Here is a 72,089-nt window from a genome sequence, read left to right as displayed (position 1 = left end):
AACAACTCTATTCCCACCAAACCTTCTACCTCTTTTTTTGGTCTGGGTAGCTCATAACTTAATTAGGAACTTAGGGTTGTGGTGTGTAGTGTTTGACTCACACAGAGGCAAAATCCCACATCGTACGTGTCTTGTAGCATCCCAGCATTCAAGTTGCGATTTGGCGCCCCTGTCCCCTCTCTTCTTTCACACTCCCTCCAAACTGTTTAATCCTATAAATAATCTCACACCCTTTTCTCACCATATCAGAAAGAAACCACCTTTTTCCAACGCTCTTCAGATTGGATGGGATCAAACGAGGGAGATGAAAACCGAAGCTGCAAGAAAAGTAGGTGCCTAACAAAGCCATCATCTTTGTTTCTTTTCCTCATCTCCTTGTTGCTAAGCATGGTAGGAGGTTTCGTTCTTGGATGGTGGCTACAAATACCATCCTTCAAATACCCAACTATGGATGGTACCCTTTGGCTTCCTTCTCTTTCTTACCCCTCTCATTATCTGCCTCTCTGTTCTCATTCCCGACCACTGTGCTGCCACACCCAGAATCGACCAAGAACAACCTTCTAAGACACAGGATCACTCACTCCCTCAACCAATCCGATGATGTTCTTGCTTTCTTTATATTTTCCTTCTTTCTCCTGCTTTTTCAGAGGAGTGTACTTTTCTTCACCTCTGCAATATTCAAAACAAGTTTGTATAGAACAGTTCAAAAGTATACTTAGTATTAATATGCAGTTATATATGCACTAAACCACTCTCTTCACTTGTTCATAAATTAGTTTCAGTAATCTTTTGCTAGTTTCTATGGATTAACTGTAACTGAAGGACATTGTCATCATGCCATCGTTTTCCAGTATTTGTTTACTTTATTCCATTGTTTACAACTCAGATGTCAGATATCTTAGAACATGACAGGGGTAGTACATATCTGGGACAAAATTTATCAGTATTATTATTATTATTGTTGTTGTTACTGTTGTGACATGTTTTATGATTAAAGAAAAGGGTAGCTATTAAGGGATATGTATGAGAATCTTAGGTGAGTTGTGACATTTGGAAGCGGCATGGAAAGCAGCGTGCAGATGCTCCCTTCCCCAGATTCTACAATTCAATTGGAATTGACCAGGCCACATATTAGTGAGTGAGTGATTCTTGTAACTTGTGAGATAACGGTTGCTTTCAAGAAAAAGCAGATTTTCCAACACCGTCCCTTTAGTTTCCAAGAGACATTGCTTTCCAATAATACAACCATTTGAAAAAGCCAAATATTTAACTTAGACTTGCGAGTAACCAAGAGCCACCACAATTCATAGAATTTTCTATATACATGCTATTTCAATACGAACTCCGAGAAACCCTGTGAGATTTTGTTTTCAGTACAATAAGGTTGTTGATTGATAAGATTTTATTCATTTCATGACAGAAACATTTCTTCTTAAGTAATTTCATAAAAGGTGTTTGTAGAAAAGTCGTTTTCTATTCTATCCTCAAAAGACAGTTCTTCGTCCCTGTTCTCCTGTGCTCAACAGATGGTGATGGAGATCCGAACTATTGAGGGACACCTGCTCCATAATTGAAAAGAAAATTACTTTTAAAAGTAACTTTTGTTTTTATAATAATTATTCTTTTACAGCTATTATAGTTATTTTAAACATCATTTTAATAGCATTTTATTGCATGGTAATGTAAAATTGTTTTATAACATGAGTTTATTAAACTATTCATAATTAATTGAATTCTGCAAATGACAGAGTAAAGAGGTGATCTCCACCATGATTCTATTTTCCATTTTCATCTAACACCAAGTCCCAAAGACACAGTGTTATGATCTTTCAAAATCTAGCTTACGTTGTAGTACAGTTGGAAATCCTTTTTATTCAAATAAGAGAGGAATATGCAATTTTTTTATGTGAAACTTACAACGAGACTTGTTCGAATGAACAAATTTTTATAGGTAATTAGAATTAGATTGATTTTCTTTATAGAGGTTACGATATAATGATTTGTCTAGGTATCGAGGATTTATATGTTATAACATACTTAAAGAAGTACTTGGTTTTCTTAACGATTGAGAGCTTTAATTTAGATAATTTAAAGTAATACGATTTACTTCTTGATATTATATTTAAAATAATATTTCTCTAAAAGATTTGTGCAGGTCCAATCCAAATAAGATAATGACAGAGATTGATTCCTCTTAAATCCCTTGAGTATGTTCTATTATTGAATCAATGTAATCTTTCAAATCATATTTTTCTCATTAAGGATCAGTCAAAAGAAGTACACGATTGATGTCTTTATTTGATTTAATCCCTTAAGTCAGATTTTCCCTAAAGGTACAATAACATTCAAAATTGATTAATATTTTGTTAGATTTTTTTTTTATTCATGTTTGCTATTCCCAATAGCCTATTTTCTGAGTTTCTGGAAATTAAGTCCAACAAAAATCACCTCCAACCCTAATCTCGTGTTTTTTTTTTCTCTTATTTTCTCCTTCGTTACTCTTTCACGTCATTCCAACTATACCATACAGAGCATTATGTTAAACAAACCTAATTTTACCTCTATTTTTCTCACATTTTTTTCTTCTCTTGTTTTCTCGCATACATATTTTCCTTCTGCTATTTCCTTCGCCTTTATGAAACACGATTTCTTTGGTTGTCTTGTTCCCTCTCTGCTTCCTCCGTTCCTTCGTTACCATATTATTGATTAATTACAATACTCATAGTTCAGTTCATGCTGTATTTTCAGGTTCCTAACCCAATTATAAGCACACCTCGTTGTCACTACCTCCAACAACTACCCACATGCCTCTACCAAGCTTCTCGAGCCCTACGACCAAATGAGTCCTCTCTCCCATAATCAATATTGAATTTCTATTCCCAAATAGGTTCTCTCCAACCTCACCAAAATTGCATCTTCCTTTGCCCTTCTCTTCTCTAACCTTAGTTCATTGTTGACTTGGTTACGGTCAGGAAAGTGAATAGAAGGAAAGTTAGATAAGGTCTAAGCACTAATATCATGTCACTGGAACATTGTTGTTGGGCATGCACGAAGAACAGAGATGTTTGAAGGATGCTCAGAAGATGTTTGATGATATACGTGAGTGATTTTGTTTCTCTAGACAATATAAGGTCAATTCTTTACTTTATTTTAAGGAATGAAACAAAACATGTATGCTTCTTTTCTTGTTCTAGGGCCTGCACTAATGGATTTCTATGCTTTGCTGAAAAATAAGCAGCTGAGAGGAATAAGCCTATGTAATCTAAAAAAGTGCTCGAGCAAGTTTCTTCATAAATATTTAAAAAAAAAGAAAAAACTTTTCATAAAATAAATTTAACTTGCATATAATGAAGGATAACAATTTTAAGAAATTATACCAGTAAACTTCTATAAATTAATTTTAGACCATAAAACACTAATTTCATTTTTTTTCATATTTAACTCTTTTACAAGTGTTTCTGAAAAATACTTGTTTAAACAAACTAAAAAGACTGGTGATATTCACCTTCCAAACCAAATGACAATTACATTCGTTAAATCTTTCAAATATTTTGTGTTTTGTTGCTTTATTATTTTGTATTATACCTTGACCAGCATAAAGAATTAAAGAGTAGAGAGAATAAATGAATTTCTGACTCGTTGAGGCCAGTTCATTATTCCCACCCTATTTTCGACAGTTGCATCTGACCCAGACAAATTCTTCACAACTCTAATATTTGGATAAGGATTTAAATTCTTTTTACCAGGAATATCAACAAGTACAACAAAGATATCAGATTAATAATGTATTAACAGATAAAAGTGCAAATTCCACTTCAATCAATAAATTCCACACACAAGTCCACAATAACATTTTCCCAGAACAGTGCAACAATCAACAGGTCAAACACTTGGAATGAATTTTGTCCTTCGAAAGCAACTCTACATTTTGTCCGCCTCAGACGACAAAAAGTATACGAATAATCAGTACAAACTGAATCGAAAATCATATATACACCTACTGGACAATTCTTAATTTCAAACACATCAAGCAGAGTAATATTTTCATAATTTCACTCCCTAAGCTGCACTCTCATGAAATAAGTATAAGTTAACTAAAAAAAATGTTCAAACCTAAAAGCTACCCGGGCTTCATACATCAACATCAGAACGCGTCGGGAAATCAATCCCCCTCAGAGCAGGTATGTTTTCTAAATCCTCTTTTGAAAATAATGGAAACAACCACAGGGCCTTCTTAGTGCCAAAAACCTTCAAAAGCATGACAAATTCAGATAAGAGTGAATATTGTTCTGACGTCATGTCCACTAAGATAATATAGTTAGGATCACAAATTTCAAATAGTATTCATTTTGGAGTTTGGTGGATCAGTCATGGTTTGCTCCTTTAAAAACACATCAATGTGTGAAGAGAAGAAAGTGTATATAAATTATCTTTAACTTCAACCTTGTACTTACTTACCAAAACAAGTACCTAGTGAAGAACGAAGGATATTAAGGGTTTTCATAACTTCTTTTCCATTCTCATCGAAGGTACCAATGTACCGATCTCAGATTTATACTGTATTTGAGGTATTGCCTACTTTAGAGCTTATAAGTCTCATCACACTTTTATCCTTAAAGGACACCTACCAAGTGTTCAAGTAAACAATATCTTGAATGTAGTAATTAACCACAACGATGTAATCTTAACGTTGTTGAGATCAGAATAAATATGCTATTCAAAAGTTATCAGTTCAATAGAGAAACATACAGGGGATGAACAAAATCATAAAATTAAGAAAGCAGGAGACCAAAAGTACACAAGTTCTTTTTTGAATAAAAACCATAACATGGTTTACTCGTTAGTAGAAGACTAGTTTTTTTGTTAAATTACTGAGTAAAAACCATCACATAATCTCATTATATTTTGGCCATCAAGAGAAGTTATAACCTGTTAGTTTAATTACAAAAGATGATGAGACAGGCAACTCCTCAGCCAAAAACTTTATTTTTATGTTAAATTTGATTTAAATTAAGCTTTGGTCCCTTTGGGGGAAGGCGGGTTACGAAAAGTCCTTGCACCATCCTGGATTAGAAATTTCCGTTCTCCAAAACCGGGAAGGATCTCCACTATCCCTTTTACTAAACTTCTCATCAAGTTCTAATGTTTTAAAACTACGTTTAGAGAACCCTTCAAAAGATTATCTTATGCGATGGGGATGGAAAATACTTGTTACGGGAGAGGGAGACAGAAAGGTGCAAGAAAAAAACAAATAATTGTAAACAAACACCCTTCCTCTTTTTTCTTAAAGAAAATATTAACTAATAAATCATACATGTACCGTTTGCTTCCGAAATTTTCGAGCTAAAGAACATGTTTGTTTCGCTGTTTTACTATCATTTTCTAATCTTTGCTACTGGAAAACAGTTCTTACCTGCTCAAAATTCCTCTTCCAGCCGAGGTCGTACATCCACCTAACTCCTTTTTTCTTTTCATGAACCTAAATCATCATTTTCAAAATAACCTTTTAGATAAAAGAGAGCACAGTGCTGCATGACGATTCAAGAATAAACAACACCAAGATACTTTCTAATTTGTTCGGTAGAGTTGATGGAGCAGGTTTACATCTAGTTTAAGGTCAATGAGACGATAAGGAAGAGATAGATGAATCAATAAGTCATGGAAAAATAACATGAAAGTATGAAGTTTTTCAAGGGGAGATATTGAGATTATTTAATATCAATGAGTTGTGAACAAATCATATAAGAGACCAAATTACCACACTCAACCAAAAAGCTTAAGATAATAGGTTTATGAATTTTTCTACTTATATATTGTCTTACTCATTTCTAACTAATGTGAGACTTTCAATTTACTTAGAAACACCAAGTACATAACCATCTAACTAAAATCAACTAGTGACCAAATGAACCTCATGATTCTGTTTTCTATAAATAAAATAAAACGGTCCAGAGCACTGTCATATCTCAAGTTGACATGCTCCAAACTCTTGTTATTTTTTCTCAAAAATAAGATCCCATTTGGAGTTGATTTTAGGCTACACGCATGTGAATGCCTGCATTGTCATGCTAATAAATAGCTTGGCATAATTCCAAAGCCAAGACAACAAGGAATATGCTGGATCTCAGACACAAGGTAACAACAGTCTCATGCATGAATGACAATACAGTTACCATAAACCTGTTTAAATAGAGTAAAAAGGGAAACTAACAGTGTATTTATTACCTCTACTGAAGTTGTGTTGCTTAGCAGAAGAGATATATGCATAACAACGAAACAGAGAAGACTGAGCGCAAAGGCTAAATTAAGAACTGCATCAAGGCACACAATCTGTAAGAAGCATTAACAGTTATGAGAATCCTATAAAATCTAGATATAATAACTTAATCTTCTAGAAGCAGAGTACATAAACTTACTAGAAGCCAAAAAGATGACGGCAAAGCCCCCGGGAGACATTGAATGATTCTTGTTTCCACCAAAGAATCTGATAAAACTAGGAACCAGAGCTAAGCAATCCAGTGTTGTCTCGAGAAATGTATACAGCTGTGCATGGTTGTGGGGAGATAAATGTAAGTCGGGCAAAACAAACGCTAAAAGTCTAGAAGTAGCTTCTGACTTAACCCTTTCCAAACTCCACCTGAACACCCTCTTCTCTTCCAACAGTTCTCACACTGTTCTCAATTCCATTTTTCCTCTAGAATAAATTATTATTAATATATCAAATCCACAAAATCTCTCACTTTTTAAATGCATTTCCCAGTTCCCTCCCACCAACTGTCACCAAAGGAATCAACAATAGACGTTTCGCCATATATTTCAAAAATTAAATTGAACAGCGTTACTCACTTGAACTAACACATAAAATAAAAAGGAAGGAGAAATAAATAAATAAACAAATAAAATAAAAGAAGAGAAATAGATGTACCAAAAATAGGAGAAAGTACTTGTAGTTACGAGCCCCAACGCAGTTGACGACCCATATGCAATGATGATCCATCTTCAGAACACACCTTTGGCCTACAGAGTGGAGAAAATGGTGAATAATGGAAAAAAGAAGAGAGCTTGAAAGTGAGAGAGTTGCTTACAAATAGAGCAGTGGTGGCAGCGCGGTGGCTTGCCATTCTGGCATCGAGTGCAGTAGGCGGGAGAGGGCGTTGGCGGCGCTGTCTCCAAATCGAAATCGGAGCGAAGTTGTTGTTGATGGTGTCTCCAATTGTGAGGGACGGAACCGGGATCGTTAAGTACGACCATGAGGTAGGACCAGGTTAAGAGTACGAGGAGAATGTGAAAGAGGAGGAGAACGAAGAAGGCGGAGAAAAAGGAGGGGAGGCGGAGAGGGGAGTGGAAGAGGAGAGGGCCCCACGTGATTAAAACGACGGCGTAGTAACTGAGGGCAACAATGGCGGCGAACAAGAGGATCATGAAGTAGCCCAGAACTCTGAGGGCAGAGCAGAGCTTAAAGAGGTTTATGTTGGTTCCCATTCTGATTCCTATTCCTATGTTTGGAATTGGAACCCAAGCTGATCCCGGCAACGGCAACGACCTGCTTCTTCGGGCCGGGAACAAGCGCTTCCAGATATCTGAAGCCAGGATTGGATTAACTGAATCGCAATTGGAATTGGAGTCGGAATATTGGGGTTTTCTTTCAAGAACACCAACCAAAGACTTCACACTTCACACTTCACAAACAAACAACCCAACCCTCTCATCTCAGTTTCATGTCTCAAATACGGGTCGATCCGGATCCAACCACCGGTATATATCTATAAATGATTTTTTTTATTTAAAATAACTCTCGCTAATTATTTGTTGGCTTAAATACGTTTTTGATCCTCATTTTTGTAATATTTTGGTGTGGATGGTCCTTATTTGGACAGAATATTTAAAATGGTCCTCATTTTTATCGAATATTTAAAATGGTCCTCATTTTCGCAATTCATGATTTGTTTGGTCCTTTTCTGTAACGTTGTCTAAATCATTAACAGAGCATTGTACAAGTGACACGGTTTGTATTAGAATGTGTTACGTGTATTGTACATGTGGCTAATTAACTTAATTTTTCAATTTAGGGGAAATTTTGCAATCAGGGAAATTTTTTCATCTTCATCTTTCTTAAGTTCGGATTTGCATAGGAAGCACTAATACTTGTCATTTCATTAATCTACATCATTTGTGTCATGATGATGACATCATTTTCATCAACAGATTGTACCAAAATTTTCTACCAATATTCTTTGGAGTTCTTGTCATCCTCAAAGCTGCCATCTCTCCGCATTTACAACTCGGGGTTAATCTATTTCTCATTGAACCACGAACAATGCACGAAGATTGAGACCGTAACATACCTATATAATGGGATTGCAGGAAGAAGAAGATTGCAGCAACACCAATTGGGAATGGGGAACAAGATTGCCAAAACTCACCAACTGCTCAAACATTCCTTACCAAAACTCTAGCTCACTTATCTATCCCCAAATATCTAATTTCAGTACACGTAACACACCCTAAGACAAACTGTGTCACCTGTACAATGTTCCGTTAATTATTTAAACGGCGTTACAGAAAATGACCAAATAAAACACCAATTGCGAAAATGAGGATCATTGTAAACATTTGGTAAAAATGAGGACCATTTTAAACATTATGTCAAAATAAGAACCATCCACAACAAACACTACGAAAACGAGAACCAAAAAGGTATTTGAACCTTATTTTTTTAATAAAAAAGTATAGTCACCATTCTGACTAATTGTAACACATTAAGACCTTTCTTACTAAAAAATATATCTAAACTTATATCATGTTTTTTTTAAAAAAACAATTTTGATATTAACGTCTATATAAAACCTCAAAACTAAAACAAGTTTACTATTCAGTTTCTTGAATTTAAAATTCTTCTTTTAATTATTGAAATAGTAAAGTGTTTGTTTTGAACCCTTCTTTCTGAATCTTCTTAAAGGTTCTTTCTTATGTAAATAATAATAATTACATTTCGTTTACCACCAATTTGCATGGTTTTATGTTTTTACCATTAAGTATCTAAACATATATTTCTTTTTTTTTTAAATTCATTTTAACAACATTTAAGTAAGATATTTGGATGGGGGAACTAAAGTAATTTTATCTTTGAAATAAAAAATAATATTTTATTTAAAGTGTCCAAAACAAATATAAATCAAATTTAGGAGATTAAAATTACACTTAAGACATAATTTTTCCAATAAACAACGACAGATAGGTAAAGTTAAAACATGTGTGTTAATAAATTTTCTTTGTCAGTTTCACTTCAAATTCAATGGTTTAGTTGTAATCATATTATTATTATTATTAATAAAACAATAATAATTAAAACATATAAGACAATATTTTACAAAATGATATATTGTATAAAAACTAAAATTTTAAATATAATTTAGTTTTATAATATTTTTACATTTAAAGCACTAATGCAGACAATGATATCATACTTAATCAATATATCACATAGAATAATGATAAAAGGAAGTTTGAGCTTCATCACCGGTCTATTCTTATTTATTAAACTGACATTTATTTATAAGAACACTTACCTTAAAAAAATGAAGAATATATGTAAGCACACAAAAAACATCCCGCACATCAACATATTCTGAGTCATAATCTCATTCAATTAACTCATAATCTCACTCAGCGAATCCAAATTATATACACTAATGTTCTTAAATGTAGATGCATGTGGTATGTACAAGAATCACATCACACCAAAGAATACCCTCATCATAACTAAGAGTATCCTTACTATAAAATCATGCAAGGTTAACATAAAAGACTCCTGCTGACATTCATCCCTGAAAAAGATATAAATGAATGAAGCATATGCATATGCATTACTTGTATATCTCGATACACATTATTCACATATATATATATATATATATATATTATATATGATTAAATATATTTTGATCCTTCAATTTGTAGTAAAAATTGAAATTATTCTTCTTTGGAAATCTTAAACCAATTTAACTTTGTAAATGTGTGGATTTAGTCCTTTTAACTTAATTTGATTAAGTTTATTTGACGTTTCAAACATATTTCATTATAATATTTTAGTTTGTTTATACTGTTTGATACATGTTTAATTCAATAACTTTGTAATATGTGGATTTAGTTCTTTTAACTTAATTTTATTAAGTTTATTTGACGTTTTAAACATATTTCATTATAATATTTTAATTTGCTTATACCGTTTGATACATGTTTAATTCAATGTTAGTTGATAAATGCATTTGAAACGTCAAATAAACTTAAAAGAATTTGGTTTGAAAGAATAAATATACACATTTTTAAAGATAAAAAATTAAATTGGTTCAAAAGTTTTTAAGAAAAATTAAATTAAATTTTCATTATAAAAATTGAAGAACAAAAATATATTTAATATATATATATATATATATATATATATATATATTTTGTACGCATGTGTTGATAACGTCACCAATAGAGATGTCTACAAATAATTTTTAAGTCGGACATTTCATGCATCTACATTACTTGTAAGTTGTAAAGTGAATGAAAATGGCTTTTAGGGAAATTTCCATCCTTTTAGCTTGTAATAATAAGGTTAAAATATTTTCTTCTCTCAATTTTTGTAAAGTTTTGTCAAATAGATCTTGATTTTCATTAATTTTGTTCAATGTGATCTTTTTTCTAAAACCGTTTAAATCATTAATGGTTATACACAATGATTGTCACGTGTTACTTCATGGATTTTTTTTAATTTTTTTAAAATTTTTTATTAATTTTTTAAATGTTCCACGTGTCAACTCAGTCATGTGTCACGCGTCACATTTAATGTTTTATATTCAATTTGGTCCATATATTCATTAGTTTTGTTCAATTTAGTCCAAATTTTTATTAACATAAACCAACTTTGTCCTCTCTTAAACAAAATTTAATTTTTATTTTAAAATTCACATTTTTTATTAAATGTTTTTATATAATATATTAAAATTCACATTATTATAACTTTTATATAAAAATTAAATTTGGTCTTATCTAGGAATAAAATTGGTCAATTTTAAACAAAACTGAAATTAAATTAAACAAAAATAACAAATATAGCGACTAAATTGAAAATAAAACACTAACTTTGACATGTGACACGTGGTTGGGTTGACATGTGTACATCTAAAAAAATTTAAAAAAATAAAAAATAAAATAAAAAAAATCACGAGGTGACACATGACAGTCACTATTTATGACCGTTAATGATTTGAACAGTACTAGAAAAAAGAATTAAATTGAACCAAATTTAAGAAAATTTGAATCTATTTAAGGACAAAAACAAAATTATGACTGATTTGATACATTTGAAAAAAATTGAGTTCAAAAATATATTTTAACCTAATAATAACTATGAAATTTTCCCTTTTCTTAGTATAATGGATAAACTTGTTATGCTAAATGAACCACTGGGGAGAACTCTTGGCTGGTGTATAACAGTAAGTATACGTAAATATTTTTTTACGTTTTTTACACAAAGTAAATTGATTTTCTCAAGTCAAACAAATTATCATTGCATAAACAACTTCATTGTACAGAATTCTTGAATACTGAAATGTTTGAGACTGAGATCATGAACAATAATGGTGCTAATGTTCTTGGAAATTTTCTATATTATTCTGGATTCATCAAGAAATGTATGCCATGAAATTGTTCGTCTGTCCTTTGTCTTAGGCCTATTTTGAACAAACACCTAAATTTCCCCCTTCATCTGCGTCTCTGAATCCTTTCGTCTGCTTGTAATGATAGTTATTTTGTTACTTCGCATGATCGGCATGCTATATACCCACATAAACAGTAAGAATCAAGATTCATAACAATTCTGCTTCGGGTCATTGACATAAACAGTGTTTGCATTTTGAGGAAGCATATATCATACTGAGCATCAATATTGATCTAGGAATTGCAACCGAAGATCCAAATTGTGTTTGGGATTTTAATTTTTCACTTCTACAGGAACTTAACAAATTGAAGCCAGTGCGTTATCACGATCAATTTCGGAATTTTCAGAATGAGAAGAAGAAAATAAAGTTGTACTCCTACAGATAACTTTATCTATTTGTGATGTATAACAGTAACATACCGAGAACCTGATCCAACAAAATTCTTTAGAGGAGTAATGATTAGTGGGAAACATTGTATTCTACGAAGAAGCCAAGCAGCAATTACAACTAAAGCTAGGCTACATTCAATCTCAAGCGAACATCTATACATCTGAATCACACAAGAGTAAAACCAAAACATGTCTGCAGTAGTTGTTTCAGACCCAAGCCTTTCCACCTTCTTCCCTAGTATCTACAATACCAAGACTCTCACTTTTCTTAGTTGGCTTGCTCAGTTTAAACACAGGGTGTCTGCATAGCCTGCGCATTCCTTTTCTCAACCTCACCCAATGTTCACTGTCATATATACCTCTATATCCATTCTCTAATGACCCATTCTCATATCTAGAAGGTGAGCTACAAGCTGAAACAGATTCAGATTCCCCTCCTCCATTTCCCTTTTCCTCAGGTCTCCACAGTTTCTCTTCAATGCACCATTCTATTCTTCCCAATGTAGAAGTCCTCGAGAACTTGCTTTTCACTGGTGACTTTCTCGTACAAGTTTCCTTACTTTCCTCACAACTTTCCTCCTCCTCGTTCTTACATTCCAAAGGATGGGAATCACCTTTGCATGAGGGAGAATCCAAGAGCGATGAAAGCTGTCTCACCTTCGCAACTGACTCCTCTCTTTCCCGAAGGGTCTTCAGAATCAATGTCTTAAGGAAGTTCATGACTTGCACTGCATGAATCAATGCAGTCAAAGGGTCCGCCATCTGCATATCGCGAAATAAACAAGGAACCTCATTAAACTATGTTTGAGAAACAACAATAAACAACAAAAGGAACAGAACCACAATGTTTGGTTATAATACAATCTGAACTAACCTGTGTCATGTTGGGAGCAAAAACCATAGCAATATTGCGAGCGTTCATTTTGTTGAACTGCTCTTGTTCAACAACATCTGCCATCAAATTGATTGCCCAGTCAAGCAATGCAGCTTCAGTTGAAGGAAGCAACTTCATAAGATTGGTGCAATCCTCTTCTGTGTTGCAATGCATCACCTGTTCGGGTGTCAGGGAATCAAGCACCCCCGTTGGAAGCTCTCTAAACCAAGCCTACAAGTCGTAAATTAAATCAAGAATAATAATAATAATAGTAATTGGGTACAAGACCTAGTTAATTAACCCTAATATATATTAATTTAAGAATAATAAAAAAGTTAATTACGAATTGAGTGTTTACCTTCACTAAACCAGATAAACAGTGAACGTCAATTCCAAGTGGTACCAGACCTCTGTTTAGCTGATCACGCACAAATTCTTCTTGGCTGTTGTCTGCATTAATTCGGAATATCCCTTCCGACTTCAGCCATAGCAAAACCAGAAATTAGGCCTCCGAATTTATGTCAAAGTAAAGGGGATTTATGCGATACTTGAGTTAGGTTGTCCAACAAATTTATTAATGGTATATTGTATGTAATGAAGAACTATTGAACATTTATTGCTACACCCAACAGCAAATAGAGGTTTGGTGATTTAGCAAGTATCCGGTGAGTAGAGAGCGATTAAAAGTAAAACCAATTAAATGCTTTTAAAATTATATTCTACCCAAACAGAACATACTTTAAGGCCTCCCTCTGAATACAGTCGCTTTTGCATCATCAGCAGAATCGTTGGGACACTGTTTCCCCTTTCATCATAAGAGCACTGCATTGACTTTGCAGAAACTCCAAATACCTTTGCACTGCATGAACGTATGAACTCAGTCAAAGATGGAATTAAAAAAAAGAGAGAGAAATGGAATTACTTATATGAAAGCAAAAGGTAAACCACTCAATTCCCAGCACAGTTAGTTTTTTTTTTCTCTTGCCTTCCACAGTAATTGAATTCCCTCCTCACTGAGCAGAGAAGAAATAATAAAAATATTAGCGAATTTTCCAAAAATTTCCAACTTCACCATGAAACCCAATATCTTGTCCACTTCAGAACACTCCAGTAGAATACAAAATTACAGACATACAAAATTACAAACATTCCTGCATTAACCAGCAGACAGAGACGCGCTCCTAATACAGCCATTAGGTTTTCTTGATCGTTTGAATCATCTTCTCTAAAAATGCTAATTTATGTACTGGAATAAATCTTCATTAATTTACAAACTTATTCAAGTACAGAAATAACAAAATCATTTAATCGAAAGCAAATCGTAAATCAACACCCTCTGATCGGAACCTTCAGCATTACTTGAATCACCCAACTTCATTTTCTGTGATAGTTTAATTAATAACAAAAATATAAAGGCAAGGAAGAAGGGACGAAAAGAAGAGAGAATTGAAGGGTGACCTGGCACTGGGAACCCTCTTGGGAACCTCTGGCTCGAGCTCAGAGGGCAAACCGAGAAAGCCATTGAACCTATCAAAGGTAACATGAGAGACATGGCGCACCTCTGTTGGCCAGCTAATATCCAACGAAGAAACATCCTCTCTCTCCACACTGCAAGTCACCAGCAGAGACTTCTTCAACGCAGCCACCAAAATATCCAATATCGCAAACTGGTTCGATTGGCATCCATGACCACGCCAACCTTTGTTATCCAGACCACCACCTACTTTTGATCCTGAATTGATGAACGGCGTCGAAACCGGGTTGCTTGAAACATCTTCGTCCCCATCATCGTCCTCTTCGTCGCTGTCCAGTTCTTCTTCTTCTTCCTCTTCATCTTCTTCACTATCTTCCTCCTCGTTTCTTACATCATGGAAAAGTGGACTGGGCGGAGCAACGTTGAACTCGACCAGTCCGCAAGATTTGGATCGAAATAGCCGAGTCATTGCCGTAATTAACGAGAAGGCAATAATGGGGCGGTGTTAAAAGGATCCGAATGTGAGTGAGAGAAAGAGAGAGAGAGAGAGAGAGAGAGAGAGAGAGAGAGAGAGAGAGAGAGAGAGAGAGAGAGAGAGAGAGAAAGAGAAAGAGTATTAAAGTGGGGGCGGTAAAACTATAACTAAAAGCAAATACTTTTAAAGGCAAATTCAGAAGAAATGAGATGGGTTTGGTTAAGAGGTGAAAAGGAGAGATGAAGGAAGGAAGCAAGCCAAGAACGATGAATCCACACTCGGATTGGGATGGAATGCTGGTATGGTTGACGGAGACAACTTGCTTTTCTTTTTGTTTGTTAGTATTATGTTGGTGTGGTCCTCTTTTTTTCATTTTTTTGGGACTATTATGTTGGTGGTACTTGGATGAGAGAAACAGAAGAAAAAAAAAAGACGGGTTAGTAAGAAAAATGGCATGAAAGTGATTATGAGAGTGAAAGTGAAACAAATGATCAGGTTGACGTGAGAGAATGAGATGGAAGATTTGACGGTAGTTAATGCAGTTTTGACATTTTAGCATATCTCCCCCTTGTCTTGCCATGGAAATTTGTTGCAAATTAGCAATAAGTTTTTAAATACGTAAAGTTCTGTCAAATTTTATTAATTGTTTTTTTCTTTTTTTTAGATTTGTTCTCCTTAAATTATTCAAACATTTAGATGGGGTATAGATATATGCCGGAAAAAAGCATTTTTCATGAACCCCATAATACATCTCGAAAGATACTAAACCTTGAAACAGGGGAAACACAGGGTGTGAATAAAAAGTTGAGCGAACAGTGAGTTTGGAAATTAAGAGGAACTAATTACGGCGTTGTTGAGTGGTTAAAGTAATTGAGGTTAAGAGAGATTTATAAGGTTATAGTAAGAGACAGTGAATGGATGGTGAAAGTACTGGTGGCGATTTGGCTGTTTGTGGATTTTGCCTCCGAACTCCCACACCAAAGTCACATGGGTGTACATGTTGGTTCTGAGTTCGAAGCTGCAAGAGTTTCGTGGCAGCGATTAAAAAATGAAGTGTGAGAGAGGTGAAGTGGAAAGTGTGTTGTGCGATTTTAGGGGTGGCCCGACCTACAGGGAATGGGACGAAGCAATGAGTCCATAAATATGCGATGGTAGAAAAATTGTGGGGACATGGGAACATGGGCATGCACACATCATGCAATTGCACCTACCTGTCCTGTCATTACTATGCCACCTTCGCATGATGTTATCTACCCGTGGGCTTTTCTTTGGTCCCCAACCCATGCATCACGTGTATTGTTTGCTAGCCTGTATCATATACAACACCATTTTCTTCTGTTATTTTCCTTTTCTCATACCAGTCAAAATCACTCTTAGATTTTCTGTTTTCCTTTTCTTAATCCAAAACACCTGTTTCACTTTTTCTTCTTCTTCTTTGTAAGCTTTTAATTTGACCCTAGCTATCACTACTAAAGTTGAATTACTATGTGTACGTCTACAAAAGTTGAAATATATATGCATACCAAGGTTGTCGTACTACAAATCTTTTCAAGTCAATCATCGGTAAAATCTTTAATGTACTGTTTTTTTTTTTTTTTAATTAGACCGGTTCTATTCCGATTCAATTAAAATTTCACCACTCAAAAAATTTAAACCACAGATTGACTCTTGATTCAACCGGTTTAACACCTTCTAATCCCCGTATTATGTGACTAGGGTCGGAACTTTCATCCACCACTTAAGAGTTAGAGACATTGTCTTTATTTGGAGAAGAGACACGAAAAATATTTATTTTATGAATATTCTCATATCTCAAAAGAATTTTTCTTTTTCAATTGTTGATTGATTTTGTGGTAAAAATTGGAAAGGAAGGTATAAGAGATATAAGAAATTGTACGTTCAATTCCACTAACTAATACTTGATAATTATAAAATTGAAAGAGGTTTTAAATTCAACTTTATATTTAAAAAATGTCACTTTAGATTATAAAGAAAATTGTCAAAATATTAATAATTTAACAAGAAAAAAAAACTATCCTATATATGAATAACTTCTACCCTCAATCTCATTAAACAAATTTTATCTTTCTAAACCTAACTCAATTCTACAAAACTAATTTGTAAGATAATATTTGGATCTCCTTATATATTATAAAATTATTTTATCTCTAATTGATATGAGACTTTCAACAACATTTCACAATTCCATATATATGACATATCATATTTCTTGCTTTAAATAATTTAGTCAACCTCTCTTACTCTGATTAAGAAACTTACTGAAATTTAGGTTACTTGCCAAGTAACTGGTGTTAAAGAAGTTATGTAAATTTTTTAGTAAGTAGAGTAGTGTAAAACAAACAAATTTTGTGAAGAGTGGAAGAGGAAAGGGACCTGAAAATGGAAGTTTCAACTTAGAAGCGCAGAAACCAAAAAGTGAAGAAGCATTTGAAATGAACCATTAGAAGGATGCACTAGTTGGCATACTAAATGAGTCAGTTGTTGTCAGCAGTATTATGTAATGTAGCAACCTCACGTACCTAGAAAAATGAATTCCACAACCGTTTACTTTATTTGTGGAACTTGCATTGCATCTACTGTGCAGTGGAGAGTTAAGTTTAGTTTGATGCACGTGACTCGGGTCAAAATTGTTCTTGTCGTAACCTAACTCCAGTCTTGGACATTTTACTCACAAGACAGCCAAACTGTTTATACGCACTTTTAGAGCATTGTTGTTCAAGTAAAACTATTTATCTAGATTGTGGTGTCTTCAGCTTTTCGATATTTAACTTTTTTGCACGTGTTTGACAGTAGAAAAAAGAAATAGATTGGTTGAAAGAAGAAGGAGAGAGACAAATATGTTGGATAAAAATAGATGTAATCAACATGAAGTGGATTTTAAAAATATTTAATTTAAGAAAATACAGGGAAAAAAATGATGTTAAAATTTGAAATAAAAATTAACAAATTTAGCATATAGTAATCTAATTAAGTGGTTATTATATTGCCAGGGTAATGTGTTATTTGGTATTCATAGTTTTCAATTTTGACTGACAGAACTAGGACAGGTACATTGAAAGTTTGTGATGACCAGTCAGTCAAACCTGAAAAAAAAAACCTAAAAAAGAAGAAGCAAGGTCAGTTAGGTGGTATAATCTGTTATTTATATTTTTTTAAAATTTAGAAAATATTTATGAAGTTTGCATTTAGTAGGAACAAACAAACATTCTTTACTTTTAAAACAAAAATAAAAATTCGTATTTTTTATTTAAGACCTAAAATGCAAATTCTTTACAAAGTTGATAATTCGATTACTCAATTTAAGTCAAAATTTTCATTCTAATAATTGGGTTAATTAAAAATCAACTAAAATTAATTCAATTTCTAATAAATAAAATGTGTGATATGTATATCCAATAATTTAATTATTTTTTATTTTATTTTATTTTAACTTTGATATTTAATTTATAGTTGAAACTTTTTAGTTTTTCTTACTCATAGTAATCACATAATATATTGTTTAATATATTGTTAAGTACTAAATGTACGTGTATTTAAATATGTAACTAGACTATGCTATATATGAAATAAACTACATTAGAAAAAGTTAGGGCACGGATTAATTTTGAATTGTAACTGCCAAAAATTGAAATTCAATTCATTTTTCTTACATTGATAATTTTAATATTAATTATAATGATAGTTAAAATATAAGTTAATTACATAAAAGTTATGTGAGAAGGTTAGTTAAACTCTAGTTTCTATTATAAGCTTCATATCCAGGAAATCACTTTGAGGAAGTTGCTTTCTGGAGACATTCCTTGGAATAATGATTGGAGATTGAATTAAAACATCTCAAACATGATTAATTGTGTCATCCATTATTATTTAAATCTGTTGGAGTCATTATCATTTAAGACCCTGCAGATGCATATATTCTATACCAGTGGTTAGGAGTTACTTTTAAGCTACTCCATAATCAGCTTCCGATGTTCAAAGCCTCCACAAGTTCAAAAGCGCGTTTTCTGTGAGAGTGAAGAAATTTGGTGAAGGTGTATGTGTATGTATATGTAACAGTTTAACTGAACCCACCAACTAGAATAAAACTTCTTAACCAACAAAAAGAAGTGAGTTTTAAGGTATTGAATGTTCACACATGTTTCGGTTGACATATTTAAGTGAAGCTACCTTCTGTCTTCTTCTTCCTTTCGGGGAAATCTCACATTCTCTGTACTCACTTTCAGCCATACTTTTGCATAATTAATGTATATCCAAACACAGCTTAAACAAATTCTGTATGGGAGTGGACTTAACCTACTACAATTACCCTTTTGTTTCTAGTGGTTTTTAATGTCTTTGTGTCGGGTAATTAATTAATTAATTAAAATCTCAATTAGTGTACACTTAATTTACTTGCATTAAACTTGGTTCGTTTCTCATCATGCAAAATCACATGGTCTTGATATATTAATATTGAGCCATGCCTTGTAAGAAGGCCAAATGTGCATAACACTCTGAATAAATAACAGATGTGGATTCTCATGCTCACTTGTGTCTCTACATAAAATCCTGATGACAAAAATTTATTATTATTAGAACACGTTTAGTTTTTTAAAATTAGAATAGTTACAAAAGTACATAAAATTGAGATTTGAAGAAACCACTCGTTTCGTGGTCTGCAAAAAGCAATTTGTAAGAATAGATTTTATTCTTTAATAATCCGTACTATATAATCACATGTTAACGATTGTACTTTATGCTGTGCAAGTTTGTTCGAAATTGATGTGAAAAATAAATTCATTTACATGTTGGACATTTTCTTTAACTTCACTCAAAACATTAGTACCTCCAATATTCAAATTAATGGTGAGTATAATGTATGGTCACATGCATAGATTAAAATGCAATAATTGCTTTTAACGACCTCCGAAAGGTTGAAAAGCCAAAATCTGTACGTCCACTTTATCTCCGTCTTCATTTGCGACATAAACTCAAACTCTTTTGTTAAGTTTCATCTTGTTTTGAGCGTGGATAATTATATGATTTTATAATCGTAAGTTATGTGCAAAATAATTAAATATATTTAAGTTGGATTGAACTTATCTTTTAAGTAACATAACTCATTTTTTATTCAGTTAGATTGAATAATTTAAAAAAATATTTTTAAAACTCAAATAAAATAAATTATCATAAAAAGAATAAGTAAAGAAAAAGTATATTGCTACCTAGAAAATTAAATCATTTTTATCTCTATATTTTGGAAATAGAATAACTACTAACTATATGAGACAAAATTTTATTTTGGTTTTTAATGTATGCCATTTAACAGAGGATTTGATTCAGTTTTAAATTAGTTTTGGTTCTGAAAAATTACAACACAATTGAATGATCCAAATAAAACTTTTCTACAAACGAAATGGTTAGAGAAGAAAGATAAACATATGTTACAGATATAATTATAAATTTAAAGATTAAATATATTTTCACTGTAAATGAAAATTTGTGTTTAGTTCTTATACTAAATTTTCAAATATTAAATCTTTATATTTTATGAAAGTTAATATAAGACCTAGAGATTATATTTTAATTTATTATACAATCACGATTAAATACTTTATCATTTAACTTAGAGGCTAAATGTATTTTTTTCATAATAGTTTAGGGAAAAAAAAAAACTTAACTCTAAACTTTTATACGATCATTATATTTGCTTTGAAATAAGAATATCTTATATCACCAGCATTCATACCAAATACGAAATAATTCACTTAAAAAATTTCAAAATAATATTTTTTGGTATCTTACAGTACATAATTAGTAACATATGTAAGCTTGCTATAGTTAAATAATGTCTTACACAAATAGTACAAAGTTTAGGTTCCCATAATTAGAGGTAGTTAAATCTAGTTTACACCGAATTACGCATCTTTGTGTTTGGAAAGCTTAATAGTTTGGTCATGATCCAAGTGTAGACGTTCACGACTCATCTTATCTCACTAACTCAGTCCAGTCCACATTAACAAATTTGAATTTGAAATTAGTCCAATGTATCTGAAGACAAATTCAAGTTATATTTTAGGTCACTTCAACTAAGATCAATGTCCCATATTCTTTTAAACATACATGTTGAAATAGTTATGTATTAATAAACAACTTATATATTAATTTAATAAATAATGTGTTATTTAATGTGAAGTTGTATATTACACACATAACTTAACTATCGTTATACAATATCTATTGTTATGATTCAGTGAAATTAAAAGTGACATAAGAAAACAACAAATAAAGTTCTCATTTGATCTTGTTCCACATATTGTCTGATTTGAACTAGGTAGGGTTCAAAATGAAATGAGTGGTCATGTAACAAATTTAAAATTAGGTAGCTAGAGACAGAAAAATTTGTCCCAACATGTTTCATGAACAATCTAAGTCTAAGGTTGGTGTAACTTGCAAAAAAAGTTTTTTTTCTCACTCTCTGGTTCACTCACTTTTCATTGTTTTTTGATTATTCCTTATTTATCTTTATATATCTATTGTTAGTGGGTCTATTTGTTGGTTGGTTGTTCGGTGCTTCGTTGTTTATTTCTTACAAGTTGATGTCTTGGTATATGTGGGAAGTGTTCATAAAAGTAAATGTTGGTAAATGAATTTGAGCGTCTGAAATTTTGGTTGTTTCTAGTTTGTGAGAGCAGAAGTGGGAATGAGAGTTTTGGTAGAAAAGGGTGTGGATAGAGAATTCTAGGCCCATTACTACATAAATACAAAACATAGGACTGCTTCTTCCTGCACCCCATCTTTACTTTAAAACTTCCCTCTTGCTGGATTAATAAACCCTATTAACTAACTAAACTAACAGCATTGATGTGCTTTTCAGAATATTATATTATTGTAAAAACTATCCTCTTTATTCGCACTCGTCTTCAAATGCCATGTTATAGTTATGTTTACCAACACCCCTAATCAAATATTTGAAAAAAAAAAATCTGATAATAACAACATAATTACATATTTATTTAGTGGGCTGGGGGAGGCCTCTTCCTCTCTTACACTACTAGAGAATCAATTTTAATGTGGGGTCTTCTCCCTGTACCTCCAACATTTCTTCTGTATCCCAAAAAAGACTCTTATATCCTTATTTATCAGAGTGGGTGAAAGTCGTTAGGACACAGTAAATTTCATTTACTGCGTCACCAACCTCCTACACCCCCAACTATTTTGTGCTCGCGTTGCGTTTCGTTTCTTGTCCAGTGCTTTCTTGCTCTCATTCTCTTCTGTGTGGTCCGTGGTCCCTGAGATTTTCTGTCCTTCATTCATTCGTTCATTGTCGGTGGTGGTCCCTCTGGTGTGTATCACTTTTTTTTTTGTAAGGAATGTTTTTTATTTTGTCGTTGTCTTTAGCATTGTGTTTATTGTGATCGAAGGTTATTTGATTGGTGGTTGTTTGAAAGAAGGTCGTTTTGGGTAACTGCGTTGTCTTTTCCCATCCAGGTTAGCCTTCTTACCAGCTTCTTACTAGCTAAAGTTTTTTTCTGTTTGCTTGTGAAGTGAAACGGAATTTGTTTTCTGTTTCATAAACTATATAACGCGTTTCAAACTTTTATCAAACGGAATACAAAAGCCGTTTCTCCAAAAAAATCAAAATTTATGGGAAACGGATTACAGAATCCGTTTCATAACACTGTGAAACGAATTCCGTAATTCGTTTCATAAAAAAGTTTGCGAATTTTTTTATGAAACAGATTACAGAATCCGTTTCATAAACACGAAACGGATTCCACAATCCGTTTCCAAAAAAAAAAGTTACCAAACGGATTTCACAATCCGTTTTTGAAAAAAAAAATTAAAAAGGAAACGGATTCCAAAATCCGTTTCCTAAAAAAAAATCCTTTTGCTTTATGCATCTGTGATTACTAAATACACCACCTCACAAATACATAATAAGCTTACATGTCTCGTTGCCACTGAAGAGAAAGAACACTACGTAGAAAGAAATTGTTACTTGATTTTTTTTTCTTACTTTTTTTTTACATTTTTTTCTTACTAACTATAATTAATGCATTTTTTTCTTATTTTTTGTTCTACCAAATTCTTAATTTCTTTTAACCTCAATATTTATTGACATTCTTTAAATTAATAGTTATTTAATTTTTCAAAAGATATAAAATATGAAAAGTGCAGAAAAAGGATGCAAATAGTAATCTGATAGGCCAGCGATGAAGAGGTCGTAAAAAATTACCCAAACGGATTCCACAATCTGTTTAGCAAAAAAAAAACAAAAAAAGTTACCAAACGGATTTCACAATCCGTTTTTGAAAAAATAAATAAATAAAAAGGAAACGGATTACAAAATTCGTTTCCTAAAAAAAAAAAAATAACCCAAACGGATTCCACAATCCGTTTAACAAAAAAAAACAAAAAGCAGGGAAACGGATTCCATAATCCGTTTCCTAAATAAAAAAAAATCTCTAAAACCCTCTCTCAAATACACAGACATCAACACAACCCACCTTCCACATTATTTTTGAAGCAGGTTTAAGACAAAACAATAGCATTCAAAGCTACAACTAAAATCAATTAAAATTAAAATACACACGTACCGTGAAAAATGGAGAACCGGCGGGAAGAGAAGAAACGTGCTTGCCGACGACGCTGGAGAGAACAATGGTGTGTGGAGAAGAGAAAAGGATGGCGTGGGTGCTGTTGTGTGGGAGAAGAGGGAGAACAGGGAGAAGGGGATGAAGAGTGTGTGGAGGGGGTGCAGAGAGTGCTGCGCAGAGAGTGCATAGAGTGCATAAAATAAAGGTCAAAGAGATTCCATGTGCAGGGGGTGCAGAGAGTGCAGAGAATCTGCTTTTGGGGGTGCAGCGGTGAGGCACGAAATTTTGGGGGTGCACTGCGGTAAAAAACATTAACTCAGTTTTTAACCATGGGCAAAGATGGAATTAAAGTAGGTTTTGGAGGTACAGGAGAAATTATTGGAGGTGCAGGGAGAAGCCTCCTTTTAATGTTAGTTAATTAGTACAGAATTTAATCCTCACTTTCAGTTAAGTGTATTGTTCAAGTAGAGAATTTTACTGTTCAACTTTTAATTTATATGCAATGAATTATAAATTGAAGGAAATTGTGAAATGTTTTCTTTCAAATATGGATTAGCTTTTGAATATAGGTTGATTTTGGTGTAAGAGAATGTTAAAATTTAGCTAAAAAGTAATTTATCTGTGAGAGAAAAGGGTAATTTTTGTTATCAATGTGTACATTTATTTCAAATGAGCTTATAGTAGAACCAGAGTAATTAAGAGAGCTCATATCAAAGAATTATGTCACTTGATACTTGTTGGATCGGCGAAAATAATACATCTTAAAAAGTCTTACATCGCTTAACATAGGTAAGGGAGTCGGTATTAGTGACTATATAATGGACTCTAAGTCTATAGTGTTTTTTGTCTCATTCAAAAACATTTTAAGCTTGTATTTGACTTTTCTTATGTCCTTGTAATATAGTGTTGTGAGGTTTAGGTAGGGGTGATCATGGATTGAATTTTTAATGATCCAATCCACATTCATTTTGAATCCAAATAATTAGATTAGATTTTCAATCCAAATCCATTTTTCAAAAAAAGTAGATTGGATTTTTTTAAAATCCAAATCCAAATATTTGGATTAAGTTCAAAATCCAAAATCCATTTTTCATAAAATAAATTTAAATTGAATTTTCTAAAACTTGTGTCTATAGGGTCGATACCATAAAATTTGGAAGATTTTTTGTCGGGGCCAACACGGCCAAATTTCAGCATGGGATGGACTTGGCTGACCAAATTTTGGTCGAGCTTGACTTAGTCGAATTCGGCCAAATTTTGGCTGGGGTCGACTCACCCAAATTCGAACGAATTTCAATCGGGGATGACGTGACCAAATTTGGGTCAGGGCCTGATCAGTCAAATTTCAGTCAGGGTTGACTCCACTAAATTCGTCGGTCGGGACCGACTCGACTGAATATGGCCAATTTTTTATCACGGCTGACTCAGTTGAATACAGTCAAATTTCGTTCGGGACTTACTCAACCGAATATGGCTAAATTTGGGCTAGGACCGACTCGACCAAATTTTGGTCATGACCACCTCGACTGAATTCGGCCAAATTTAGGTCAGGACCGACTCGCCTGAATATAACCAAATTTTGGTCGCGATCGACTCTGCCGAATACGACCAAATTCAGGCCAAGACCAACTCGGTCAAATTTTGGTCGAGGTCATCATGACCGAATTTTGACCAGAGTCGGCTCGACTGAATTCAGCCGAATTTCGGTCGTGGCCGACTCGGTTGAATACAGGCAAATTTTGATAGTGACCAACTCATTTGAATATGGCCAAATTTCATCCTAGGCTGTCTCAGCTGAATACGGCCAAATTTGGGCCATGACCGACTTTGCCAAATCTCAATTGGGGCCAACTCGATTGAATTCGATCGAGTATTGACTGGAGCCAACTAGGCTGAATACAACCAAATTTTGGTCGCAGTTGTCTCGGCCGAATCCGGTCAAATTTTATTTAGGTCGACTCAGCCCAATGCAGTCAAATTTGGGTCGGGATGAACTCAACTGAATACTTCCAAATTTTGTCCAAGACCAGCTAGAATTTCGATCGAGACCGACTTGACTAAATTCGGCCAAATTTTGTACAGGGTCACGCGAACTCAATCAAATACAACTAAATTTGAGCTAGCCCGTCTGAACCTTTAGCCTAACCTAACCAAAAATATAAGTTAAAAATTTGGATTGAATATTTTGGATTATCCTTTTTTAAAATCTAGATTTAGAAAATGGATATCCAATCCGTAAAATATATAAAATGTGGATCAAATTGGTATCAAGATCCAATAAAAAGGATTTTAAATGAATTGGATTTTTAATAAAATGGATATTAAACGGATTGGATCAGAGAAAAAGTGGATTGGATCATGAAAATTGAATTTTTTGCCCACCCTTAGGTTTAGGTTAAGCCTTTACTTTGGAGAGTGTGGGTGTACTTGGGGTCAAAGGGCATGAGAGGATAGTTTATGTATGGTACAAATTTTCACATAGTGTTATTCTCTTATTGTCTTTAGACAACCGTTGCGATTTTTCTCTTGTATTAATTTTTTTCTTTGGTAGGATGATTCTTGAGGGCAAAGATGATAATGAGTAATGTTCTTAATGTGTTTTTCAATTGTTCTTACGTAAGAATTTTTCATCGTGTTAGTGCTTTGAACTTTATGAAAGTCAAGAAAAACATCATACTCAACTAAAGGCATGTCAATGTTTTTCCATGTGACTATTAGAGTTCCAAAGTATACTATGATATAACCTCTATATGTCGTGTGTTGAGAATAATGTTTTGTATTGTTTTCATAAAATGTAGGGATAAAATACTTTTTAATTTAGTTTAAAGACAAAGATCAACTTTTATAATAATTTAGAGACTAAAAATATATTTAACCTTCAATATATTTATTAAAATATTAATAAAATTTATATCATAAATGCTAATAAATGTCATGGAATAACTGTTGAATAATAAATACTAAACATAAATATTAAATGTTATGCATTAATTACTATATAATTAGTAACGCTTAATAACTACTATACAATAAATATATTGTTACTTAAAATACTAAATAAGAAGAAACCGAATGAGCATTATATTTTACATTTACAACTATATAACTATATAATATAACTATATAGTTTTTATATTATCATTCATTTAAAAACATTTGCTATTTTAATATATATATATATATATATATATATATATATATATATATATATATATATGTGTGTGTGATTGTGTTGAGTAATAGTTGTGAAAATGATGATCTATGTATTGTTTTTCCTCATATATTTTTTGAGAAGTCATGTTTGTCTTAATGAAGGAACTCAAACTATACTAAAGGAATATTTGGAGTTGGAGAGACAAATTCAGCCTATTAATAAGCCTCCTATAAAGAGTATTCATGTATGTCTCAACTTTTTTATGTTTTATTTCCTTTAGTTGATATCACACTACATGGCTTAATAGTTTTATTTGTATGTGTTTTATTTTGGATTTAATAGACGGAGTTTGGAGATATTATTGATTGTATTGACATTTACAAACAACCATCATTTGATCATCCTTTATTGAAGGACCATAAGTTACAGGTGTATAACCAAAACTTTCAATTACATTGAAATTTGAATTTCATATTGTTTTCAATATTTAGTATTAGTTTTTAACCTTTTTTAATAATGTTTTTCATGTATTGATCTTTGCCTTTTTTTCTTTAATTTTAGAAAAAACCCAACTTTCACAATTTGACTGGAGAATCAAGTCACACAAATTTAGGAACTAGGTTCAAGTTTGGATTGAGTAAAGATGAATGTCCGAAGGGGACTGTTCCTATACTCAGAACAAGAAAAGATGACCATATTCGAGAACAATCAATGTTAAACAATCATATATTGGCTGAAGGCCTTCCTGGTATTCATGTAAGATCTTTTATAAAAAAAATAGTTTAAATTGTTGGTACTTTACTTTTATAAATTGTATTTCATCTAATTTTTTCAATCTGACTATTTATTTACACATATCAACTTTTGTAGCTTGCAGAAATTTACCTTTTACGAAAATATGGTCCTTATTACGGTGTGACAGGAATAAATAGTATTTATAATCCACGGGTTGATTCAAAGCTTCAAATCTCTATGTCTCATGTATGGGTTGAAAAGGGAGTAAGAACATCCGGTAACAAGATCTCAGTAGGATGGCATGTGAGTTGTAATTTTCACACTTAACTTTTCTTGCATATATGTGTGTGTATGTATCATTGACTTAATTGGTATTAATTTAATAAAACAAAAAACATCTAATCAATCTAATGTATTACTATCAGGTGGCTCCACAACTATACGGTGATTATGCATCCCATTTTTATACTTCGTGGACGGTAAGGACATATCAATTTATTTTGTTTATGGTTAAATAGTTAATAGAAATGAAAGTTAGGATGCACTTCCCTCAAAAGTCTTTGGTAGGAGTGGAGGATTTTTCTTTTCTCGATTCCATTTTGTGTATAAGGATATAAATAAGTCATTATTACATCATAAATAATTTTTAATTAGTTAATTTATCATATTAATACTATTATTCAAAATTTGATGTTGTGTTAAAAATTTGCAGTCAGATAACTACCAGAAGACGGGATGTTACAATATTCAATGTGCAGGTTTTATTCAGACTAGCAAAATACATTATCTTGGTGCACGCATAACCAATGTATCTGTCTACGGTGGATCGGTTTATGACTCTTTACTTTCTATTTCTATGGTAATAATTACTTTATATAACTTTTAGTATAATAAAAAGATAGAACTAGATTTAATTCATTTGATATTAATACATATTTTAATTTCTTGAATACACTTTTTAAGTGAATATAATGATAAAAAAAATTAATATTGTATTGTAGACGTAATTAACACTATATATATGTATGTATCTATGTATCTATGTATATAAATATATAGATAGATAGAAGTATGATAAATGTGTGTGTATGCTTTCAGGATCCAACGACCAAAAATTGGTGGGTAATTATAAACAATAAGTTTATTGGATATTTTCCAGCAAAATTGTTCTCCAACCTAAACAAAGCTGACCATGTAGGATGGGGTGGAAGAACATATACTGAGCCTGCAGGTTCTTCGAGTCCTCAAATGGGATCTGGACATTTTCCTGATGATAGTGCGTGTTACTTTAGACAGATGTCATTTCAAGATGAATCCAGACTAGCTAAGGAACCTAATGAACATCAAATGTATCCCTTCGTTGACAAACCCACTTGTTACAATATTAGAAACAAAGGAGATAAAACCCGCCACTTTGGTTACCTTTTCGAGTTTGGAGGACCTGGTGGTAGTTGTGGCGATTAATTTATTTTCAATTAAATTTTATATCGAATAAAGAAAACTATCATATTTATAATATATTACTTTGATATTATTTTCTTTGGTGCAAATAGATCTATTAACGTTGTTATTTTTGTATTTTTAATTTACTTGGAAAACTTTTGGTTATAGTCGGTCAAACATTATACAAATTTGACTATTCAAAACTAATTTTTTAATTCAATTTTAATTTTATGTTTCATGACTTTTTTTTTCATATATATATTTTCAGTTACATTTTAATAATTTCAATAATTTGTAATCATAACAAATTTAAATTTTATTTTTCTTCAATTTTAAAATGTATTTATTTTAATTACATTTGAACTTTATCATTGATTAAATCGCATATACTTTAACTTGTTGAGTTAAAACTTAGTGAACAAAACCTTTCATATATTTAAATAAACTATATACTATTTTCAATGTTTATCGAGCATTATATTATATATATATATATATATATATATATATATATATATATATATATATATCAAAATACATATTGTAATTATTAGTTTTATGCTTTGAGTTTCATGGTGTTTTAAATACTACATATAGAGAACTTGTGTTAGGAGAGATATACCTAAGTTTACTAATGTTGATTATATCTTTAGTTGTATAATTAAATAGAAAGAATAAATTTTATCATAGAGCTTGGTTTATATGTATAGTGAGAATTTTCTTTTATATTAAGATTAATCAAGTGTTGAGTTGAGTTATTGTATAAAGTGTTACTATTTTGTTAATGTCATTGGCCAGATGTGAAGTTTAAAAATTCATCGCAATTTTTCTTACTTTTTAAAATTGGTCAAAAGAAAATATCAAATCAAAGTAATGACGTTTACATTTCTGATTATCTCGGGAGCTTTTCTAAAGTAACGTACACCCTCACTAATAACTCTAACCATTATATCTTTTATTTTTTTATTTATTTTAAGAGAATAATAACCATCATAGAGAGAATATTTAGACTTTGTCTCTTAATAAGTCGGTTAAGGACATTGTATAATTGTATTTAATATTTATTTAATATACATCAATAAAAAGTTAAAAAATAATTGAATAATAAAATAATTATATTTTAATGTTGTTAAAAATTAAATTATAATTAAATGTAAAAAAAAATTTAAATTAATAGAAAAATTAACAAAAAATAGTATTAAACATTTATAAAGTTTACAAACAAAAAAATAATTAAAATATAAATTTGATATTTTATTGAGTTTCCTTTATTTGACTTCTCAATAATCTTTTGCAACATTCCTCTTAACTTAACACAATCTCCTATATTAAAGAAATAAACAATGTTTTAATACCTGAAATTATTATTTATAAAGACATAAACTAATAATATAAAAAATTTAATCACCTAAACTTTTAAGTGAAATACTAGATTTAAATTTACATCCCCACAAGCATTTTTAGTAGATACTAGAAATTCCAAAGTGTTTATTTTGTGTTTGAGAGATATTGTTTAAAAATTTCACAGGGTATTTTTGTCTTTATAAAATCTTTTATATGAGTTTAATTTATATTATTTTAACTAATGAAGTTAATTATTCTAGTTGTAAAAATGATGAAATAAAAAATCCTTAGTTATACATTAACATGTGTCCAGGGCATTGGTTAGCGTTGTCTTTAGACTTTTAATAAAATTTAATATAGTTAATGTTGTAGTGGTATTAATTATTTTGTGACTGAGGCCAAATGAGTCAAGTCACAATCGAATCGTGACACTTGTACTCTTATACTTTTATAAATTAGTTACGTCATCATGCATGACTTATGCTCTTAATAATAATCAAATTGTTTCTTTATAAATATAAAATATTATAATTTAAATAAATATGTGCATTGTATTTAAAGGTTGTAAAATAGAATATGTAATGATATTGTTCTTACGGAGACAATATATTCTACAAAGTTTTGTATGATCCTCCTGGTCTTCAAATTCTTCACTCCAAGGATATTTCGTCCTCAACTCTCAAATGCAAGAGGGGGATGATGTCTGTAAAAAACACTCTGAAGCTTAAGTCAATATGAAATACTAGATTCTGATGTCAGAATAGTAACATAAGCATATGTTCGTAAAATATACCTTTTATAATAAGATTCATGAACCTTACCTGATTGAGTATTGATCCAATGATTCTAATTACCTGCTAATCGTACTATCATTATTTTTATATCTTGTGGATTCATTACTCCATGATTCCTTCACCATATTATAAAAATGTATATTAAATATAAAATGAAGGTTATCAAAACTATAATTCCTCCTTCTTTTAGTGTGGTATTTTCATTTGGAGTTGGTGCAAGATTCAACATTTTATAACCTGCATGGACAGATATATTTTTGGCTATACATCAATATAAAAATAACAAGTTACCTTTTTAAATACAATATTATATTTATAATAATGAACAGAAAATACTATATTTTAAATAAACATGTATATTATATTTAAAGGGTTGTAAAATAGAATAGGTACATAACGATACACAAACATAAATCTTCTGTTTAGCATCTTTCAAACACCAACAAAATAATACTTTTAGGATTTTAGTCTTGATAACATAACAATCACATCTTCATATTTATATATCATAATAATCACATCTTCATATTTATACATCATAAATAATTTCAATTCTGCTATATAATTCCTCCATTTTCCAGTGTTGTGAGTATGTTATAGTCTGTAGGAATTGATGCAAGATTAGACATCATATAACATGCGTGAAAAGATATATTTTAGGCTTTGCATTCGAAAATAACAAGTTATCTTTTAAATAAAATATTATATTTTATAACAATAAACAAAAAAATATATATCTCTTGAATAAACATGTATGTAATATTTAAAAGTTTGTAAAATAAAATAGATAACGATACGCAAACATCCATTTTCTATTTACATATTTCCAACGCCAACCAAATAATATTTTTACAATATTTTAGTCATGATAATAAGTGTGATTGTTAGGAAGTTTTTGATTTTAGAAGGACCACGCACGACCACTGCACAACCATAGAAAAATATATTATATATATCACAACAGCCTTATATCCCCACATTATATATCATAATAATTACATTTCCATACATATTTGAATATCATGAATAATTATTATGCTAATAATTCATTTGTATATCCGATAGCGGATTCATGGGTACATGAGGCATGACAAATGATATTATTATAAAATCTATATCTAGATGTTGTTGAAGTTGTATTGTAATATTTTTAGAGTAGCTGAACTTTTTCATATTCAGGTTTAATATAATTAATTCTGATTTTATGTACTTCTATTTTTTGGAGACTTATCTATGCTTTCATTCAATAGTGTGTGGTTTGATTTATAATTCATCTATTTAACTGGTTTGGATTGAGTAGAAAGACTTGTCTCAAACTGAGATCCAATCAAACCATCACACTCTTGCTAGAGACATCCACATGATCTAAAGGGTGTGTTGGGTGGGGAAAGTCTTGCACAGTAAAGCATGAATTCATTCAATCAAGAGTGGAAGAGTGGAGAAATCGTATTGAGTATGAAGTCCTTAGGTTCTAAGTTGCAGACATGGGTCTAGATCTATCTTTAAAAGTACTTTTAGGACATTGAATAATTTGCATATTAAGTAAACAAGATAGTAGTGGTGTAATAGAAGAAGATAAGATGAAATACAGTTTCTACACCACTCAATCTATATAATATATACTACTATCTATATTTACATGTACTCTCTATCCAAATCCAAAAACCCAAAAACTAACTATCAATATACTAGTTAAATCCTTGTGATACAACACTTATTATAATACTATTACATACTAATGTACTTGCAGGAAAATGATTGTTAAGAAATAATCATCAATAATTTTGTAGAACTTGATTATGTATAATTAATTATGTTAATCTAGTCCAGTCTATGTAGTCCAATAATTATTGGAGATGTCCAAAGTATACCAAACTCAGACTCACCACGATCATCAGTACTAATTGGTCTCAAATGCAATATCTAATCAATCCATATTTATAAGTAAGCAATATCTAACCTAACACCCAAATTCACACATCATGTAACATGCAACAAAGCAAATGCACAGGTCATTCACAATAAAATCATACAATTTACTAATTCAATGTTTCTACGATTCCAAAGCATTGTAATTAACTTTCTTTAAGGTGTCTCAAATTGCTCAAGGAGTATCAAATTTCCCCTTTAAGTTATCAAAACACATAGACTCAATTCAGGAACAACACAAACATGATCAATACATACTATTAGGACCACTGATTAATATAAACTCACAAGGAGGACTTAGAAGTCACATGTGAGCTAGAATTTCTCACATGTGTGTCGAAAAACAGCTGACCCAAAGGAAAAGAGAAGAAAATCAACTTACTCAATTGAAGAAACTGATTAGACAGAAGTGAAAAACTCGTCACATTGATCACTTTAACGGTGGTCTCCGATCTTCAAAGAGATGAACACAAGAGGAGAAACTCTAGAGAGAAGGGAGAGAGTTCTTATAAATGTGTTTTTAGAAAGATAAATTATTTTCTAAGTGATGAGATCCTTTTATGAATGTTTTATTTATATGTAAGCTTTTTATTATTAAAAAAATAGGATCTTATTATTTTAAAACACAGACACTTTTAAAATACAATTTTCTAGATCCTCACAGAAACTATAAGGATGGTATCATTTAGATTAGAGAGATTGCCCACTTATAGGGCATTCCTTAATTGACTCTTCTATAGTATCTTGAAAAACTAAGAAATAATTAATTATCTCATACTCTTGTGCAAAAACTAAATATCGTTCTATTGTGGCATAACATAAAAACAATATGGTGATTTAGGGTTAGTAATTCTAAAGGAAAAATGTGATTTATTATGATAGTCAATTAATATAATTTGGATTCTCTGCTGGATTTTTTGTACTGTTCCTTTATTGTGCCTTTATAATACACTGATTATCACTAATTTTGACGTTTTAAAATATATTAAAAGATATTTAAAGCACCAACACATTGTATTTTTAAAGCTCAGCAGAGAATAGTACCTAAAAAATCAGTAGAGAATCTGAACTCCAATTAACATAACATATTGTAAAAAATGTGATAAAAGAATTAAATGATAGTTGACATCATACATTCCTACCACAACAGCATAGCAAATATTTTTACAAAAAGCATTGGAAAAAACACAATTTCAAGTCTCTTCTTCACAAGTTAAAACATTTGGTATAATATATCCAACTTAAGAAATATTGAGATTATTGAAATGTTGTCATTATGATTATTTAGTATTACTCATTATATTTAGAAAATTTATTCAAAACCTAATTATAAACATGTATAGTGGCTACAATTTAATTAATTATGGACATATTTACTCGCCTTAATAAATGTAAGGGTGAATTATGATATTATTTAAATTGTTGATTGATTAATGAATGAGAAGGAGATTCTCTTCCTCTGATCAATATTTAATTGAACATATATTTATATTTTTTTTATGTAAATAATATAATTGCGCATCATTTAATTTATAATATATGTCAATGATTTGCTATTTTTAATACAATTATTTTTTTTTTGTCCATTAGTTTACTTTTAGCATTGTATTTCTTTTTAAAATTTATAATTTACTTAGAAACATGTTATTCACTTAGAATATATTACTTTTGATATTATCAAATATAATTTTGAATAATTGTAATACAATTTATTCTTTAATATATCATAAGCATTGGTTTTACCTCCAACGATAAAATTTTTATCAAACGTTCTTTTTACTTTTAAATCGCCGATGATATTATATTAAAAATTATGTGTAATAAAAAATAATAATAACTATTTTCTTTTTCTATATAGATTGAAAATTGAATTATTTAATTTTAAAAATACAATCATATTTGTTTCGACTATTAATAACTAAATTAACCAAGTTTAAATAATAGTTCATGAAATGGTTGTATTGTAGTAAAGTAGTAGTATCAAAAGGAGGCAGGATGTAAAACTTTTTTTCCTACCATCGAAGAAATCATAGGGTTCAGCTTCATTCAGTAATGGTCCACGCCCTATCCCTATTTTCTCCTTCATGCACACCCTATTTTAATTTCACTTTATTCTTCGTATTCGTGTTCAAGTTTCAACTGTTCACAGGCACGTGCAAGAGTTTATGGGATAAAGCACTTCCAAAGTAACTATTATTGATGCTTTTGAAGTAATATTTCGGCATTCTTTCAAAGTAAAATAAAATTTAGCAGTTACATTAATTAGGAGGAATATCCGTGTAATTAATAATTACCATACAGAAAATAAGACAAAAAAAGAAGAAACAAACAAACAGAAAAACTCGTACCATTCGCACTGTGATTAGTTCCCTCCAGTAAAAACCCACTTAACGAGAATGTACGGTAAATAATAAATTATTAAGGGACTGAAAAGAAAGAAGAATAGAGTATAGAAGTCGTTAAATTGGGCCCCCACGTGTTCTTTTCAACTCTTTCCACTGTCATTAAATGGCCACAAATCCTTCTAGAAAACTTAAGAAAAAGAAAAAGCATCTGTTTTCCATTGAGATTTGTAGCAAAACTATAACAAGGTAACTACAACAGCAAGATGTAACATTCTGTTGTCGTCCTCGTCTCGTCTCTACCACACTGTCATCACCACTCACCACTCACCACTCAACTAAGGAAAGTAAAACAAAAGCGGAGAATTTACAAGGCGAAATCATGGTACCTGCAAGAAATTAATTACAATTACAAAGCGAGGGTGAAGAAGGTTTTTGTGTTGGTTGGTTGGTCAGAAGCCGAAGCAGCGAACGTGATGATTATGGTGAAGGAGAGACTTTTCGCTGTCGATGATGCCTCGAACGTTCCTGAACTGCTCCACGTGACAAGGGATGGTTATGGTTCCTTTTTGATCGAAGCCGTACTCTTCCTCTGCTTCCTTGAGAAGCTGCATGAAGAGAGGGTGGTTGAAGTACATCACCGGCACCACGAACCGTTGTTGGTCGTCTCCTTGACCCACCTTTATGGCCAAACACCCTTTCGGCACTCCTCCCCGGAACCCTTCTTTCTTCCCCTGAAAACCCTTCACTCTCTTCTCCCCACTGCCACCCATCACTGCAAAAACAACACAGAAAGAGGCTGGTCTGCTTATAATGTTTGTGAGAGTTTCTCGAAAAACCTCAAAAGAAAACAAGGAAAAAGCGCCAAGGGTGTGAGAGTGTGATTGCTGCTTTGTGGAAGCAGGTAAGGGAGGAACATCTGAGAGAGGTTGGGACGTTAGTCATGATTCAGACACACAACACAACAAATGGAAGACAAACGCATTCCCCAACACAAACAAAGACTTTACGAGTATATATATATGACATTGAGAGAGAAGTGTGTGTCACGTGCTTCTCCACTCGCTTCAACTCTGCACCGTCCGATCTTGGTCGTCACTATTGTGATCAGATCTTTTGTGGACCTACACAGAGTAGAAAAGAAGTTAAGAATAGGATGCAACGCTAACCTTTCCAAGTGGCTTTACGTACGTACGATCAAGGACAGTTGTGCTCATCGCGGACCTGCCCCGGACTTCTTAAACTATGCTTAGAATCTTACAAAACAGTGTTTTGGTAGATAATAGAAACTAAAGGTTACACTTTATTTCCACAGGGAATATCAGTTTACGTTTTTTTTTTCCAAAAATTAATCATCAATAAAATTAGTAAAATTTTACCTTTTCAATGTAGAAAAAGAGAATTAATGCGTTTTATATCATCGATGAATTAAGTAATGTATGGTTAGACCTTTTTCTCTCACTCATTGGTTAGACAAAGACTTGTACAATTTGCTGAATATAAAAAGCTGTGTCCAAAATATTATTTATACGGTCATTCGTTCCGTTCCTTTTTGTCACATCTAAATTTAGATGAAACTTTTTAGTTAGGAAAATAAGCACAAATTTGAGTATTATCTTAAAAAAAATTAAGAAACTCGGATAACATTCAAAAAGTAACGATTTACAAAGTTATCGTTTTTAGTATTTGGATTAAAGTTAGCGTCAAAATCTTTTATAAAATTCTTTTTATCAACAATGTTAATGGTTAGCATTTGTTATCGGAAGAGTTGAAAACATAATATGTTATAACTAATTTTTTTTAATTTCTTGGTAGCTAAAATTTTCGTAGGTAAATTTTAGAAGTCAATTTTTATAGACAAATTATAATTTTTTATTTATAATAATGACTATTTTAGTAAATAATAATTTTTTATTTTTAATTGTTCTATAAATTAGTTATTATAATGATTATAACTTTTGGTCACAAAAATTAGTTGTTAATGAAATATTTTTTTGTACTATCTATCCCCTTACACCTTTACTAGTCATCCATTATCATGTTCATTAGCTAAATTTTAGAAATTAAGACAAATTATAACTTTTTATTTATAATAATGACTATTTTAGTAATCGATGATTTTTTATTTTATTAATTAGTATATAAATTAGTTACTACAATGATTAATCACTTTTAATCATTAAAATTAATTATTAATGAAATATTTTATTATAGTGTCACCTTAAACCTCTAATAGACATCTATTATCATGTTTATTAGGGTATTGTTGCCAGAGTAAGTGATCGAAATCGTTTTATTCTGGTTGAGATAAGGCTGAGGGTATTAAGACCGAGGTCTGTTCGTTCTCAGTGCTGAATAAAAAAAATAAAATTCATACCTCTTGCAACAGAATAAAATGTCTCGAGAGGAAAGAAATAAAGAAAAAAGTTGAAAACCAATGAATAAGGAAGAAATAGAACGGATAATTAAATTTTGAGAATAAAATTTCAAAATCAAATTTTGCTGCTAAAAAAGTTGAGAAGAAACATCACCTAAAACAAAATCAATTATCTACAAGGATAATAATATTTCACACTGTAGTAAAAGAAAAACAAATCTATACTGAATGTAAATTAAATTATTGATAATTAAAAGGGAGGTTTATAAGATTTGCAGCGGAATAAAAATAATGTACTTTATATTTAAAATACACCATAACAATAAATTTGAAAGTGTAGATATCCATATTTTTAATATTTTTTAATTAAGTCAAAACCGCTTTCTGTTGTCAACCTTTAATAAGCGTAAATATCTTTTAATAGCCTAATCAAAACCGTTTTCTGAGCATGTTAAAATAAATATAAAGTCTTCTACCAAAAGTATTCGTGTTCGTAAGTATTCATAAATAAAATCTGTTATAGAGAATTGGTATTTATAAATATTTATTATTTGTGTAGTGAGTAATAAATATTTTAATATCTATTTTTAAAAGAAATGGATATAAGTATCAAATTATCTATATTTGCGGTATTCTTTAGTGAAAAGTTAAAATTAAAATTTAATTTATATTTTATTAAATTTAATTTAATTAAAATTAAAATTTATTTATATTTTATTAGATTTAATTTAATTTAATTTATATTTAATTTAATTTATATATTATTTTCTATTTTTTGTAATTTTATTAAATTTTATTTTAAAAAATTATAAAATATTTATTTATATATTTGCGAATATCTATGGTACCCGTGAATTTTAAAATATTTTTATATATTTGTTGAACAGATACCCATAAAATAAACAGATAAATAATGGGTGAATTTTTCTATTGCAAGTCTGATTGTTAATAGACACTATTTATATCTGTCTCGACCTGTTGTCATCTTAATTACATTATTAGTAACCTTGGTAATAAAAAAATATCTACAAATTCTTCTTTGAATATAAAAACTATTTTGCTACATAATAATATACCTTTATTACACTAGCACATTATTCAAAATATTATACATCATATTGAAATTGTAAATGTATATTCAGTTTAAATTTAGTAGTAAACTTTTTAATTGTCGGTTACATTTAGTTGGTCAAGTCAGTTTCATGTCTTTATTGTTAATTCATTAATAAAATAAATCACATAAAATTAATTGATAAAAGAATTATTTGAAATCAGTTTTTCATTAATTATCTATTTTTAGTTAATACGAAAAATCACTTAGTGCGCTAAAGTTGCATAAAATTTATAGAATTTGCTGACTGGAGAAAGATGAAACCGCTGGCGTTATATATATATATATATATATATATATATATATATATATATATATATATATTAAGTATATATAAAAAATAAAATATATTGTAATTCCTTAAAATCAAATATTAAATTATTCTTATCTGGCCGAGTTTAAGTACTTTATTACTTACTAGAATAAAAGTATAAATTACATAATATTATATTATTGATATTATATTAGTGAATAATAATATTGTAATGGTATTAAATTAATATACAAAATAAATTTATATTTATTAAAAATTAAGTAAGATAAATGAAACAAAAAATTAAAAAATATTTGTTAATCGATAAAAAAAATAAAGAAAGATAAACAATTTTGTAGAAAATATTATTAAATTTTAAAAGTTTAATAAATAATTATATTATAAAAATAAAATTGAAATTATAAAGTGTGATTACAAAACATCTCTTCATTAATTATTCATTTCAGGTCACGATATATATGGGTAATATATTCCGTTTTCTAAATTTAATGTATTAGAATCAATCTATTTGTTCAAAAACAGAAAGAAAAATCGGGTCGGTGTGAGTTAACATGATTCGTGCATCAAATTAGGCATGAGATCACTTTGATTATGCATGTGCTGCAAGGAATTGTTTATGATTTTAAAATAAGAATATTGTGAATTAATTAAATATGATAATTAAATTTCATATGTGTTTAAATTTTAATTTATTTCACTGTGTGTTTAAAAGTATGTATAAGAAATATGTGACTAGTTTTAGATTTTATTACAGGGTAAGAATAGTATTTTGTACGTTATGGACGTTAAAAATGTTCAATTTTATTTTTTAAATTATTGTCCTGCAGCTGAAAAATGAAATAAAAAAAATGGTGAGTTATCAGACGAAAGAGGTGTTAATAGCAAACCAATGTTGAGAGCATTTGAATATTTATTCCTTTTCACACTTTAATGTTAGTTAAAAAATTATATTGAAATACGTTTAAAACAGTAAATAAATTTAAAATAAAATTGATTAAAATGATTAAATCTAAATATTTCTAAAATCAGATAACTAAATTAGGTCAAAATTTAAAAAAAAGATTAATTCCAATTTTTACTATAAGAAAAAAAAAAACATATTTAACTATAAATTTAATAGAACTGAATTTTAGACTGAATCGTGAATTTATATACAAATGTCTAAATCTCTCATTAATTATGGTTTAAGTAATTTAATATTCAAAATAAATTGAACTTTAATCGAAGATTATCAATCAAAATAACAGATTTTTAGTTTTATTTAACATGTTTTATTTGTTTAAGTTTAATTTAAAAATGTAAATGTTGTATAAATATATAATTTTTATTGCATTATATCCAGTGTTTTATTCACTTAGTTCTTTTGGATATTGAATAATATGTTATGAGGTAGAGTTTGACTTTTTAAAATGAGATTATGGGTTTTTATATGATTTATGTGAGAAGTACTTACATACGTGTACAAAGAAGACTAAAAGGAATAATTAATAATAAGAATTTAATAATGAACATTAAACATATAATAAATTGAATCGTTAACTGAATTTTATTAATATTCCACTTTCAGAAAAAGTATCATATAATTTGAAGGAAAAAGAGAGAAGAATCTCGTTAATTGAATATTTTATTTTATCTAATGATGCGTGCTATAAACAAAGGTTAGTTCCCTGTGTTGTTTTTGTATATCACAAAGAGTTCCTGCTTTTTTAATTAATTTTAAACTCAAATTTGGCCTCTCTTTCTCTGGTTTGGATACAGTTTCAATGTTTGCCACTCCTTATGCGTAGGTGTCACTTCTTGTCATATTTAAAAACCTTTCTGAAGTTGGATTCTACGCTTTCATTCATTTCCAAATAAAAATCTTAAACTTAGTATCTCGTCTAATTAATTTAGTTTTTATTGGAATACATTTTCAAAAAAATATGTATATTTTCTAATTGAGAAAACTATGTTTGCAATCATGTAAGACATCAATTTTTTATAAAAAAATATGAATATATATATATATATATATATATATATATATATATATATATATATTAACATTAAACATATATATATATATATATATATATATATATATATATATATATATATATGATGGTAATGCGGGTCGATCCCGCTCCATATCTTTAACATGAACTGAAAAGTTTGAGTGCGGTTCCGCGGACTAGTTCGTTTTTTTTATTATTTTTTTAAAGTTTTATCATAAAACTTTTAATATTTAAAAAATTTGGAAATTTTAAGAAGTTTACAAAATTAATCAAATACTTTGGGGAGTTCGATAATAAATTGATAATTCAACATTTTCATCATATTCATATTCGTACTTGACATACATGATGTATTCTTCAAATTTTAGCATATTAAAAAAATACATAATACTTGTATTTTTCAATCATAAAAGATTTGAAACGTTAATGCAAGAGTCTAGAAAAAAAAAAAAAACTGAGTACCCAATTTGTAAATTTTTTTTATGAGGGCTTGCGAGTTATAGACTTTTGTAGGTCAGACCACTACAGACCTGCAAATTCACTATCCTAACTTGTTCCGCGTTATTTTTGCAAACTTGTAGGCCGACCCGACGGATCAGATCCATATTACCACCTTTATATATATATATATATATATATATATATATATATATATATATATATATATATATATATATATATTCTCTTTTACCAATAAGAAATGACGATTAAATTTGAGTAACGTTAGATTAAATATGTTTTTATTATATTGTAAATGCAATAGCATTCATTTTTATTCTTAATTTTTTCTTCGCCACTTGCACCTTCATTTATGCAAACAAATTAAATGTAGTTAATTCCGTTCAAAGAAAATTGTCCCCTCGGAATTCTTTATTTATTAAAAACAATTGAACTGTACCTATTTTCGTAAATGAGATAAAAAATAAATAATACTTTATTTTTGAAGGATTAAAAGCACGGTCCAATACGTAAGTTGCAACATTAATAAATGGCTTTAATTATAAAGTGGAACAGTTGTTTTTTTTTTTACAATATACAATGAATCAGTTGAATTATTTAAATTATGTGTAAGAATGCAAGTTAAAGTCAATAATCAATTAAACCAGAAACTACTTTAAATTAAAATTAAAGTAGTGATTCATGGACATGTATCCACACTAAATTATTTTGTAACAATTATTCGTCCCACCCACATGATATATATGAATTGAAAAGGAAATTCTGGATAGATATAATCCATTAGAAGATCGTAACACTTTTGGAATAAAATATAATGAATGATTAATATTAGTTTATTAAGAATCTATGTAATTATAATTCATAGATATTGGTCAAAGGAACAAGGATTCCACCTCCCTCTACCCATCTTTTTATTAAAAAAAAAAATACAAATATTCGTGAAGTGTGAGGTTCACCCTTTAACGTTAAAAGAAAATTACTCACTCTCATCTTGAATTCCATATGATATTTTGATTATATGAATTTTTTTTATCTGAATTTTAGTGTTGAGTTAATTAAATAATGATGAAACTGGAGGGTGTATCTGATTCCCATAACAGGTGAGGCATTGGATTTGCGAATTGCAATTGTATTTTTCTTAAATAGTATTATATTTTTGCGTACAAAGTGAGGAAAAAAAAATGAGTTAATTATAGTAGTTGGTGGTAGTTGATTGAATGGGATGATGATTGATTAATGTATGTTTGCGTTGCGTTTGGCAATGGAAATAGCAGACAGAAGAAAATGGGAGAGGAATGAGGATAGATGCAAAGTGAGGAAAGTGGGATTGAAAAAGTGAAATACCGTCCAATCTGGAGGGAAGGAAACCATACGCAAAAAAACTAAACTTCTACCTACTTGCTCCATCTATATTATAAAGGATTAATTTTTTTTTTAATTTTTAATGAATTTTAGAATTAGTCTATTTCAAAATTTTAGACTAATTTAATCATTCATCATTCGAAATATATGAATTTAGTCATTTTAATCAAATTTTGTTAGATTTATTTGATGTTTCGTTCGTATTTCAAGATTATATTTGAGTTGTTTATATTGTTTGACACATTTTTGTTTTAATATTAAATCAAATATTATTATGAAACGTGTTTGAAATGTCAAATAAACTTAACAAAATTTGATTAAAAAGAGTAAATTCACGTATTTCAAAAAATGAATGATTATATTGATCCAAAATTTCAAAATAGACTAATTCCAAAATTCACTTAAAGTTAAGGGACAAAAACATATTTAACTCTATTATAAATATTCTTCTTTTAACAAAAATTATATATTTCGATTAATATGGCACTAAAATTTTTAATTCATTAAAGTAAAATACCACAAAGACGCGAACAATTATGTATTTGTTTGTGATCAAAATAAAGAATACTACATCAACACAGAATCATTTTCATTTCAAACCTCAAAGTAATGGTAGAGAATTAAAATTTCGGGTGGGGAATTGATAGATGCCGCATAGTTTGTGATTGATGTATTGTATACGGTCAACTAAATAGCGTTTTTAGATTCATCAAAAAATAAATTGTTTTTTAAATGTTTATTATTCAAATTCACTATTATTTTCTTAAGTTTGTTTACTTTCTTAAATTTATTATTCACACGGTGAAAGAGCAATTTCAAATTACATGGTGCTTCGTGTTAGAATTGTGTGCAGAAAACGAAGGAATGATGCTGAATGAAAACAAAATTAGAAGAGAGGAGTTTAATATATATAATGTATTCTAAGTTCATAATGTTCTTTATCCTAAGTTTAAGACACTTTAAATTAGTATTTGATTTTTTTATTCTTTCTTGTAGTAGAGTATTATGACATGTAGTTAAATTCTTGTTTTGGAGAGTTTCAGTGTACTTGAGATTAAAGGGTTCAGAGTGTTTTCTATGTATTGTACATAGTGATTAATCTCTGTGATCATAATTTTTATCCATATTTAAAATTTTCACGTTATATTATTGTGTTTCTTATTTTTATCTTATTTATCTATTAATAAGATGATTCTCGATAATTTTTTTCTAACAATCTTATATATTAGTATATTACTTATTATTTTGATCAACAAAACTTGTTTAAGATAAAATCTATATTACTAGAGAATCTCTCAATGATGAAGTATAATACTTATGGAAGATATATCAAAATCCTATCTATCACTACATATGCAATAACACTGGTCGAGGATAAGATCAAAATAATATAATAAATAAAGATAAGTGCCTAACAAAAAATTTAGCAATATGATCTTAATTTTAACATAAAAATAATAAATCCATAAGGATGCTCGATTACAAAAAGAGTAACCAAAATCTAGCTAAGGAAGTCAATATTTTTAAAAAATAATCTAAATATAATCGTGAAAAATGTGTACTTGAGTTTATACGAAGCAAAAGATATTTTGTATTTTGTATTGGTGGGTCAGTTATATAGTATTAGTTATGTATCAACTTGCAAATAAGCTCTTGTCTTCTTGGCACAAGTTGACACTGTATTCATTCGTTTCCCCACAACAAACAATGACATTCACCCTCGTCAAGGATAGGAAAAAGAAAAAAATGCTAACACAAACATCAATATACAAAAATGAAAAGGATTTATTTTATTTTAGACTTTTGTCGTTTCTTTTTCTCCATTTCATGTAAAAATCTACATTCTAAGGCTTGGGCAAAATTACTTGCAAAGCTACATGAAAATTAAAAATTGAAAAATCTGCTTAAAGCTAAAAGTTGTTAAGCTAACTTATTAAATTTTAAATATTTGGTAAAAATACTTTAAAATGTAAAAAAAATGCACTTATTTATATGATATTTTTATTTAAATTTGTTTTTTATTTGATGTTAAAAATACATTTTAAGAATTTTATAATTTTTTCCTTTTAAAATCATTTTTTAGCTCTTGAAATTTTTTATCTGTAGATGAGTTATTTCGATCACAACTTTTCATATATATATATATATATATATATATATATATATATATATATATATATATATATATATATATATATATATATATATATATATTCTATTTAATTTTATACTATATCTTACAATATTTTCAGCCAAATTTTAAATTAAGTAAATGTATTAATTTTGTTACATTGATTAGTGTATTGTAAAATTAAATAATATAAAATAAAAAATAGAACTGCCAAACAAAAGAAATCAAATAAACAAACAACAAGGTATCTCTAAACAAAATATTTATCAAACATTATTACTGTACATTGTGGTGATCAGACTCTAGCCTCTAGCTGACCTATGTGTATGTACGTATTGGATCTGACTTGGAACAGACTTTAGTGTGCAGACGTATTGGATTTGGACTGGAGCCGACCTTAGTTCGAAGACGTATTGTGCCCAACCTAAAGCCGACCTACAGATTCTAATGTACTGGGTCTAATCTGGAGCCGACCTATTATTTAGGTGGAAGAATGTCCAATTCATTTAAACCGCGGTCCATCTCTCCTCAAAATAACGACTAAAAACAATTACGTAACCACATCCCCACAAAAATCGGGATAACCTCGCACAAGTCAACTACCTACCGTAATTCTAGGAGGGCTGAAACAATGATGAATCGGAGACATCTATAAAACTAAGCATCTATTCTCGAGATGGAAAGAGACACAAATACGAATATAAAAGTATTCTTTTGTAAAAAATCTGGCAAAAAGGATAAGTTGCTATGATTATGCACCTCAGATTCTCCTTGGAGAACAATTTCTAATAAGATTAAACAAACTTTTAACTTGTAAAAGAAAAAAAAAGTTAAAAACTAGCCCATAAAACAACCATGTGAAACATGGGCTAAAACAATTTCACCTTGTTCATTGTAAAATAACCTTAAAGTCAATTACATGTTGACAATTATTTATAAAAAAGAAAAATAGATACAATGAACCAAGTGTAGTTTGTTTATGATATTTTATTTTCGTGGTTGTCTTCTCCTTCGATTTGACATTGAATTACGTGTCCTGTATCATTTTTCACCGGTTACCGCCGACCTTATTTACCTAAGTTTTGTAAGCATTACAGTTTTGGAAAATAAAAATCAACTACACCCTTTTGTTTTGCCCTTATCCATTACAGCTTCTAATTAACGCACAATGATTGGGAGGGAAAAAGACAGAGTTGCAGGCAAGAAAACTTGATATCAATCAAAACCTCGTATATATCCATGAATTTGTACAACAGTTATATAAGAATCTACCGAACGTAAACAAGTTTAAGGTGCAACAGAAGTGAATATAAGGAATTAAGCTCGGAAACAGGGAACGAGGTGAAGATGATGGTGGTGGTGAAGGGAGGTTTCGGCATCGATCAAGTGCTGAACGTGCTTAAACTGGGCGAGTTGACAAGGGATAGTTATGGTGCCCTTGTGTGTAAAGCCGTACTCTTCCTCCGCCTCCTTCAAAAGCTGAACAAAGAGTGGGTGCTTCAGGTAATTCACCGGCACCGTTATTTTCTGCTGCTCTTCGCCTTCACCACCCACCTTTATTTTCATGCACCCTTTTCGTATCTCTTTTCTCACCATCACCACTTCCTTTACCTCCTGCTGCTCAACCTCATAGGTTTGTTTGAAGCTTATGCTCAACTTCATAAGTTTGTGAAATATACTGTAGAGGGATAAGGTAGAAAGAAAGGAAGTGGGTTAAGTAGTGGAGAAGGTATTGAGGAATGAATGGATATTTATGGAGGTAAAGGGATCGATCGAAGAAACCAGGAAGGAAGCAATGAAGAAATGGTAATGGGAAAGTGGCGGCTGGGAAAAGGAGTGAATAGTGAATGGACTCGGTCCGTCTTAACTTCAACCTTGGAAACACTGATCCAACTCGTTTAAGAGTGGGTCTCTCACTCAACTAGCTACAATAAGAAACTTTATTATACGGTAATATAATTTGTAATTTGTCATCTTGGATATTTTTATTAGATGGTGGCCAATTTTTTATTAAATTATTTCTTATTTTTAAATTTAACCATTTATCAGATCTAATGTGAAATTGTTTCAAATTTTTAAATTCGTTTTTAGTCTGTACGAGACATTTTATGTAGTTTTATTAGACGATTTTTCGAGGAGATATAGTTTTTTTTTATCTTATTAAAAAAATTTCACAGTAAAGTTCTTAGATTTCCTCCCCTTGTAAGAATAACTTTTATGAACAATATATATATTGTCATTCATTGTAGTGTCGGTGTTTGGACCTAATTGGTTTTCATGTGTCTCTTGATGATGGGCCCAAAACAATAATGGTGGCAGGCCCTTTGGTTTTGCACCTTACTTTTTCTTCTGGACCCCCTTAAATGTTAATATCCCTATTTTGCCTTCGGTATAAAGTTTTGTCTGCACATGATCCAAAGCCTCTTGAAGTTTTTTAGCTGTAACTATAACTTTAATCCTAATTCAAATACTACCTACTATTTGCTAAGTGTCTCTACTTTGTATGGGTTGGATGATAAGCTTTATCCATAGCAAATAAGAACCTTGTTTCACCAATTGGATAATAAACCCAACACTACTGCTTTTCTTTCTTTATTTTTCCATAGCTAACACTCTGTTTACATAGTGAAAAATAGAGGATGAGAAAGGTGAAGAACAAGTCTCTTTGAATTTCATGATATGCTTGAAAAGTCAAGCTATTCAGAAGAAATGATGTCCATTCATTTTCCATACTCCTGAAAAAAATAGATTCATAGAATTTATGTTTATTTCATTAATATTTGTATATATATAAAAAATATTTATTTCGCTACATTAAATAGTTTCACAATAAAATTAAAATTAAAAATAATACTTTTAGTCTTCCCAATCATTATTTGAAAATTTAAAAAAGTTTTATATTTTAAAATTAAAGGATTAAATATGTTTTTGTCCCTTAACTTTAAGTAAATTTTGGAATTAGTCCATTTTAAAACTTTGAACCAATTTATTCCTTCATTTCTCGAAATACATAAATTTAGTCCTTTTAATCAAATTTTGTTAAGTTTATTTGACATTTCAAGCACGTTTCATAATAATTTTTGACTTAACATTAAAACGAAAATATGTCAAACAATATAAACAAATCAAATATAATCCTGAAATGTATGCGAAACATCAAATAAATCCAACCAAATTTGATTAAAATGACTAAATTCACGTATTTCGAAAGATGAAGAACTAAATTGGTTCAAAGTTTTGAAATTGACTAATTCCAAAATTCACTAAAGATTAAGGGACCAAAAATATATTTAACCCAAAACTATAAATATCTCAAATACCAAAAGATATTTCATGCTTCATAATAGACAAATATTAAAAATAAATAAATTTCTCTAATGGTATTATGATGGATGCAACTAATAGCGTGCCCATTTTTTTATAATTATTTCTGCCGTTGTTTCGGCAAAGTAATAATATTAAACAAAAATTATAAAAATACTAATAACAAAAAATAAACTACAGAAATTATCTTTATAAAATCAATATTACAATAATAATTAACTTAAAAAAGCCATATAAAATTTATTTAAAAAATAAGCTACAAAGTTAAACTATTTAATAAAACATATTAAAAATTAATGAAATAAATTTCTTAGGCAACAAAAGTTTACGCGGACCGAATTGAGTCTAAAATGGAAAAGCGATGGACACCTGTACCGAAATGCTTCTCCCAGAATCGTTAGACTCTGAATAAAGTACGACATTAATCTTAAACAACGCCACGTGTTGCCAAATTTTTTATGGTGCTTTGAACGTATAACCACTTGGTTCCTTTCACAGAAGGACAAAAGAAGAACGTAACCGAGTAACCATGTTTTGTGGCTGCATGTCATTCGGTGTCCCTCCTGGACTTATCCCATCGTTACAGATAAAAAAAAATCATTTCTTATTTAAACTAACAAACTTTCCATTCTCAACAATCATCATCGATGCAGAATTTCAATACTCAATTAGGAACTTCACACATTCTCTCATCATTTCATACCATGCTGTATAAATAGCAATTCCCATAACTTCAATATACACGTCACCTTGTTCATCTCTTCGATCATCAATCACCAAATATGTCTGATATCTCGGAATATTCTCATTCATCGAATGCAGGCACGAGAAAGAAGAGGAGCAGAAGCAAAAAAAGGTTCAGCGATGGACAGGTGAAATCACTGGAATCCATGTTTGAGACAGACTCGAGACTTGAACCAGCAAAGAAATTGGAGGTGGCGAGAGAACTTGGCTTGCAACCAAGACAAGTTGCAATATGGTTTCAGAACAAGAGAGCTCGATGGAAGTTCAAGCAGGTTCAGCGAGACTACACAACACTTCGGGCCAATTATAAGACGTTGGATTCACAGTTTCATGCTCTCAACAAAGAGTACCAATCAATGTTAATACAGGTGAGAAATACTTGAGATATTCTATACTTCAGATATATACAAACATTTCATACATAAAGTTTCTACCTTTCATTTTTCTTTTAAATGGGTGGTGTAATTATTTCTTAATATTTTAAAAACTACTGTGCTGTGTTAATGACATCCATTGCAGTTGAGTGGGTGCTGTGGTATGATTCTGTGTTACATCAATGGGTCCAATAGTAGAACAACGTTAGAATTAGTTTAAAACTGCATGGATACGCTCTGATGAATTAAATTTTTAACAGTTGCAGGATCTGAAAAATCGATTACAGAAGCCACTAGAACAAACTGAGAGTTGCAGTACGGGACACAAAGCAGCAAACAGCATGGAGAGTGAAACTGGAAATGGAGAAACCATCAAAAGAGAACAGGAGATAAAGCAGCCAAGGATGACAACAGGAAAATCAGAAGACATTGTTTGTGGTATTATCTCCGACTGTGACAGAAGCATAAAGGCAAAACAATACTTTGGTGTGGAAGATGAAGCTTCTCTTCTGAACTTTGTCGAGAACACTGATGGTTCTTTGACAACATCAGAACATTGGGGTTTGCTAGAATCAGATGATTTCATGGGCCAATTAACCAGCTGTGATTACCAATGGTGGGACTTCTGGTCCTGAGAACAGCATAACCAAATCATTTAATGCATGTTGCCTTATGATAAAGACCGAATCAGAAAATCACGTTAAGCGGCTTGTATGCACTTTTATACTTCTATATGTCTAAAATTCAATTTGTCCACCGTTAACTTATTCCAATCAGTGAAGTTAAATATAGTTTCACTTGCATGTTTATGAAAGGATCTTACAATTATCTGACTTAAATATACTGATAGGATATATATCTTGCTAGACTGACAAGAACAATAAAATCTGAGATTTTAAGTTTCTAACTTTATGAATGTTTCAGAAGTAACAATGACGATGTAACATTATTAATTCCTAATTTTTTCAAAACATTAAAATGATTCAAATATTTTAGAAGTAAGGATATTTCAGAAGAATAAGAGCATGGAGATATCTATGACTATTTGATTCTTTCTTTCTTTTTGGGTCCATGACCATTGCTCACTCAACTACACTCCACAGCAATATCAATCATCTGAAAACTTACTAAGCGCAAGCACTATCGTTCTCCAACCATGACAATCGACATTGACGATTAATAAAGAAGAATGTATCACGAATTACTTATACCAATTTCATTAAGAAGGCATAACCATATATTCGACGAATTGTTTGAATAAAATTCTGTCATCAATAAAGTTATATTATATATAAAAGAAATATTGTTCTAGTCAGAAGTAGATGCTTGAGAAAAAACATAAATTTGTCACATGATATTTCATCTACACCTTCATTAGGTTTTTACAAGAACTAGATTAACGATCGAAAAAGAGTACGGTTAACTAGCATCATGAATTTAATAACAATCAATTATACTTAAAGAATGTACTAACGATATAAAAAACTAAATCCTGGAAAAATGTTATAATAAAATTAAATTTTACTACTATTTAGGCCATCTTAAAGTTATTTTTCTATGTGTGTTCATATTAATATTAAAGTGTATAAAGTGGGACAATAACGTGACCACTACTTTACTTGATTAATTGAGTGAATACAGGGAATGAATTCATTCGTTGGTAGTGACTTGCAACTGTTTTTCAAATCGTCTATTTGGGCCAAAAGGAATTTAAGCGTGGTCAAAATTATCCTCTAGCTCCAAAATAAAGAGGGGGTCCAACGAATTTAGCAAATGGGTCATATTCTCATGTATAAACCAGGGTGATCTTAATTTGAGCTTTGACATCTATAGCTTGCCAAACCACCGGTTTTCTTTTCAGAAACTCAAGATAAGAATTGTGTTGTCTTACACATAGTTTAAAAATGTCACTTGACAAATGATAATGTAAACTAAAACCATCATTTTCACTAGTGAATAGGGATGGCAACGGGGCGGGGCGGGGACGGGTTTCGCTATCCCATACCCATCCCCGCATAAAAAATTCATCCCCATCCCCATACCCAAACCCAACGGGTATCAAACTTTTTTCCCATCCCCATCCCCACCGGGTAACGGGTATAATCTCGTACCCATACCCGTACCCGTGTTCTAACTACTTCAATATTAATTTTTATAAAAGAAAAAAATTACGGTAAAGAAAACATAATATTATGAAATATTCAATATTAGGAGGATTTTCTTCGATGCCAAATACCTTAAAATAAATTATAATTGTTTACATTTTATATTAGAATACCAAATAAAATTTCATGTGAACCAAAACATTTATTAAATTTGCAAACTACAACATTGATGAACTTAGTTGATAAAACTAAAAAATATTTCAAAAAAATATAAAAGGAAAACAAATATTCAAATTAAAATATATTTTAAATGTTTGTTTACTTCAATTTTTTAAATTCTAATGAATCTTTTTTTTATACACTAATAAAAGTTATAATATATCACTTGATCAAAATGACACAAAGAACAAATAATAAAAGGAAAACAAATATTCAAATTAAAATATATTTTAAATGTTTGTTTACTTCAATTTTTTAAATTATAATGAATCTCTTTTTTATACACTAATTAAAGTTATAATACATCACTTGATCAAAATGACACATAGAACAAATAATAAACATAATAATAAAATTTTGACATAGATTTTGTATCTTTTGAACTTCAATATATGTAGGATAGTGACAAAAAAATATTCATAGAAATTACATTAAATTTTTATATTGTAGTAAATAAAAGTTATTTATACAATTAAAGTGAAAAAAGTTACAGTATGATTAATAGTGAGTTATAAAATAACAAATAATTAGATAGAATATATCGAAATATTATTCTACATGATGAAAATAAACAATAAATAAAAATATTAAAAAACTAACAAATGTGTGTTTTAGAAATAATTTGAGAAACTATCGAAAGAAATCGCACAAAGGAAATCAAATGTATAATTAAGGTATGATAAAATGAAGAAAACCTTAGAGAACTGATTATTAAATTATGTTTGAAGTGGTTAAAAATAAATAGAAATATCATTAGTGACCAAAAAATGTGTCATTAAATTACAAATAAATTAGTAATTAAATTGGTCACTAAATCAAGTACCGATTCGATCATTGATTCGGTCACTAATTTAGTCATTGATTCAGACAATAAATCAACTACTACCACCAATGACGAAAAATAGTGACTGATATGGGTTACTAACTAAATCAGTCACCATTTCATATTTTTCTTGTAGTGAATTATCATATACTATTCCTAAATATCATTATATATATATATATATATATATATATATATATATATATATATAATTTTAACCACTTCAAACAGAATTTAAAGTGAAAAAATTACATTATGATTAATAATGAGTTATAAAATAAAAAATAATTAGATAGAATATATCGAAATATTATTCTACATGATGAAAATAAAAAAAATAAATAAAAATATTAAAAAACTAACAAATGTGTGTTTTAGAAATAATTTGAGAGACTATTGAAAAAAATCACACAAAGGAAATCAAATGTACAACTAAGGTATGATAAAACGAAAAATATCTTAGAGAACTAAGAAAACTTTTCAAATATCAACATATATACTTAATGGTTGAAAAATAACGAAAATTATTTTAATGAAACAAAAGAGTTCTTCAAATTAAACAAAAATTAATAATAATAATAAGTAAAGAATTTTTTTTATATTACCTTAAATTGAGAGTATAAACATTCTCATGTGAAAGGAAAATTTATAATAAATAAAAATATTAAAAAATAATATAAATATTCAAATATGAGGCATAATTTTTCTTTTATTAACATACATCATTTTAACATAATTACATACAGGTTATGATAAGATAAAAAATATATAGGAGATGAGAATAAGTTTCATGACAAGTGAAATAATTAAAAGAAAAAAAAATAAAAAAAAATAAAAAAAATAAAAAAAAATATATATATATATATGGGTTACTTGATTAATTGTGAATATTTTAATAATTTAAATGAGAATGGAAATATGACGGGGACGGGTATTATGGCGGGTATATGTACATCCCCATACCCATCCCCATACCCAACTGAAAAAGTCGGGGATTTCCCATACCCATACCCAGTCAATGCGGGGATTCCCCGTCAAAACGGGAACGGGTTCGGGCAATACCCACGGGGACAGGTTTATTTGCCATCTCTACTAGTGAACTTTAACTAGGATAGTTCGAGAAATAAAGTTTTGATCTTCAGCTGATCAAATATATATGCATTTTTCAAAAGAAAATGTGAAAATATAAAAAGGGGCCAGAGATTGAAGTTGCGTGAATAGTTGCAGCAGTTTGGAAGCGCTAATTTGATTTCAAAAGGCATTCAATTTGAATTCAAATCCATCACTGCGCCAATGTCAATCAAAAGCTGACAAATGAGAGTTTAAACCAATTGTTTAAATGAACAACAAGTATGAGTGAGTCAAGAGACCAGAGTGCATCAAGGCCCTACATGGTTTTGGGTGGGGTGAGGAATTTTAAGTACAGAGAAACAACATTGATCAAAGTATAACAAGTTAAGGGCAATGAATTAGTAACCTACTGAAACTTCGGCTCTAGCTTAGTTCAGCTTTCAGGAGGTGCTGCCTGCTTCTTTTTGCCATAGAACTGCAGAGCAAAGGCTAGGCCCAATATCAACAAAGGCAACAGGAATTGCAAGATCTTTACAACAAATTCAGAAGATTGATTGCCTCCGCCGTGAGCTTTTGTAGGTGGTGGTGGCTGTCCATGGTTAACTCCGGCAGGAAAAGTGGAAGTGTCAAAGTTCCCAATGAAGTATTTTTCCATGATTTCAACGGCAGAATCACTGTGGCCCACATCTTCAAAATCAATGGTGGCGTCCTTCGCTGTAAAAATGACAAAGTTGGGGATTCTTAGTCCAATCCTTACCAATTCCTACCTTGATAAGATAATAATAATTTTCTATTTACAGACTATTCATATGAACCGACCAACGAAGATAAATCAATTACCTGTTGACGTCACCAAAACTTCATCACCTCCTGGATGGTCATCCATAAATGGGGTGATATCATACACCTGCCAAAGTGGAATGCATACAAGTATAACAAAATTAATGGAAATACTACAAGCTAAAGTCTTAAATACCAATTGTGAAAGGTAATGCAGAATAATTCAATCTAAACCTTTGGCATTTGGTGTTGTCCACTTTTATCTAAAACACACACTTCAATATATCCCAAAGCAAAATTTACACGAATTACACAGCTCTTGAGAACTTATCAACGTGAAGCACAAGTTTCTCGGAATATAACATATTCTTTCCAATAATAATGGGGCAATAGTTTTTACTAACCTAGAAACTAACAAGGAGAAGGAACTGTGAGAAATTAAATAACTCTTCTCGATTACCAATGATATATCCTTTAACATGTTTCTAACATAGCAAAAAGAACTCAACCAAAAAACTGCAACAATAACTGTATCAGTAGCACTCCAAGCATAAGGCCTAGTAATGTGCAAAAGGAAACTGCAACAATCATGCTATAAATTATAAATTAAAAAATGTTCATATATTTTGAATTTTAATTATATAAAATGAACCTGTATAACATAGGCCAAAAATACTACTATAACATTCAATTCATAAATTTTATCATCGTGTCAATTTCAGAATAGGCATTCCAACCTGGTTTGTCTGATTCAAAGTTATCTGGTTACTAAGCTTTGATTATTATCCTTAACAAAAAAAGGCAATTCACTTCGTTACTTGTTCACGCTAATTTCGATCATTTATTAAATGTTAAATTCAAGATTGCACTGGATTCATCAATTGTTAGTCTGAATAAGAGAATGCTGCTAGCAAAATACTCTATAGGAGATTAACAACAGGATCTTGAAACCCTTGAAACCCTTTACGATTAATTCGTCAGCCCTCTTCAGCACGCATAATGGAGATCCCGAAAACTGAAACGGATAATAAACCAAGAAAAAAAGATAAAGAAGAAAGACAAAAGAAGCAGACCTTTCCATTGACGATGATCCAGCAATCCTTTTTGTGGTTGTGCTTAGACACCTCCTCAAAAGTCAAGGTTTTGGGATTTGAAGCCATTTTCGACTCTGCCACACAAAATCAAGCACACACCAACTCCCACATTATTCTTCAGAGAAGAAGTAGCGATATTAATGGAAAAAGAAAGTTGAAACCAGAACAGGAATACTCACAAACTGAAGCTAATCTGAATACTAAGGGAAATCCCAAGCAAAAAGAAAAAGAGCACAAGAAAAATTCTTAGATGGAGGAGGCGTACGGCGCAACCTTTTGCCCTTCAACTTCAAACCTTCACTTGTCTACCTCCCAAATTATTTATACTTTGGATCCCAAATAGCTACCTCCAATTCTATGTATTTTTCTTTTATGAAATTACATTGTCAGTGCACACATTTACTCAAAATTCAATTTTGCACCCTACTTTTTTTATTACTACAACGGTCTTTTCTCACAGATTTAAAATTTAAGACAGTACATTATATAAAGAATGTCGGTAAAATTTATTCTATATTTTTATAATAATATTAATAATAATGAAAAATTATATTTAAGGAGAGTAGTCTTAATGAGAATAATTGTATTTAACTATTAAGTTAATATTTAAATTTGCCTTTCATTGTCAATAAAAAAATATAGTGTTCTCGTTTCATGCGCTCCACGCGTTGGGGTTTAGAGTAATATAATATTGGATGCACCATATGTTCGTGTTAATAAATAGAGAAATGTATGTATGAGTGCTAAAAAAAACTAAATTAAACTAAAAATAATAACTAATTAAACTGAACTAAACTATAGAAATGAAATATAAATCAAAATTAGTTTTTTAAGTTCAAATTTAAAAATTCAACCATAAAAAAATAGTTTAGATCACTATTTAATTTATTATTAGACTTAATTAAATTAATGTATTCAATTCAAATAGTTCGAAACAAATATTAACTAAACTTTACATTGAAAAAAAAAGTGTATTAAGAAAACAAAATGGTCAAAACGAAAGACATGTGCAACAGAACGGAGAGTTAGACAATCCGGTTTCACCCATCACGAGTTGATGATTTAGTGAGTCAATTTAATCCAGTTCACTTTTTAACTAATAAAAAAAATTGAACTCGGTCCGACCCACCCACCACAGATTTGCGGATTAAACAGGTTGACTTACGAGTTCACTTAATTAAAAAAAATACAATTTTTTTATTTTTTTCGTCCAAAACTAAATTATAATTCTAATTAAAATTTAAATAAACTTTAATACAGTCCAAATACAAACCAAAATAAAAAAAATACAAATTATTTATGTGTTGGCTAAAAAAAACAATCTAATATGATCCAAATATAAAGTTTAACTTAATAAAAAATACTTGTGTGACCATTTTATCTGCGGGTTGGCTCACCAACCTGATTCATCACGAGTTCAATCTGGGTGAACCAGGTTCAAGATGAGTCAGGTCAAAAATCAACTCATATTAAAATTTGTAAAAATAATTTAATCCAATCTAATTTGAATCCGTGATGAGTCGAATTAGCTTCCAAGTTTCGACCCATTTTCACAATTAGGCTATATTTGAATGAAATAATTGAAGCTGAAAAACCCTGAGAAATGTTTTAACACAACATACATTATTATATTGGTGATACAAATTTATTGCAAAAGAGCAATTAACAAAGGAAAATGAACCATATACACAACCCTCTCCCCATGTAATAGACTGCTTCAGAATCTCTTCCATACAAAAACAATCAAGTGTTTGAATAAAGCCGTAAGCATCACCCATACATACATTATACATATTTGTTTTCCATTTTCCACTGAGGGCTGTGAAGAATCTTCAACGAAGCAGAAGAATTAGAACTCGTCCCCCAAGTTGGCTACTGAACTTTTTTTTTTCCAATATATATAAATATGCCATATACCATATTATCTTACCATAACATAACGTAAGCCAGAAGCACAAAACAACTAAGTCCAATTCCAACAACACTCTCTCTGGAATCAAGCGTGGTGACCATCACCGTGTTCCTTCAGATGGAAACCTTCACCGAATGGTTTCTTTGAAAGAGAAAGGCGCACTCCGGGGTCGTGGTGGGAGCAAGAAGTGTTGTACAGGAGGGAGTTGTTCACACACTGCACGTTGCTGTTCATGTACGCAGCCATGGGAAACGAAGACGCTGTTTTACCTTTCTGATTCTTATCCTTCTTGCTCACACCCCCGTCCTCGGCACTGGAACCCTCCGACTCCACCCCGTCCACGTTGATGCTCGAATTCCCCTTCTTGTGAAGGTACTTGGCTTCGGGTTTCTTCGGGGACTGGATCAGTTCCATGAAAGCCCCTCTGTTTTCTCCAGCAATGGTTATGACCCTCATGCCAGAGTCCTCGGAATCCGAAAGCTTTTTGTGAATACCCTTCTCCTTGGATTCACTCTCCCTGCCGGTGACGTGTTTTCCATGATGGGCATGCGCATTGGCATTGTTTTTGTGCGTTTCAGTGGCGTCATTGTGCCAGGGCCCGAGCCTGTCGATGGTTTTCTGGACCAGCACGGTTTTGGGCTCCGGCTGTTCAGGTATCTTGGGCTCGGTCTTCAACTGGGAAGGTGGGAGAGTGAGAGGAGATGGTGGAGGAGTGGTGGTTCTGCTATTGTTTGGTGAGCGCATTGGGCTACGATCAGATTGCTTAATTGTTTTAGGAGAGTGAATGGGACTTGGGACATGCACACGCGTATTCTTCTCAGGGGAGGAATGTGGGGGGGAAGATGTTGTAAGTGTGGCCTTGTGGACTGGAGAATTTGGGAGTGAAGAAGAAGAGAATCTGTTAGGTTGATATGAAGGTTCTGGAGCGGGATGAGGTTGAGGTTGAGGTTGAGTAGGGTGAGATTGTGGTGATGAGGGTGCTGAAGCAGTTCTAAATGCGGGCAGGCCCAACGTAGTGCGAGGCTCTTGGGTAGGGGCAGGGGCAGCAGGGGTGGAGCGAATGGAGGCTAAGCGGAACCAGGGACGAACTGGGGGAGGGTTAGCCATGGCGTTTAGGAACTGCTGAAAGGATGAAGGTGATTATGAGGAGAGAAGTAAGTAGCATATGATGGAGGCGGTGTTATTTATAGAACCATCTTCTGGTTTTGGTGCGTAGGACAGAGAGAAAGGGAAAGGGAAATATGAAAAACGAATAGTTCAAGTTGTCCCAAGTCTCACGTAGAAAGAAACAAAAAGGGAAGTGTGATTACGCCGTGCGGTGAGAGACATTACTGGTAGCAGCAGCAAAGAACATAAAAAGGGGAAAAAAAGAAGAGAAAAGCAAGCATCTGATTCAACCGGCACTTCCAGCTGACACAAAGCTCACAAAGTGAGGTTGGTATCCGCTGGGGTTGTTTAGAATTTAGTTGAGTTTTTTGTGGTAAATCATGTGAGTTGTAACGCAACAATTACATTAAAAAACATGCACATTTTTCCACTGGAACATGAATGACGGCGGAAGAAAAGTTGATTTGAATTTCTCTAGGATTTTATTTTGGGTTTCACATGCAATAAGCAACATAGGTTTTCTTTCTTTAAAAAAAAATATTTCATAAATGTGAGACACGTCACTTTGTCATTTTTTGTCGGCTTTTTTTATTTCGAGGTCAATTTCATATTAAATTTATAAAATAGAATTCATTGAATTTTTTTTTTGAAACAGATCAAGTCATCAGGATGAAGAACGACAGGTGAAGTCATCCTCTACCCAGTCGGTTTCTCTCTTTTTTGTTTTTTTCAAAAATGCTAAATCGTCCTATATGAAGACAGTTTTTGTCTACGAGAAAAATGGAATCGTACTCTAAGATGACGACTTCACTCTTCCTTTTATTTAGCATTTAACTCGTATGCAACCTCTTTGCCAAGTTCTCGAAAACCATTCAATCCCCAACTTACTCTCTTCACTTCACCCACCTCTCTTTTCTCACCACCTCTCTCACCTATAACTTTTAGTAACTTAGTGCACCTTTCTTCAAAGGTGGAGTACAAGCCGTCGTGGAAGAAAGTACCCTCCTGGAGGCAACTCTCATTGAGGAAAGTATGAAATCCCCGAAATCGTTCTCCTGGTGCATTTCGATTTGAAGAGTGACAAGTGGAAGAGCAATGTGGTTCAGTTGCCCCACAACTCACTTTTCAAAATTAATTAATTAATTAATTAAATGCTTAAAAAAAGGAAAAATGAAGTTGTTATATTCGATGACGACTCTAATTTTCATGTAGACAAAAACTGTTCTCATATAGGACGATTTTACTTTTTTGAAAACAAAAAGAGAAATCGACTGAGTAGAGGACGACTTCACTTGTAATGTCGGTTTAGAATTTAGGGTTTAGAATTTAAGATTTAATGTCGTCTTTCACCATCACGACTTGACCTTGTTTGGATACTATTTTACAAATTTAACATCAAATGGATGCTCTAATATAAAAAAGCCTTCCTTGTCAATATTTTGTTAGTCTAAAAATCGTTACCCTATTGGTATATCCATTGATGGGATAGAATAGAGCTTCATTTACTACAGTAGTTGTATCTTGCAGGTGACTTTGCTTGGAAGGAGAGTGAGGGAGCGATGCTCTCTTCTCTTCATTCTTTTCCTTCTTTTCAAGATGCTTCACGCGTCTTCCTTTTCCGTACCTCTGCAAACTAACTACCTTATTTCAGCCATCCACAAGAAAAGAACCTATGTATATTTAAATTTATATATGTACACATATTGCTCCTTCATTCGTCTCTTTCAAGTCAATCTGTTTCTTTATTGGTGAATGTCTTCATGCTTTTTTCTTTCTTTAATTAGCCTTCCTTCACAATGCTACTTTGAGGGTACGAAGAATTTCATTCTCTTGTTCTTTTATTCATGCCTTAACAGGAAAATTTGAAACGAAGTCTATTATTCCATTTTCAAACCTGCGGTGGCTGCCCAATCTTCATATTTAATTATAAAACCAGAATGTATATTTGTTGAAGAAATGAAGCTTGGCAAACACTATACTATTATATTCGTTAAACATTTGACAATCACCCATGAGCGGTGTAGGTTTAAATTTCTTAAATTAGGAGTGGAGAACCAAGAATTTGTTCATCTATTATGCTTGCATATATACTTGTAGTCATGGGTAGTTTTTATGCCTTTTAAAACTTATTCAGATAAATGTTTTCGTAAATATAGATAGTGACATTGCTTTATCTTAAATAGAAACCAATATTATAGAAAATTTGGACACTTCCTATCTTTAAATGGTACGTGTAATAAAAAAAAAAGGTCAAATTGGAATTCTTCCTCAGATCCCTTTTGCTCTATATGGAGACCAATATATGTGACTTCATCATGACAGAAAACACTAACATTCCCTTCGTCTCTAGACTCTACTATTGGCAAAGTGTTCACATGCACGACCAATCTAATTGGTAGGAAAACATGTTTTTTTACTTCAAACAAATATTGAGAGTTTAGAACATTATTGTTATTGTTGCGGTTCTTGTAGCATCCAAAATATCTTTTAAGTTATATCTTTTAAATACTTCGAACCCAGCCTAATCCATCACATGTTGATGAGTTAAATGAGTTGGTTCATTGACTCAATTAATTAAAAATAAAATACAATATTTATTTTTTTTTCAGTCAAGAATAAATTATAATTTTAATTAAAATATACATAAACTTCAATACAATAAAAAAAAATACATTCCAAAAAAATGTTAAACTGCAAATACAAATCAAAATCACAAAAATACAAATTATCACTATGTTGGCTAAAAAAAACTAACCTATCCAAATACGAAGACCAACTTAATAAAAAAACACTTGTGTGATTCTTTATTTGTACCAACATCAACTCATACTAAAATTTGTAAAAAAATTTCGACCCAACCCGAACTCATAGTAGACTAGATTGATTCACAGATTCTAACCATTTTTACAGCATACTTGTGAGGAATTTATGCTTCCTTTTAATGAACATAACAAAATGGGGGTCAAAGGGTTTGAGATAATTTCTATAAATTATAAACCTCTCGGTTAAGTATAAATGGTAAGAGAGATCAATAAAACGAGTACTATTATTTTGACATCTAACAAGTTTTAATACACACTTTACATCTACTTTTTATCTTTTAATATATTTTGTTTATAAATACAAAATTTAATATTTTTAATAAGCAAAGTATCGTTAAAAGTAAGTTGTCAATAAGTACAATTGATTTAAAAAAACCATTTTTCCAATAAAATACCTACATATATATAATCCGTCAGTGTTGAAGGTTATCAAAGGTTCACTAAAATACTTATAATAGACAACTCATTGACCCTGTTGCTTTTCACTTGGACTTCACAGTAAATACAAGTGGAAAAAAAAGGTCAAGTAGTTTGTTAATGGTTCACGACACAGTATATTTAAGATTTATCCTATTTCACTTAGAATCTCTGATTTAACTTTTTTTTTTAAATCTTGTTTAAGGTTATGCGAGAAAAAAAATAGTTGAAAACTTGCTGATAACTGAAAATTTGAAGTTAGTATTAACTTGTTAAATTCTAAGTTTTTGGTTCGGTTACAAGGTAAGGTATATAAGTGAAAATGAAAAAATTAGACACAATATTTTATATAAAATTTAACCTTTCATTGGTAAAATAATTTTAAGGGTATTTCTAATTTTAATTTTACTTAAATTTAAACTTATAATTTTTATAAATAAAATTTTTTAATTATATTAATTTGGTTTTTGTTAAGGAGTAGACATTAAGTCTAACTCAATCTTACGAGTCTAACTCAATCTCACGGAACTGACTTGTAAGGTGAGATTTGCATCCACTCTCACGTGTGTAGGTGAAATAATGTTTAAAAAATCTTGTTATGATAGACTATAACATGACTCTGATAATCTATTAAGAATTGAACTTTAAGTCTAACTCAATCCCATAAAACAAGCTTGGAATGTGAGGTTTGCATCCCACTTACATGATATGAAAGTATTTTATCTCTAATCGATGTGAGACTTTCAACAGTTTTTTATTCCTATATTACTTTTTATATTATGAGTTTATCATTAATCTTATAATATATCTCACTGTACATATATCTAAATTTAAAATAAAAATATCGTATGTTTAAATAGAGAAAAGATATTAACTTAACATAAAGTATAAAATAGACTGAAAATATAAAATGTGGGTCGACTCGACGAGGGCTTAACTTTGCTTTTATGTGGGTAAAATATGAGTTTAACTTACTCAATTCTAATTGATCTAACATGAATTCAATTTGACTAGATTCATCATGAGTTCAACTTTATTCCATTTAATTGGACTCGAGTGACTCTACTCAAGTCAATCGAATTTGTCTCGGTCGAAAGCGTGGCAAACTCAATCCGACCCAACTCTGGTTGCTTGTAGTGCTGATTTCTATTTCAATTCTAAGGGTAATATTTTAGACTCTGTAATGCATGACCTCCATATTTTTATCTACAAATAGTTTAAATGCGAAAAACTAAAGAGTGAAACAAACTTTCAAACGATTAGTTCATAAAACGCCAAAAATCCGCCTAAAAGAAAGTTGGTAAAATATTGAAAAAGATATGTAACATGTAAACTAAACAAAAGCAAAGAAAAAAAATCTTACCCACTTCGTTCATACAATCAATTCAAATTTTCAAATATTAATTCAGGCAAGGTGTAATGATGTGAGAAGTGAAGAGTTAACCTTCGGTCTTTTAGGCTATAATTTTTAAGAGAGATGTAACAGTGCAGCACTACTCATTACATTAGTAAGAAGTTATTTATATGTCAATTTACACTAAAGAATGGTGTAATAAAGCAATTATACAAATACAATGCTTGTATGGCACTTCTTCATGGTACGTGGCTAAAGGAAAGTGGAAAATGTAAAAAATTGCGTTATTTATAATGGCAGAAAGCTAAATTGAAAGTAAGACCTCAGAATCTTACATTCAAGGCCATGTTGTGAACTCAAACACCTTGAACACAATATCAATTCCAGTGGGAATCTGCCACACAAAGAGCAGAACGTTTAAAGCATTCAGTGCGATGTGAAGATTTCTGGCTGTTTCATTTCCTTTTTGCATTGATGGTACTAGCGCTGCTGCCAGTGCCCATAAAACGGTAATACCTGCCCAAAAATTACACAACAATTCTCATGTTTTTAACATCATATATGGTAACAAACAATAAACACTGTATATCTATATTTAGTCATCATTATAATAAAGTTGTGACTTTTAGTAAAAGAAAACTACATTGTGTTAACTTTACCCTTTGTTTTTGCTTCATCAAATGCATGAAAATTCAATCTTTACCTGCTCCTGCAAATAAATGTGGACCGGGAAACAGCTTTCCTGTCCTAAACCATGTGTTCACTCCTCCACCAATAGACTCGAGCACCCCAAAACCTAGAAGTATGGATCCTGCATTAAAGTGTCTATCTTTATAGGAACCTTTGATCAGCTCTTTCCTTTCCTGAATAAGAGTATCCATAAATTAGATGCCCAATAGATTCAGAAATCAGAATTCAGAATTCAGCATTCCATGAATACTCCATGCATTTTACTGTTTTATTGGATACCATTATGATTCAGCATCCACAAATTAATCAAACTACCACACACCATCACATCTTGTAACAAACAATGCATAGAGTTCATTTGAATAAACTTCTTCAGGATCAGAACACAGTAGGAAAAATCTATTTCATTACATCTCATTTTTTCAATCCAGAGCAAGGGTATGTAAGAGACATGCATTGTTTCAGTAGGTACCTCAGTGAGTTGCTGTATTTGGAGTTCAACCGGTGATGGTGATGGTGATGGTGATGCTTCTTCCACTTGTTTTCCATCTGGGGTAACTGGGGTAGGTTTGAGTTGATTCTTGAGTTCATTGATATCATTCTGGATAGTCCTTACTCGCCGCCATTGCCACCCCAAATACCCTGCCCACAATGTATAGAAGAAAAAAGCACCCATCACAATGGGGTGTACCAGAGCAAATGATCTTCCTTCCAATATCCCAAATTCTCCTCCCACAGCAAGTGCATCCTGTGCCAATAACACCTTCATTAGAACCCAAACAACAACAACACCATCTCAAAACAAAAACCAACTAAATGCATGCTTGCCTTGGAATCTAGTAAGAATGGAAATGTGATTGCAGAGAGAGAAAGAAAAGCAGGCTTCAGAGGCTCCATGTTCTGATCTAAGAAGGAAGAATTGCGTGTATTAGGAGAAGATGAGTCTGAATTTAAATGGATAGAAGGAAACGGAAGAAGTTTTGTGGTTGAGGGGCGTGGGAGTTTTGGTTTATTGGGAAGAATTGGAAGCTTTAGAAGTGTGAGTGTGGCAGCCATTGGAAGTATGAAGGAGATAGCAGCACTGAGCAGAGTGAAGGAGAAGAAATTGAGTTGAAGACAGAGAGGGTTGAGCTTGGATGAAGATCCTACCCAGTAAAAGATAAGGAACTTGTGCCTAAGATGTTACTGTCCCTTAATGTCACTTTCTTCTCTGTGCCTTGTTAGAAAAGAAAAAGAAAAAAGAAAAAAAGATTCAACCTTTAAATCATTTATGTTCCAAATTGTCATTCAAACAAAATGATAAAATTTTAATAATCCCATCAAATGAAGTCCGTGTTTTAGAAGGAGAACCCGTTTTTAAGTTGGATTTAATCTTAAATTAAATTAATGAATTATTTTAGCCACTTGTTAAAATAAAAGTTTTGTAGAATTTTTTAGACTAATATTTTTAACAGTTATAGTAAAAAATATGTTGACTTTGTATTTGAAGAAATTTTTTCGCCTCTTTGTATTTGAATTTTTATTGTTTGAAATTTTACCTTGAGTAAAAATAAATCCAAATTGTAGTGTTTAAGTAAATATAAATTTCAAAGGATGATTTTTGTAAGAATATATTATATTTAAGTGCACCTTTTTAAAGTATGACAAATTTGAGATTAATAGTGGTGAGAAATATGCACATAAAATAATATCATGACATAAAAGAAAAATACAATAATAAAAACAATAGAAAAAGTTGTGAATATTATAATAATAATAACGAAAATAGTACATAGTAGAATAGAAAGTTACTATCCTAACCAACTACCTCTGCACCAAGAGATATGTTACAGTAATAATAGAGCATAATATAAGAAAAAAGAAATCTATCTCTACATAAAATATCTTCAGTTTATTTTGAATGAACCTTTAGTTTATGCTTCAACAACTCTTAAGCAATGATTTTGGATAAATAAATCAAATATAACCGTGAAAAATTAAATATAAATTTGACTTGTTAAAAATAAAGTAAAATTAATAGTTTTGATGTTGGGAGGATAGTTTGATTGAGAAACCAAGACTGGTGGAGAAAATTAGAATGAAAATGGAAGGAAGAGCTGAAATCCAAGTATCTTTTTCAGTCTCGGCCCAATTTCATGATCGATTGCAGAATGGTACGTATAAATAAAAACAAGATTGAAACATCAAGATTCCACGACGCGATTCCCCGTTTCCAAAACCAATTTGTTTTTAGCTTCAACTGTTGTACGGACACAAACTCAGCAACGTACCATTACAGGTCCAATCCAACTTGTATTTTCTGCTTTTTCTGAGTATGCTATGCTTGCTTAAGACAAAAGCACACCAAAGAAACTTCGTCTCAAAAATCTAACTACTCCTAAATAAGAATAATTAAATTTAGTAAAATAATATTTTAATTTAATTTTTTTTATCCACTTTTAATTTATGATTTCAGTCATTTTTACATTATCACATCCCATGAATAAAAAAAATAAAATAGATGATCTAAGGGTGATGAGAGTGACGAATTAAAAATGAGTTAAAATATCATTATCCTTACATTTATACATAAGAATACAACATAACTAAAGTATGTGTTTTTCACACATAACACATAATACATGTACGAGTCCAGATTTTTTACCGGTTATTTTTGTGTTGTCATCTACTGAGCATTAAAAATACACTGTATTGATATTTTAAATATCTTTTTAATATATTTTAAAACATCAAAATTAGTGATAATCAGTATATAATGAAGACACAGTAGAGGAACAGTATAAAAAAAAATCAGTAAAGAATCCAAATTCATACAAGTACACATCATTAGTATGTATATGTGGATTGTGAGGTTATATTATAAAATTCTCAAACAATTGATATAGTCATAAATAAATAACATTAAAACAAATTATTTATTTTCATTTATTACACTCTTACATACTTTTTTTATCTCATTATTTATTATATTTTATTTATGAGAAAAAAACATGGATAAAACCTGAATCTAATCTACATAAGATATTTAACACTACTTTCAATCCAAAATTTTAAGACAATAGATTTAGGTGTTTTTTATTTTATATGTTACCCAACTTTCTCATTTCTATATAATGAAGTAAGCAAATTATGTAAGAAGATAGTTTGTGTAATTAATCTGTTATGTAGAATTATGAATATCATTATTAAGATTGAAATATATAGAAAAGAGTTTTTGGATAACAAATGTAAGATATTATCTTTATCATGATGACAATCTGTTTGGAAAACATTGTACATAATTTTGTATATGGATTGAAGCACCCTAAGTTTTCTTTTTTATATATACTAGCGTAAACACAGACGCTATTATGCCGGTGTGTACGCATTTTTTAAATATACATGATATTATATTAGTAATGAATAATATTGTAATGTTATTAAGTTAATAAATAAAATAAAATTATATTTATTAAAAATAAAATGAAATGTATAGAGAAAATATGAGAAAATAATTGTTGATGAATAGGAGAGAAAAGAAGAAGAAGATAACTAAATAGTTTTATAAAAACTTGTAAAATTAATACTTAATTTTTAAAAAATTTAACAAATAATTACATTGTAAAGGATAAAGTTGAAATTATAAAATGTGGACAGAAAAAAGGAAATTCTATATATATATATATATATATGATAAAAAAATATATTCTTTTAAGATGAGTTTCTTTCACATTCGTTCACTCTTTCCAACTATAAACATTTTCAATGAAGTGTACTTCAATGTGAGCATTATTACACCGTTGTTATATCATAATAAGACACACTTTGAAACTTTAATCAGAAAGACTTTCCGTACAAATTTTTTTATCATTATAGAATTTCTTAACTTATAAGAATATGTTTAGCAATTTATTCATCCAGAGAACCCAATCTTATTTATAATTTATTTATTATAGAATAAGTCAGATGTCTGGATAATACAATATTCTTTCCCTAATTATAAATGAAAAGACAAAAAAGCTCATTTAAACTATCTGCAAACACCAATTTAAATATTTATTCTTCCATCTTTAACAGTTTTTTTATCCACAATTATTTGTAGATACACAAATATTTTTTTTCTACATCTAATTATGCGGAATATACAATTAAATATTTTGATCAGATCAATGAAGCAATTACTAATACAAGGTTACTTAGTTTTATGATAATTATAGCAGATAATATGTACTGAAATAAAATCCGCAGTATTTTATTTCATCACTCCATGACTAACAAAGTAGAAAATTATAATGTCAGAACTTTTCCTTTTATAAACTTCTAATAAAGTTTTAGTCATCAGCACTAAACTTAAAACGTAGAGGAAACAACGTCATTTCAGAATTTGTACTTAACTTTTAAGATAACAAAAGAATAAGCATTATACTATCAACTATTTTTCTTTTTATCGTGCTTTTTAAAAATTGTAAACTAATGACAGAGAAAGTATAAGATGCAAAGGAGAAGCAAAGTAGATTAAGAAAAGTCCATGCATGACGCTATCTATTTAAAGAAGGAAGAGTGGGGCATTTTCATTGTGCATGCCAGTTAATTAATTAATATTAAGCATGCATCCAACTTCCATTAAACTTAATTAAGTAAAATTAAAAATTGTGTTGTAGTTCATGAAGACCTTCAAAGATCAGTCTAAAAATTGACTACACTGATCTATTAATATACTGAGAAAGAGAGTGAGGTTAAAAGTAGGAAGAAAAATACAGTGGCATCACACTTAAACTTTGTTTTTTATTTGGTTATGCTGATTTGGAAGAGAGAACAAGGTGTTTCACCTTAGAATTCCATGTTAAGACTCAAAATAACCTATTCAAAGTATTTAAATCTATTATGCTTGAGAAAGAAAACATCTTTCATATATAGTACTACTTGGTTCAAATTGAAATTTTTTAATATTTAAATTAGGAAAAATATGTTGGTTTCTCAAACTAAATAATTATTTATATTAGAAAGAGATTAATTGTCTTAGACTTCGATTATTATCATAACTAAATCCTAATATTCTTTAAATTAAATAAGATTTAAACCAGAATTAGACTTCGATTGTTATTAAAACCAAACTCAAAATCCTTTAAATTAAATAATTTTTTTAAATCTAGATTTCTGTTAAAAAAAATGAATATATTTATAAATGTTTTTTTTTGCTGTAGTTCTTGCAACATATTTTATTAATTTTAAATTTGAAATATCTGACATTTTATCAGTATGTGGTAACTAACTATGGCTAGATTTCAAATATCTGACATTTAATCAGTATGTGGTAACTACAGTTAGTTGAGATAAACTTATTTGGAAAGTATCGCGAAATTACGCAAAATATTAATTCGAGATTCATTAAGTAAGAGTATAATGTTGCAACTAATATTCAATTGTCAAAATATTGTTTAGTTTTATCTGACACATTTTATTAGTGTTTTTAATATCATTAATTATGATTATCTTATTTGTAAATAAAATAACAATGTATTCTTTATTTTTTTAAATGTTATGATTAATAACTTTGATATTTTTTTCCTGAATAATTATTAATTGTTTTCACAAATATCTATTTAAAAAAAAGAATTATATATACTAATAATGACTTATTCATCATTTTAACATTTTATACGTAAAATAATTATTAGAAAATATGTTATAATATTATATAAAACAATTTATTTTATATTAACTTTAAATCACTTAAGAATAAAAAAACTAATAATTACTTTTATAATACAGGTAAGTTTTTAATACGCTACAATAAGAGTATTCCAAAATAAAAACATGTTTTATTTGATTGTTATTTTTTATCATAGGAAACAAATTCATCGTTTGTAATTATTAAAAAGAATATGTTACAATCATTTAAAAGGATGATATCAAAATTAATATGTTACAATCATTTATGTTCATTTTTTACAAATATTAATATAGAAAAACTTAAAGTATTAAATTAACATTTAAGAATAATATATGTAATTACCTTTTTTTATTGAATAATTAATGTATTACTTAATTGAATTGCATATTTAAAGTAATTTAAATATCTTAATTTGATATATTTATTATCATCTTTTATTTCAACAATTATATTAAATTAAGATATTTGAATTACTTTAAATATACCAAATTCCTCAGTTAGGTATATTTATTGTTGACTATGATTAAAAAGGAAATTGAGGATTTAAAAGTAGGAAATATATCAAACAAATCATATTTATAGAAATTAAAAATATATTTTACGTTTTTATTTTATTACTCTGAATCCGACCATGAATTTGACACGAATTATTATCTAAAGTGTGAATCACACGCTACAGAAATACTTCAACGAAATATGTATAATAGATAAGATATCGTTTGAAAAAATTTGGTAAGATGTGAGCGTAAATATTTGATCGTAAACACGTGTAGGATGTAAACCGATGGATCAAACATTTTCTTGGAATAAAAATTGAACAAGAATGATAATAATATAATAAGGAGGTTAATTTATTCGTTTAGATGATACTGTAGATTGTAATTATCCGAATGGATTCTGTGAAAACAGATGCAGAACAAAAATAAAGCAAAAGAAGAGATAGCATGAGGGGAATAAAAATAAATAAATAAATAAATAATAAAAACAAAAATGGGTCTATGCAATGAGAGAATGAGAAGAGAAGAGCGGTAAACAAATAAATTGAAAAGTTGTGAAATAAAAGAGGCCTTCTTCTCTCTCTCAACAATCCAAAAATGGTGTTTTGAGGTGGATGAGCGTCTTTGCCATGATTCTTCTCACTCCCATATTTCTGTTAACCCTCGCCGCCGCCGCCTTCCTGTTCGCGGTGGCCGGAGCCGTGCTGTTCCAAACGGGGTGCGGCAAGAGGCTATGGAGAGGAATGGAAGATTGGTTCCACGTGTATCAATTCCTCACAGTACCTGAACTGAACCAAACCAAACACCACAACCACCTCTACTCCAAGCTCTCCCTATACTTACATTCCCTACCTTCTATCCAAGACTCCCACTTCGCCAACATCGTCACTGGGAAGAACCCAAACGACATCGTCCTCTGCCTCGCTCCCAACCAAACCATCCAGGACCATTTTCTCGGAGCCACAATCTACTGGTTCAGCCAACCCGCTCATCCCAACCCAGAAGGAACCGGAACCTACGTTCTCAAGATCAGGAAGGTGGACAAGCGTCGAATCCTCCGTCCTTATCTCCAGCACATTCACGCCGTGGCCGACGAAATCGAGCAGCAAGGGAAGCGCGACTTGCGCCTCTTCACCAACAGCGCCGATGAGTTTGGGCAGTGGAGATCCGTTCCGTTTACGCATCCTTCCACGTTCGACACCATCGCCATGGAACCGGATCTCAAAAACAAGGTCAAATCCGATCTCGAATCGTTCCTCAGAGCGAAACAGTACTACAACCGCCTCGGCCGCGTCTGGAAACGGAGCTTTCTCCTCTACGGCCCCTCCGGCACCGGAAAATCGAGCTTCGTCGCCGCCATGGCCAATTTCCTCTCGTACGACGTGTTCGACATCGACCTGAGTAAAATCCCTAGCGATTCGGATCTGAAATTGCTCCTCCTGCATACGACGCCGAAATCGGTGGTGGTGATCGAGGACCTGGACCGGTTTGTGGCGGAGAAAACGGAGAGAATAAGCGTTTCGGGGATACTAAACTTCATGGACGGGCTTATAACCTCGTGTTGCGCGGAGGAGAGGGTGATGGTGTTCACGATGAACACGAAGGAGCACGTTGACCCGAACCTGCTTCGTCCGGGTCGGGTCGATGTGCATATCCATTTTCCGCTTTGTGATTTTTCGGCGTTTAAGACGCTGGCGAACAGTTACCTTGGGGTGAAGGACCATAAGCTGTTCCCTCAGGTGCAGGAGATTTTCCAAAACGGTGCGAGTTTGAGTCCCGCTGAAATCGGCGAGTTGATGATCGCGAACCGGAACTCGCCGAGTCGGGCTATTAGATCAGTCATCACCGCATTGCAAACGGACGGTGATGGTAGGGGGTGCGGCCTGACCGGACGGCAGAAGGAGGATGATGAAATGGGTGAACCGGATGGGGTTGTCTGCGGTGAGGGTGTCCATACGGTTAAGGATTTGCGGAGACTGTACAGTTTTTTCAGATTCAGGGTTACAAGAAAATCTTCGTCTTCCATTTCTTCCTTGCCCGCGAGTCCATTGCGATAGTTAGTCTCTAATAATCAAATTATTGGAAAGCTATGTGCAATGTCCCCGATTGCACCGTGGAAAAGATAATTTCAGAT

At 30.8% G+C, this 72,089-nt stretch overlaps 8 protein-coding genes and 2 pseudogenes across 8 annotated transcripts in view; 3 read left to right on the top strand and 7 right to left on the bottom strand.

Moving 5' to 3' along the window:
* Positions 1-3,788: 3,788 nt before the first annotated feature.
* LOC114188897 (DHHC-type zinc finger family protein) lies at positions 3,789-7,708 on the bottom strand. The gene is made up of 6 exons (XM_028077562.2): positions 7,086-7,708; positions 6,926-7,017; positions 6,417-6,543; positions 6,226-6,311; positions 5,414-5,479; positions 3,789-4,248 (listed from the first exon to the last, which is right to left on the bottom strand). The coding sequence occupies exons 1-6, from the start codon at positions 7,480-7,482 to the stop codon at positions 4,132-4,134; spliced, it is 885 nt and encodes a 294-aa protein (XP_027933363.1). The 5' UTR covers positions 7,483-7,708; the 3' UTR covers positions 3,789-4,131.
* A 4,416-nt stretch (positions 7,709-12,124) lies between these two features.
* LOC114188720 (rho GTPase-activating protein 3-like) lies at positions 12,125-15,150 on the bottom strand. The gene is made up of 5 exons (XM_028077348.2): positions 14,430-15,150; positions 13,710-13,830; positions 13,330-13,449; positions 12,972-13,202; positions 12,125-12,859 (listed from the first exon to the last, which is right to left on the bottom strand). The coding sequence occupies exons 1-5, from the start codon at positions 14,912-14,914 to the stop codon at positions 12,305-12,307; spliced, it is 1,512 nt and encodes a 503-aa protein (XP_027933149.1). The 5' UTR covers positions 14,915-15,150; the 3' UTR covers positions 12,125-12,304.
* Positions 15,151-26,713: 11,563 nt separating this feature from the next.
* LOC114188991 (protein neprosin-like) lies at positions 26,714-28,959 on the top strand. The gene is made up of 7 exons (XM_028077686.2): positions 26,714-26,918; positions 27,017-27,103; positions 27,236-27,430; positions 27,545-27,712; positions 27,835-27,888; positions 28,122-28,268; positions 28,508-28,959. The coding sequence occupies exons 1-7, from the start codon at positions 26,772-26,774 to the stop codon at positions 28,871-28,873; spliced, it is 1,164 nt and encodes a 387-aa protein (XP_027933487.1). The 5' UTR covers positions 26,714-26,771; the 3' UTR covers positions 28,874-28,959.
* A 6,493-nt stretch (positions 28,960-35,452) lies between these two features.
* LOC114187410 (auxin-responsive protein SAUR32 pseudogene) lies at positions 35,453-36,259 on the bottom strand (annotated as a pseudogene).
* A 9,919-nt stretch (positions 36,260-46,178) lies between these two features.
* On the bottom strand, positions 46,179-46,900 carry LOC114188554 (auxin-responsive protein SAUR32 pseudogene; annotated as a pseudogene).
* Positions 46,901-48,931: 2,031 nt separating this feature from the next.
* Positions 48,932-50,237, top strand: LOC114188971 (homeobox-leucine zipper protein ATHB-12-like). The gene is made up of 2 exons (XM_028077659.2): positions 48,932-49,405; positions 49,672-50,237. Exons 1-2 carry the CDS (start codon positions 49,076-49,078, stop codon positions 50,044-50,046), a joined length of 705 nt encoding a protein of 234 aa, XP_027933460.1. The 5' UTR covers positions 48,932-49,075; the 3' UTR covers positions 50,047-50,237.
* A 3,565-nt stretch (positions 50,238-53,802) lies between these two features.
* Positions 53,803-55,842, bottom strand: LOC114187369 (cytochrome b5-like). The gene is made up of 4 exons (XM_028075611.2): positions 55,683-55,842; positions 55,483-55,577; positions 54,470-54,536; positions 53,803-54,343 (listed from the first exon to the last, which is right to left on the bottom strand). Exons 2-4 carry the CDS (start codon positions 55,567-55,569, stop codon positions 54,063-54,065), a joined length of 435 nt encoding a protein of 144 aa, XP_027931412.1. The 5' UTR covers positions 55,570-55,577; positions 55,683-55,842; the 3' UTR covers positions 53,803-54,062.
* Positions 55,843-57,107: 1,265 nt separating this feature from the next.
* Positions 57,108-58,731, bottom strand: LOC114186659 (uncharacterized). Its single transcript, XM_028074630.2, has one exon. It carries the CDS (start codon positions 58,520-58,522, stop codon positions 57,500-57,502), a length of 1,023 nt encoding a protein of 340 aa, XP_027930431.1. The 5' UTR covers positions 58,523-58,731; the 3' UTR covers positions 57,108-57,499.
* Positions 58,732-63,241: 4,510 nt separating this feature from the next.
* Positions 63,242-64,957, bottom strand: LOC114187528 (uncharacterized). Its single transcript, XM_028075796.2, has 4 exons — positions 64,634-64,957; positions 64,278-64,553; positions 63,819-63,978; positions 63,242-63,631 (listed from the first exon to the last, which is right to left on the bottom strand). The coding sequence occupies exons 1-4, from the start codon at positions 64,859-64,861 to the stop codon at positions 63,453-63,455; spliced, it is 843 nt and encodes a 280-aa protein (XP_027931597.1). The 5' UTR covers positions 64,862-64,957; the 3' UTR covers positions 63,242-63,452.
* A 5,518-nt stretch (positions 64,958-70,475) lies between these two features.
* LOC114188779 (AAA-ATPase At2g46620-like) overlaps positions 70,476-72,089 on the top strand; it is a 2,109-nt gene continuing 495 nt past the window's right edge. The window contains exon 1 of the mRNA XM_028077419.2: positions 70,476-72,089. This exon is cut by the window's right edge and continues 495 nt beyond it. Coding sequence (XP_027933220.1) covers positions 70,570-72,012 — 1,443 coding nt within the window. The 5' untranslated portion in view covers positions 70,476-70,569 and the 3' untranslated portion in view covers positions 72,013-72,089.

This window comes from Vigna unguiculata, chromosome 6 (genome assembly GCF_037176805.1).
Source record: "Vigna unguiculata cultivar grain cowpea cultivar isolate G323 ecotype 2 chromosome 6, ASM3717680v1, whole genome shotgun sequence".
Taxonomy (NCBI): Eukaryota; Viridiplantae; Streptophyta; class Magnoliopsida; order Fabales; family Fabaceae; genus Vigna; species Vigna unguiculata.
The sequence above is the reverse complement of the archived record's forward strand: the minus strand, read 5'-3'. Positions and strand labels throughout refer to the sequence as shown.

Bases quoted from the DNA above. Each gene is read 5' to 3' on its own strand.
- LOC114188897 (XM_028077562.2), bottom strand. From the start codon at position 7,482: ATGGGAACCAACATAAACCTCTTTAAGCTCTGCTCTGCCCTCAGAGTT. The intron at 7,018-7,085 runs GTAAGCAACTCT...TCCACTCTGTAG, and splicing joins CTGCCACCACTGCTCTATTT to GCCAAAGGTGTGTTCTGAAG. The intron at 6,312-6,416 runs GTAAGTTTATGT...GCCTTGATGCAG, and splicing joins CGTCATCTTTTTGGCTTCTA to TTCTTAATTTAGCCTTTGCG.
- LOC114188720 (XM_028077348.2), bottom strand. From the start codon at position 14,914: ATGACTCGGCTATTTCGATCCAAATCTTGCGGACTGGTCGAGTTCAAC. The intron at 13,203-13,329 runs GTAAACACTCAA...TACGACTTGTAG, and splicing joins GTTTATCTGGTTTAGTGAAG to GCTTGGTTTAGAGAGCTTCC. The intron at 12,860-12,971 runs GTTAGTTCAGAT...CGCGATATGCAG, and splicing joins TTGCTCCCAACATGACACAG to ATGGCGGACCCTTTGACTGC.
- LOC114188991 (XM_028077686.2), top strand. From the start codon at position 26,772: ATGATGATCTATGTATTGTTTTTCCTCATATATTTTTTGAGAAGTCAT. The intron at 27,431-27,544 runs GTAAGATCTTTT...CAACTTTTGTAG, and splicing joins AAGGCCTTCCTGGTATTCAT to CTTGCAGAAATTTACCTTTT. The intron at 27,713-27,834 runs GTGAGTTGTAAT...TATTACTATCAG, and splicing joins AGATCTCAGTAGGATGGCAT to GTGGCTCCACAACTATACGG.
- LOC114188971 (XM_028077659.2), top strand. From the start codon at position 49,076: ATGTCTGATATCTCGGAATATTCTCATTCATCGAATGCAGGCACGAGA. The intron at 49,406-49,671 runs GTGAGAAATACT...AATTTTTAACAG, and splicing joins ACCAATCAATGTTAATACAG to TTGCAGGATCTGAAAAATCG.
- LOC114187369 (XM_028075611.2), bottom strand. From the start codon at position 55,569: ATGGCTTCAAATCCCAAAACCTTGACTTTTGAGGAGGTGTCTAAGCAC. The intron at 54,537-55,482 runs GTCTGCTTCTTT...CCACTTTGGCAG, and splicing joins GGATCATCGTCAATGGAAAG to GTGTATGATATCACCCCATT. The intron at 54,344-54,469 runs GTAATTGATTTA...TCATTTTTACAG, and splicing joins AGTTTTGGTGACGTCAACAG to CGAAGGACGCCACCATTGAT.
- LOC114186659 (XM_028074630.2), bottom strand. From the start codon at position 58,522: ATGGCTAACCCTCCCCCAGTTCGTCCCTGGTTCCGCTTAGCCTCCATT.
- LOC114187528 (XM_028075796.2), bottom strand. From the start codon at position 64,861: ATGGCTGCCACACTCACACTTCTAAAGCTTCCAATTCTTCCCAATAAA. The intron at 63,979-64,277 runs GTACCTACTGAA...ACTCTTATTCAG, and splicing joins AAATACAGCAACTCACTGAG to GAAAGGAAAGAGCTGATCAA. The intron at 63,632-63,818 runs GTAAAGATTGAA...ATTTTTGGGCAG, and splicing joins ACATTTATTTGCAGGAGCAG to GTATTACCGTTTTATGGGCA.